Source organism: Eubalaena glacialis, chromosome 3, assembly GCF_028564815.1.
Source record: "Eubalaena glacialis isolate mEubGla1 chromosome 3, mEubGla1.1.hap2.+ XY, whole genome shotgun sequence".
NCBI classification, from domain to species: domain Eukaryota; kingdom Metazoa; phylum Chordata; class Mammalia; order Artiodactyla; family Balaenidae; genus Eubalaena; species Eubalaena glacialis.
This window is the reverse complement of record NC_083718.1, coordinates 75,066,948-75,139,036: the sequence shown is the minus strand read 5'-3', so window position 1 is coordinate 75,139,036 and position 72,089 is coordinate 75,066,948. Positions and strand designations below refer to the sequence as shown.

Below are 72,089 nucleotides of genomic sequence, written 5' to 3'. Positions count from 1 at the left end.
GGTTGTTAGCATTTGCCTTATGTATTGAGGTGCTTCTGTGTTGGATGCGTATATATTTATACTTGTTATATCTTCTTCTTGGATTGATCCTTTGATCATTATGTAGTGTCCCTCCTTATCTCTTGTAACAGTGTTTATTTTAAAGTCTATTTTATCTAATATATGTATTGCTACTCCAGCTTTCTTTTGATTTCCACTTGCATGGAATATCTTTTTCCATCCCTTCACTTTCAGTCTGTATGTGTCCCTAGGTCTGAAGTGGGTCTCTTATAGACAGCATATATATGGGTCTTGTTTCTGTATCCATTCAGCCAGTCTTTATCTTTTGGTTGGGGCATTTAATCCATTTACATTCAAGGTTATTATCGATATGTGTATTCCTATTACCATTTTCTTAATTGTTTTGTGTTTGTCTTTGTGGGTCTTTTTCTTCTCTTGTGTTTCCTGCTTAGAGAAGTTTCTTTAGCATTTGTTGTAAAGCTGGTTTGGTAATGCTGAATTCTTTTAGCTTTTGTTTGTCTGAAAAGCTTTTGATTTCTCCATTGAATCTGAATGAGATCCTTGCTGGGTAGAATAATCTTGGTTGTAGGTTTTTCTCTTTCATCACTTTAAGCATATCCTGCCACTGCCTTCTGGCCTGCAGAGCTTCCGCTGAAAAATCAGCTGATAACCTTATGGGGATTCCTTTGTATGTTATTTTTTGTTTTTCCCTTGCTGCTTTTAATATGTTTTTCTTTGAATTTAATTTCTGTTAGTTTGATTAATACATGTCTTGGTGTGTTTTTCCTAGGGTTTATCCTGTATGGGACTCTCTGTGCTTCCTGGACTTGGGTGACTCTTTCCTTTCCCATGTTAGGGAAATTTTCCACTATAATATCTTCAGATATTTTCTCAGAACCTTTATTTTTCTCTTCTTCTTCTGGGATCCCTATAATTCAAATGTTGGTGCACTTAGTGTTGTCCCAGAAGTCTCTGAGATTGTCTTCAATTCTTTTCATTCTTTTTTCTTTATTCTGCTCCTCAGCAGTTATTTGCAGCATTTTGTCTTCCAGCTCACTTATTCATTCTTCTGCCTCCGTTATTCTGTTATTGATTCCTTCTAGTGTATTTTTCATTTCAGTTATTGTGTTGTTCATCTCTGTTTGTTTGTTCTTTAGTTCTTCTATATCTTTGTTAAACATTTCTTGTATTTTCTCAATCCGTGCTTCCATTCTATTTCTGATATTCTGGATCATCTTTACTATCATTAGTCTGAATTCTTTTTCTGGTAGATTGCTATTTCCTCTTCATTTATTTGGTCTTGTAGGTTTTTACCTTGCTCCTTCATCTGTGACATATTTTTTTGCCATCTCATTTTTTTTTCTTTTTATGAGTGGGATTGTGTTCCTGTTTTACTGGTTTTTTGGCCTGAGGCTTCCAACACTGGAGTTTGTAGGATATTGGGTAGAGCTGGGTCTTGGTGCTGAGATGAGGAACTCTGTGAGACCTCACTCCGATGAATGTTCCCTGGGGTCTGAGGTTCTCTGCTAGTCCAGTGGTTCAGACTCGGAGCTCCCATTGCAGGAGCTTCCCCCCGACCCCAGGCTCGTGAATCAAGATCCTGCAAGCCGCGTGGGGCAGCAAAAAAGAAAAAAAAGAGAACAATAACAAAGTAAAAAATAAAATTAGACTAGGAAACTAACAGATATGTTAGAAAGAATGTAAAAGTAAAAATATAGATGAATCAACAACCGGAAGGTACATCAGTAACACAATAATAAAAAAGAGCAGGAGGGAAAAGGAAAAAACAAAAAGGGTGGGGGGGGGGAAGGCCTTGGCTGTGGAGGGTGGGGCCTAAGCAAGGGCAAGTTTTGGGTGGTGGGTGGGGCCAATGGTCAGGACCCACAGGGCTGGAAAAGGCCCTGGGGGCTGTGGGGGGTGGGGCTTAGGCTCAAGGAACATAATGGGCCCAGGCGTGCCCCCCACCCCTGGTTTCAGAGAGCAGGGTACCTCACCAGGGAGTCCAGCAGGCTTCCTGGGCTTAAGTGGGTGGGGCAAATGCCCTCTTCTCCTGCTCCTCTGGTCTGGGGTCTGGGAGGGCTGCCTCCCCTGATCTCCTGCCTCTCCTGATCTCCCTGGCCTCCCTCCTATGCCCCCAAGGACCCACATGGCCTAGAGGGGGCTTTGGAGGGCAGGGCATCCGCCTGGGAGCTCAGCAGGCTCGCTGGGCCCCAGTGGGTGGGGCAATCGCCCTCCGCTCATCTCCTGATCCTTCCTGAGGGCCCCTCCCACCTGCCTCTCCTGATCCACCCCCCCCCGGCCTCCCTACTGTGCGCCCAAGGACCCATGCAGCCTGGAGGGGGCTTTGGAGGGTGGGGGACCAGCCTGGGACCTCAGCAGGCTCCCCAGGCCTGAGTGGGCGGGGCAGTCACCCTCCGCTTCTCTCCTGCTCCTCCTGGGTGTCCCCTCCTGCCTACCACTCCTGATCTCCCTGGCCTCCCTCCTATGCCCCCAGGACCCACACGGCCTGGATGGGGCTTTGGAGGCAGGGCAACCGGCTTGGGAGCTCAGCAAGTTCCCCGGCCCGAGTGGGCCAGGAGATTGCCCTCCACTCCTCTCCTGCTCTTCCCAGAGAGTCCCTCCCACCTGCCTCTCTTGATCTCCCTGGCCTCAGGGGCGCTATCTTGTCTGGCCTCCACTTCTCCTCCCCCCTCGGTCCTCCTACATCCTACCAGTTCACTCTGGGGTTCCTTCCGTCTCCTTGGGGGTCAGAGTCTCCCACCAGTGGCAGGCAGGCGCCCTAGTTGTGGGGAGAGGCTAACTCTTATCTTCCCACACTGCCATCTTCTATTTGTAGACTTTTTAATGATGACCATTTTGACTGGTGTGAGATGGTACCTCATTGTAGTTTTGATTTGTATTTCTCTAGTAATTAGTGATGTGGAACATCTTTTCATGTGCCTATCGGCTATCTGTATGTCTTCTTTGGAGAAATGTCTGTTTAGGTCTTCTGCCCATTTTTTGATTGGATTTTTTTTTTTTGTTATTGAGTTGTATGAGCTGTTTGTATATTTTGGAAATTAAGCCCTTGTCAGTTGCATTTGTAAATATCTTCTCCCAGTCCATAGGTTGTCTTTTCATTTTGCATATGGTTTCCTTTGCTGTGCAAAAGCTCATTAGTTTGATTAGGTCCCATTTGTTTGTTTTTGCTTTTGTTTCTGTTGCCTTGGGAGACTGACCTAAGAAATCATTGATGTGATTTATGTCAGAGAATGTTTTGCCTATGTCCACTTATAGGAGTTTTGTGGTGTCATGTCTGATATTTAAGTCAAGCCATTTTGAGTTTATTTTGTGTATGGTATGAGGGTGTGTTCTAACTTCATTGATTTACATGCGGCCGTTCAGCTTTCCCAACACCACTTGCTGAAGAGACTGTCTTTTCTCCATTGTATATTCTTGCCTCCTTTGTTGAAGATTAATTGACTGTAGGCAGGTTTATTTATGGGCTCTCTATTCTGTTCCATTGATCCATGTGTCTGTTTTTATGCCAGTACCACACTGTTTTGATTACTGTAGCTTTGTGGTATTGTCTGAAGTCTGGGAGGGTTATGCCTCCAGCTTTGTTCTTTGTCCTCAGGACTGCTTTGGCAATTCTGGGTCTTTTATGGTTCCATCTAAATTTAGGATTATTTGTTCTAGTTAATTAACCAGAAAATGTCTGGTTAATTTGATAGGGATCACATTAAATCTGTAGATTGCTTTGGGTAGTATGGCCATTTTAACAATGTTCATTCTTCCTATCCAAGAGAGTAGGATATCTTTCCATTTCTTTGAATCTTCAATTTCCTATATTAATATTTTATAGTTCTCAGCATATAGGTCTTTCACCTCCTTGGTCAGGTTTATTTCTAACTATTCTTTTGGGTGCAATTTTAAAAGGGATTTTTTTTTTTTTTTTTACTTTCTCTTTCTGATATTGTTATTGTAAAGAAATGCAACAGATTGCTGTATGTTAATCTTGTATCCTGCTACCTTGTTGAATGTATTTATCAGTTCAAGTAGTTTTTGTGTGCAGTCTTCAGGGTTTTCTCTATATAGTATCATGTCATCTGCATATAATGACAGTTTTACCTCTTCTCTTCCGATTTGGATACCTTTTATTTCTTTTTCTTGTCTGATAGCTGTGGCTAGGGCCAATACTATGTTAAATAGAGAGTGGGCATCCTTGTTTTGTTCCAGACTTTAGCGGGAAGGCTTTCAACTTTTCACCTTTTAGTATTATGTTGACAGTGGGTTTGTCATAAATAGCTTTTATTATGTTGAGGTACGTTCCCTCTATACCCACTTTGGTAAGAGTTTTTATCATGAATGGATGTTGAATTTTTATCAAATGCCTTTCTGCATCTATTGCGATGATCATGTGGTGTGTCTTTTCTTTTGTTGATGTGGTGTATCACATTGATTGATTTGCGTATGTTGAACCATACTTGTGACCCTGGGATGAAGCCAGCTTGATCGTGGTGTATGATCTTTTTTATATGTTGTTGGATTCAGTATGCCAATTTTGTGTTGAGGATTTTTCAATCTATATTCATCAAAGATATTGGCCTGTAATTTTCTTTTTTGGTGGTGTCTTTGTCTGATTTTGATATCTGGATGATGGTGGCTTCATAGAATGACTTTGGGAGTGTTTCTTCCTCTTCAATTTTTTGGAAGAGTTTGAGAAGGATCAGTATATTTTTGTATTTCTTCTTTGTATTTTTGGTAGAATTCCAGTCCAGTGAATCCATCTGGACCTGGACTTTTGTTTGCAGGGAGTTTTTTTTTATTTTTTTATTATTATTATTACAGATTCTATTTCACCTCTATTGATATGTCTGTTCAAATTATCTATTTCTTCTTGATTCACTTTTGGTGGGCTGTATATTTCTAGAAACTTGTCCATTTCTTCTAGGTCGTCCAGTTTGTTGGCATATAACCGTTCATAGTATTCTCTTATGATCTTTTGTATTTCTGCGGTGTTGTTTGTTATTTCTCCTCTTTCATTTCTTATTTGTTTATTTGAGTCCACTCTCTTCTTCTTGGTAAACCTGGCCAGAGGTTTGTCGATTTTGTTTACCTTTTCACAAAACCAGCTCTTGGGTTTTTTTCATTGTTGTTTGTTTTTTAATCTCTACTTTATCAATATTTAATTCCCTCTGATGTTTATTTCCTTCCTTCTGCTGACTTTAGGTTTTGTTTGTTCTTGTTTTTCTAATTCTTTTAGGTGGTAGGTTAGGTTGTTGATTTGAGATTTTTCATGTTTTTTGAGGAAGGCCTGTATTGCTATGAACTTCCCTCTTAGGACTGCTTTTGCTACATCTCATAGATTTTGTATGGTTGTATTTTCATTGCCATTTGTCTCAAGGTATTTTTAAATTTCCTCGTTGATTTCATTGTTGACCCATTGGTTTTTTAGTAGCATGTTGTTTAGTCTTCATATAATTGTTTTTTTCTCGTTTCTCTTTCTGTGGTTGATTTCTAATTTCATGCTGTTGTGGTCAGAAAAGATGCTTGAAATAATTTCTATTCTCTTAAATTTGTTGAGGCTTGTATTGTGTCCTAGTATGTGATCAATCCTAGAGAATGTTCCATGTGCACTTGGAAAGAATGTGTATTGGTTTTTTTTGTTTTTTGGATGTAATGTCCTGAAAATATCAATTAAGCCTAAGTGTTCTATTGTATGATTTAGGATCTCTGTTGCCTTATTTTCTGTTTGGAAGATCTGTCCATTGATGTGAGTGGGGTGTTAAATTCTCCTTCTATTATTGTATTCCCATCAGTTTTTCCCTTTATGTCTGCTAGTATTTGCTTTATGTATTTTGGTGCTGCTATATTGGGTGCATATATGTTAATGAGTGTAATATCCTCTTGTATTGATCCTTTTATCATTATATAGTGTCCTTCTTTATCTTTCTTTGTGGCCTTTGGTTTAAAGTCTATTTTGTCTGATATGAATATTGCTACCCTCACTTTGTTATTTCCATTTGAGTGAAATATATTTTTCCATCCTCTTACTTTTAATCTATGTGTGCTTTTTGCCCTAAAGTGGGTCTCTTGTAGGCAGCATGTTGTAGGCTCTTGTTTTTTTATCCAATGTACCACTCTTTGTGTTTTGATTGGAGCATTTAGTTCATTGACATTTAAGGTAATTATTGATAGATATGTATTTATTGCCATTTTATACCTTATTTTCCAGTTGATTTTGTATTTCTTCTTTGTTCCTTTTTCTTTTTGTTTTTCCTTTTGTGGTTTGATGGTTTTCTTTTGTATTATGCTTGTGTTCTTTGCTTTTTGGTTTTTGTGAATCTATTGTATATTTTTGATTCCTGGTTACCCTGTTTTTTAGGTATGTTAACCCATTACTATACCTACTTGCTTTAGACTGGTAGTCATATAGGCTCAAACACATTCTAAAAAAAGAAAAGAAAATCTACATTTTCTTAATCTCCTCCCTGCCATTTTATGATTTTGATGCCCTCCTTTTACATCTTCATGTTTATCCTTTTGCTGTTCATTGTAGTTTTCATTACTTTCACAAAAATTTGAAAAAAATTTTTTTTGATAATCTATGTACAGGCTTATTTAAGTGATTTACTTTATAGTTGTCATTTTCTTTTTCTTATAGATTCTTCTTTTCTATTTCAAAAAGACCTTTTAATATTTCTTTTAGGATAGGTTTAGTATTGCTGTATTCTTTCAGTTTTTGCTTGTCTGGGAAATTCTTCCTCTCTCCTATTCTACATGATAATCTTGCTGGGTAGAGGATCCTAGGTTGCAGGTTTTTCCCTTCCAGGACTTTGAATATATCTTGCCACTCCCTTCAGGCCTGCAACATTTCTGTAGAGAAATCAGCTGATAGCCTTATGACAGGGGGTCCCTTGTAATTAACTCTTTGTTTTTCTCTTGCTGACTTTTGAATCCTGCCTTTAATTTTTGCCATTTTAATTATAATGTCTTGGTGTAGGTCTGTTTGGGTTCATCTTGTTTGGTATCCTCTGTGCTTCCTGTCCCTGGATATCTGTTTCCTTCTTTAGGTTTGGGAAGTTTTCAGCCATAATTTCTTTGAATACATTTTCAGTCCCATTTTCTCTTTCTTTGCCTTCTGGAACTCCTATTATGCACAGAATGGCACAATTTGTATTATCCCATAGGTCTCTTATGCTGCTTTTATTTGTCTTTTTTTTTCATTTGGCTTTCTGTCTGCTGTTCTGTTGGGTGATTTACATTATTCTATATTTCAGATCACTTATTCATTTTTCTGCATTATTCATTCTGGTATTCATTGCCTTTAGCTCAGCTTTCATCTTGGCAAAAGAGTTTTCTAATTTTTCTTGGCTCCTCTTTATAGTTTCTAGTTCCTTTTTACAGTAATCCGTATTTCTATGAATAGCCTTTCTTTTTAAAAAATATTAATTAATTAATTAATTAATTATATTTTTGGCTGCCTTGGGTCTTCATTGCTGCATGCGGGCTTTCTCTAGTTGCAGTGAGCGGGGGCTACTCTTCATTGCAGTACGCGGGCTTCTCATTGCGGTGGCTTCTCTCATTGCAGAGCATGGGCTCTAGGTGCATGGGCTTCAGTAGTTGTGGCACACAGGCTCAGTAGTTGTGGTGCACGGGCTTATGTGCTCCGCAGCATGTGGGATCTTCCTGGGCCAGGGCTCGAACCCATGTCCCCTGCATTGGCAGGTGGATTCTTAACCACTGAGCCACCAGGGAAGTCCTCGATAGCCTTTCTTAGTTCCTTCAGTATTTTAATTATCTCTTTTTTGAACTTGGTGTCTACCAGACTGAAGACTTGACCATTTAACTTGGAGTGGTTCCTCTGCTTCTTCATTTTACTTATATTTCTCTGACTCTATGAGTTTAGGAGAAACTGTTATCTACTGTGGTCTTGAAGGGCTGTTTTTATATAGGAGTGTACCTGTGTAGCCTCCATGAGTCTAATATTTTTGGTGCAAGGGCTGTTTTTAGTATGGATGCCTGCCTCGTTTTTCCTCAGTGTGTGCTGGCCGTTATCCCCTTGTTAGGGGATGTGATTGTTGTTGTGATGACCAGAGCCTGCACTGGATGTTGAGTGGAGCCTCCTCTTTGCTCTGTGGTTGTCACAGCCCTGTGGAGACAGGTCTGCTCTCCTGTTGTTGGAGTAGACTCCCCCACATCTGTTTCTGAGCTGTGGTGTGAGGTAGGTGGGGCTGGAGTCTTCCTGCTGGGAGAGGAGCCACTGAGTATTCCTTCACAGGAGTTGTCCACCGGGAAGTGTGCTCTGTGGTGTCACCTGTCACCTGTTGTGTGGGCTCACAAAGTACACTGTTTTTGGCACTGCCATCGGCCCTGCCTCAACTGTGGGAATTCAGCTAATCGGACCAGTTTTCCCTCAGGCACTGTACACAAAGCCACAAATGCAGATCTGTTGGCACAGAACTGCTGAGGTCAGGCACAGGGACCACTGTAGTCACGCATCTGGACCTGCAGTGGGAGCTACTGAGTCTGCTCAGATCCCAGCCCTGCCTCTGCATGTGTGCACCCACAGAGCCCACAGCCACCATTGCTGGACCTGTGCAGCCACGGGAGCACCAGTAATCCACTTGGATATCCCGCGGGCACTGAGTTTACAAAACTACTGCCAGCACATAAATCTACGGATTACACAGCTGCTGAGACAGGGCTAGGATTTCAGCTCCGCTTCTGCATGGGGGCAGCCGCCAGTGCTTGCATGGTCCCAGAACTCTTAGAGGTGGAACTGCACCAGCTGTGAGCAGGCCGAGAATGAGGCTGCTATGGTGGGCCCAGCCCCTCCCTTTGAGCGCGCAAGTTAACAATGGGGCTTCAGTGGCGGACCCGGGCTCCTTCCTGCGCACACTCTGGGTGTGACCCAGACCACACTCCAGCTCCTTCAGACTGTCTCCACGCAGCCTACCCCAGCCCTCTCCCTGGGTCTGCCTGCTGAAGCCAGAGTTTCAGCATCCAGCCCCCATGTGCACCAGCAGACACATCTTGGGCCTGGGGAATGTAGGGAGGTGGCATAGACCCTCTGTGCTGGTCTCTCTCTGTTCTGCCTGCTGCAAGCTGGCTGCTATACTCTCCTCTGAGCCTCTGAAGCTTCCTTTCTGTCCTGGCTGACCTCCCTGCTGGTGAAGGGGCTTCTCAGGGTGAGGGAACATTTCCTCTTTCACAGTTTCCTCCTCCGGTCCCGATTCCTTTTTTTTTCTTTCATCCTACCCGGTTACTTGGTGATCTTTCTTGCAGTTTTGTTTTATGAGATCTGCCAACGTTCAGCAGGTATTCTGTGAGCATTGTTCCACATGTATTTTTGATGTGTTTGTGGGAGGAGGTGAGCTCCATGTCCTTTTATTCTGCCATCTTGATCCGGCCCCCTCTAGGAATTTGCCACATTTGTTTTATCCCTTGCTCTTCCCCCTTTATATACATAAGTGAATGGTAATTTCTCTTTTTCTGAACCATTTGAAAGTTGAAAATATCATGACACTTGACCCCTAAGTACTTCAGCATGACTCTCCTAAGAATAAAAACATTGGGGACTTCCCTGGCGGTCCAGTGGTTAAGACTCCACACTTCCAATGCAGGGGGCGTGGGTTCAATCCCTGGTCGGGGAACTAAGATCCCACATGCCACGTGGTGCGGCCAAAATAGATAAAAAAATAAACAAAAACATTGTCCTCTATAACCATGAAACCTTTATCACACCTTTGGAATTTAGCATTGATACAGAAATATTCAATATACAGTCCATATTCAGTTTGTCTCAATTGTCTCAATGTCTTTTATAACATGTTTTTCCTCCTCCCCAGGACCCAATCAATACTCTTTTGTATTTAAAATACCTATTGGGAATTTGTGGGGTGTTAGTGTTCTGCAGAACTCAGTTTGGGAAAAACTAGCTTAGATTGTATATTTAAATCTGTCCCTTTTCTTGTAGTCTAATAAATGCTAACACTTCATTTAACCCTGGTGGTCCAGTGGTTCGGACTCTGCTTTCACTGCCGGGGCCTGGGTTCAATCCCTGGTCGGAGAACTAAGATCCCGCAAGCTACGTGGCGCAGCCAAAAAATAAAAATAAATTTAAAAATAAAAATTTTTTTAGGGGAAACAATATTGCCTGAACTGTATATTTTATCCTTTGGATTTCTCAATTATGATTGCAGGGGAAAGCAGAGCTATAATTACTAAGTACCTGAATATGCCTGACAAAATAGTAAATATCATACAAAAAATTAACTATCTTCAGGACTATGCCTTTTATTTTTTAATTGTTTTTAAGATTTTTTTTTATGTGGACCATTTTTTTAAAGTCTTTATTGAATTTGTTACAGTATTGCTTCTGTTTTTTTTTTACATTTTGTTTTTTTGGCCGCAAGGCACGTGGGATATTAGCTCCCTAACCAGGGATCAAACCCGCACCCCCTGCATTGAAAGGGGGAGTCTTAACCACTGGACCGCCAAGGAAGTCCCAAAACCATGCCTTTTAAATTTAATATGTGTTAATTGATAACAATGTATGGACAACAGTAGATTTTTTAAAAAATTCTGTTTCTAATGACAAATTCCATGGTCAAAGAAAATTTGGAAGAATTAAAATGTTTCCTTCCTGTCTTTTTTCTATGTCACTAAATATGGATTTGGGACAGAAGAATGGCATGCTGAAAATGGCATATGCTTCGGGGCCTAAACTTTAAAACAATACTTTAATGGAATGTGTGACTTTAAAACGAAAAAGAAGGAACAAGTAAGATCCAAGGAACCATCATAACTGACAAACGTCTTAGTGATCTTTAATAAAAAAATTAAACATTTTATTGCCCAAAGTCCCATGACAAATAATGCTTAACACATGTTTGGAAATCATCCCAGACCACATCCCAGGGCCACTGCTAATTTAGTAGGTGTGGTAAAGTTTTGACTCCACGAGGCATTCTGGTCCTCATTTGTAGCTAAACTAAGAGATCCTTCCCAATCTCATTAGCAAATCAGTTGTATTGCATCCTGAATTTCTGCATTCTTGAAGTAGGTGATAGGGTCATCAAAGTTGTCCACTAGTAGTTGGGTTTTCCTGAAAGGAAATGGAAGGCACTGCATGAACATTCTTGCTCAACCAGAATAAATACTACTATGTCAAATTTGCATGTAGAGGTTTCTTTGTAATAATGTATGCCATTACTCATCACTTACAGTATTATTAGATTAATTATGTTTTTAGACCTTAATCATACTTAATAATTCTAAGAATTAGGGAAGATTCTGTTTTTAACCACAACAACCAAAGGATCTTTTCTACTCCCTCAGAAATAACGTCTTTAACTTTCCTCCAGAATCATTTTAGTGTCTAGATAGCTTATATTTATCTCCTTTCCCATGATCTAAGTGACCGTAGCCATTCTCACTCAACCTCAACCTATATGCCAAACACAGGCAAATATGTATTTCATCCCAGCCATTCCACCGCTCTTTTGCATACCAGACTAATATATCAAACATCCTACTAGATATTTTCACTTGAATGTCCTGTGGATACTTCAGATTTTGATATGTCCAAAACCCAGTATGCGGTCTTTATCCCTGTATGGCACATAAAAGAGAACTGAATTGAATAGACCAAAAAACAAAAGAATGTATCATAAGGACACAGTTGAGTTTATGAAATACAAGGGTAGCAATACAGCCAGGTCTTACACAGAGATAGGAACCAAAAATGGGAAGCTGCCGGTATTCTTCCTGGTTATTTTCTTAGTCTCTGCTAATTTTGGGGTATGCCTGCTTTAGTAGTGCCTCTCCTCTTCCTCTTCTTCCTGCTACTACTACTATTACTATTGCTGTCTTCTCTCTGGATATGGCTGCCCACAGCACAAACAATTAAAATTCCAGCCACAGTTTAAAAACTCTGGCTTTCCATAGGTCCAATCACAAATTACCAGAAAAGAATATCTAATTGGCATAGTGTTTTTAAGTGTCCATACTAGATCAATAAGATACGACCAGTCTACACTGTGCAAAGACTCTTCCTTTGGAGAGGGGCAGTGCTTACAGAAGGGACAGTTGCTCATTAGCTAAGGAGATACCTCAAAACCTACCTTGACTGTATTCTCTTTCGGGCTTATAGCCTATCCACCCAGTGACCTATGTCGGAAACAGGAGCCACCCAGCTTCTCCGTCACTGTCAGTATGCAGTCAGTTAAGTCCTGCCCATCCTACACCTTAAATATCTTTTAAATTTAGTCCTTGACCTTTATGCCCATTGTCAACAGCACATTTGGGACCACCAGAGTCTCAAACTATTATAGTGAGCTCCGTGCCTTCAAGCTCCACTCTATCAACAGCTAAAAATTCTGTTCTTATTAGATTCCTCTACTTCTTGAAGCTCTTCAATGGCTCCCCAAGTTTAGTTAGTGTTTCCCAAACTTTCCTGATCAAAAAATTACCTGGGGTGCTGGTTAAAAATACAGATTCCCAGGTTACTCCTCCCTCTGGATCAGTAAATTTGTGGTATAACCTGGTCATTTGTGTTTTTAACAAGCACTCCAGTTGCTTCCAACGTTTACCAAACTCTTCAACACATACCCTGCCTTCTCCTCCCCAACTCTGTATTGGACGTTGGACCCAGTGTTCCAATATCTGCTTAGAGTACTTTGTCCATTTCTGTGCATCGATGCTTGGCAAACAACTACTCATCCTTTAAGAATCAGCCTGTGCACCACCACCATCTTTGCAAAGCTGCGGTCTGTGGATTGACTCAACTACTCCTTCCTTGGTGCTCCAGTGAATCTTGTGCTCCACCTCTGTTAGAATTTCTTCACGCTAAATAACTTTTCTGTTTCTCCCCATTGCATTTGAGAACTTTAAGAGCAGTAACTAAGTTTTATTTATCTTGCATCTAAAAGGACATGTGTTTTAATAGGAACACTACATTATTTCTGTCAGGGAAAGAGAGAGTTTAAAAAAAAAATGGTACCGGGCTTCCCTGGTGGCACAGTGGTTAGGAGTCTGCATGCCAATGCAGGGGACACGGGTTCGAGCCCTGGTCTGGGAGGATCCTGCATGCCGCGGAGCAACTAAGCCCGTGCTGTACAACTACCGAGCCTGTGCTCTAGAGCCCGTGAGCCACAACTACTGAGCCCACCCGCCACAACTGCTGGGGCCTGCGCGCCTGGAGCCCGTGCTCCACAACAAGAGAAGCCACCGCAATGAGAAGCCCGTGCACTGCAACAAAGAGTAGCCCCCACTTGCCACAACTAGAGAAAGCCTGCGCACAGCAATGAAGACCCAACGTAGCCAAAAATAAATAAAATAAGATAATTAAAAAAAAAATGATACCCCTCTTCTCTGAACCAGGTCCTGAATTTATTGAGATAAAGAAGTCAGGCAATTGGAGCTCAAATGGCTACTGTTCACAGATAACACAGCTGAAGAATGCAGTTCAGGTGCATGACTACAATGAGCTTCCTAATACCGCACCATAGAATTAGACTTAACACCCAGTGACAGCGAGTGCAGAGGATTTACTACTAAGCTTACCAAATGGCTGACATTTGCAGAAAACCTATGCTTTCTGCAGAACCAAAGAAAAGATGAGTTATGAAAGCCCAGTTCCTATTCCCAACTTTACCCGTCGGTTCCCTCGTGGTCCTCCGGAAATGAGTAGGTGAGCACGTGGAGTGATGGCAAGAGTGAGACTCTAAAGGTGCTCCTTCCACAGGGAGGAGCGGGAGTGGGGACTAAGTGTTCACTGAGCGCTTTGAATCACAGATGGCTCCCAGCTTGTGGTAAAGCACTCTCTTCTTATCATTGCTGCATATCCATCAAGGGCCTCAGCATCTGACTTTTAGACTGTAGCCAAGAAAGGGAACTTGGAGGTTGGTGCTCTGATGATAGGTAACATGGAGCTATAGCCCCTGACCTAGGCTGCTTCAAAGTGGTGACTTGATGTCACTTTCATGGTTTCGGCAAATTGGAATTCTGCCACTCAGAATGGCTTCCAGCCACTTATTCATATTATCTATTCATGCACATAATCATCTTCTTCTTCCAATCCAAAGGAAAATCAACTAATTGGCTAACCTGTAGGAATAGGGAAGATCTGGCAAGGCTGTTGATGGTGCAACATTGGTTGGTATCACAAGTGGACATACTGGCCAAGGGTTAAGGAACAGAAGGTTTTTTTCCTTTTTAATATCTGTTCTTTTTAATGCTATATTTTCCCCAGTATCTTTTTGGACAGAACATCAGGGCCACTTGCCTGCTTACAAAGGCCAAATTACTAGGGTAAAAGACAGAGATAATCAGATGCCATACGTGTGTGTGAGAGAGAGAGACAGAGAAAGACAGACGGAGACAGAATTAGAGATTTAAAGACCAGGCAAAGGAAGTGACTTGGAAATGCAGACAGACAGGTAAGTTTGAGTGATAAGGGATTGTATGATTCACCATCGCAGTTTTAGAGTTGGAGAGACTTCCTCACATGTTAATTCTATGACTGAAGCAGCTGCTTAAACTCTACAAGCCTTGGTTTTCTCATTTGTAACAGAGATAATAGTTGTAATTACATCATAAAATTGTTATGATGACTAAATGAGCTAATTCACATGAAACGCCCCATTAAGAGTTTTTTCTTTACTTTTGCTTTGTTCTCATCATCATCCTAATTATTCTGATCATGTCATGCTGCAGGTTGAACTTTTCAAAGCTTTTTCCTTTCAGTATTATCTCCATTTCTCTAACCGTGTTGGTTTAGTACATAGTTCATCCTGACTACGTTTGATGTAAGAAACATCCCAAATAGCAGGATTTTTTGGCAAATCCATACTTTTTATTTCTATCAAGTTTACATTTGGAAAACTCATTTCTACTTGCAATTGTTGGAAAATGTGTCAACTATGGTGGATCCAGCGTATAGTTATTAAGGTTTTTTAACTTCTTCCTTGTTATTACTGTTATTATTCTTTTAAGTTCTTAAGCCTGTCTAAGGATGATTAAGTATAAACTATATATTCTTTACCCTTTGATGTTGTGGGCAAAAAAAAATATTGCAACCATCAAATTTTTGTTTCACATAAAATTATTATATTAAAGTTAACCTCATTAATACAATTTTGCTGTCATGCAGGTCTAAATGAAGATTTGGGCAAGAGTTTTGTTTGGGATTTTAATATTATCTTTTCCTTCCAAAGATTATGAGCTCTTCATTTTGCTTGTAGTTTATAGCTGTGTGACTAGCTAAAAGAGGATTATTACTTCAGGATGAAAAGCCGGGTTAGTTGGCTGATGATTAATTTACAAAGGATATTTTACTATTAATGTAGGTGAGGGCCCAAGTGGGCTAATTTTTTCTTAAGCTATTGGTTTAATATGCCAAGAGTAAAGTTTTGTGGCCCAATTCAGTCTATCCCCAGCGTAGCCAGAATTTCTAGCCTTAAGTCTCTCTTTAATTACACTTTTCACAGTTAGCTTCAATAAAGCTGAACAATTTTGTAGATATGCCCCACATACATATGTTCTATGTAGACAGACTACAGTGCTTGCATAAAATCCACACTTCATTCATTGCTCATGATATTTCTTTGAGTTCCAGGAACATGATCTGGGACACTAATTTTCTACTTTTTCAAGAGAAAACAAAAATTACACCAGTCATGACTGACCTCATGGGTATGAATGGACTCGGACTACGACATGTCTCAGCCTTCCAGTTGCCTGAGTTCATAGGCCTTTCATTATTCTTGCCCTGCACCACTACTACCACACCTTCAGCCCTTCTGAAGTTCCTTAGCAACAGAGAAACTCGAAACTTTGTTTATGGAAAAACAAAGTTCTCAGTCAAGGGTAGGTGCAATAACTGTGATCTCTGTTAGAACAACTCAACAAATGCTCATAGCCCATCTACAGAAAAGGGCAGGTTTGCCCGACTACACTGAGTTAGCAGCCAAGCCTGCTGGGTAACATAACCCTTCTCTTTCTAATCTAGGGAATTGGTATGATATAGGAAGTTATAGTTTTCCAATCCAAAGACATTGTTTGTAAAAAAACAGGCACCATGTTAAAAAAAATCTGGATGGAATAATTAAGATCCTAGATATAAGTTCTGAACAAGAAACCAGGGAATCCCTGATTGTTTTAGCAGAGTTTTGGGGTGGCTTTCACAGATTGAAAAACTATTACAATTTCACAAGCTGCATTTTATAGCTCCAAAGAGAATTCATCTTTTCTTTGGGGGAGCAATTTAATGGGCATTTGGGCTATGTAAAGATAGTACTCACAGACGAGTGTGTGGAAATAAGGAGCCCAACTGCTTTGTATGTCCAAGATTGTGTTCCTTGGATACAGAGCATGTTGAGTGGTCACCTGATTTTCTGCTTGTGGGGACCCCAAAGACATGAAATTGGGATTATCTTATTTGGATTTCAAAAATATCTTGCTCTCAGAAGCTAAAAAACTACAGTGCAGATGGAGAACATATTGGGTCCATTTGAGATAGTTTGGAACTCTGGTGCAGTACCCACATGCATCTTAGACTGATAGCTTCCCTAGAACTGAGTCAAGAGCAGATGCTCACCATGGCTACCAAATGGGTTTTCAGAGTCTGCACTGACTGATCAATCCATCTCTACTTCCACAACCCCCTCTTCCCTCAGTTCTCCTCTGTTCTCTCACAGCCTCTGCCATCAAACTCCCTCAACTGAGTGGCCTCACGGCTTCTGTTCTCTTGGGATATTCCAGTCCCATCTACTGGAGAAGGAACTTTTTCCTCTCTCTTTCTCAACATTTCAGGGGAATGCCTCAGGCTTTGGTTAGATGGTAATGGTGACTCCCTTCCACTCAGACTGTGTCAGCTCCTGGGAAAAGAGGAACTAGCTGTCCTTTCTGGACTGAGAGTTATGGGGATACTCCAGTTCTATTTGTTTCCCCATCAGTGAGAGCAGCCAACGATTTCCTACTCACTTCACCTAAAAAAATGAGTAAAACTCAAACTAACCAAGAACAGCATTTATTTTTTCCCTCTTGGGAAAAAAAAGACAAGACATTAAAGATTGCTATTGATTTGGCTGCTCCTTTCAACCAACATACCCTTGGTTATTGAAGATTTGCTTCCTCCTGGGCCTGGCTATAAATTACATTTTGTTTCCTATAAAAAAAAAAAAAGAAAGAAAAAGGGGGAAGCACCAGCTCAAATTAAGATTATTTTCTTCTCTAGTCCAAGTTTTCTCCTGATGGCAGTCTATCCTACTGTCAGCAATAATTTTTAAGAGCAAAGCAGTATCAATCCATATTTATATTTTAAAAATTCTTAGAGGATAAAATATGCACCCACAAGGAAAAAAATCTTGCATATAGAGGGCAATATAGTTTTTGGAGCTAAACATCTGGTTTCTCCTTAAAGAACAGAATCTTTGCTTATCTTTGTATAACCAAAATGTATGTCTTAGGCACTGTTCAAGTTCAAAGGGCTATGGCTTTCTCTTCTACCCCAGTAGTTGGTATGAGAAAAAAGATTTTTACAAATCTTAGAACCTTGGAAGAGGGCTATGATCTTGAGAGCAGTAGGAGATTTAATTCCCACCTCCTGCAACTAATTTCAAAACACACACACACACAGATTTAAAGGAGGGAGGGGGAGAGGGGAAGTAGACTGATGTTAAGTAAGTCTTTCTATAGATGGTGACATTATAAAATATTTCTGGAGAGACGAATCTTTTCTGTATTGTTCAATTTTTCAAAAACCAGTTTATGTTGCATTTACAGTTATAAAAAGCCCACAATCATTATTTTAAAGAGAAATAGAGCATGAGAGAGTATATCATGCCAGTAGCCTGGTATATGCTCAGTAAATGTAAGTCCCCTGTTATCTCTGATAAAAAGGAACTAGCTGTACTTCCAACAGGAAAAAATAAAGTTAAAATGTGACACTCTAGAGCAATAAGTTTCTATAATAGGATAGGAAATCACCCCTACTGCCCTGAGCAGCCAAAATTATAAAGCGTTCTTAAGTCAATGGCTGTTCTAAGCATTAAATCCTTTGAGAATATTTAATCTATATAAGTCAGAGAGCAGTACTTCTGGCAGAAAATGCTCTCCCCAAAAAACAAGTATAAAACTAGACAAAAATTTCAAAAAATGATCATTTCAGGAGTCTGGGAAAAGACCAAAGACAAACAACAAATTAAGAAATATTTATTTGTGAGAAACTGCTGAACTTCTGTACAAGCAGTGGGAGTCTGTGGTATTCTTGCCTGGGGATGTTTCCAACTCCCCAACCCTAATACCTTGATAGTGCTACCAAGGTGGGGCTGGCTGTAAAAACGAGCAGCTTCACTGCTAGAAGGGGCTGGCTTGATTTGGGTCGAAAGTGAGAAACCCATATCCATTGGAATTGTCAGTAAAAATAGCAAATTTGATGAGAAATAAATGAGCAAACTTCATGTTCTGGAAAACCATGCTTCAAAAAATGAGGGTAAATTACAAATATTCCCAGATAAAAAAATCTTAAGGAATTTATTCCTAGCAGCCCTGCCTTCAAGAAATACTAAAGGATGTACTTCAGGCTGACAGGATGTGGTGCCAGATGGCAGTTTGAATCCACACAAAGAAATGAAGAGCATCAGAAATGGTAAATATGTGTAAATATAAGACAAAGATAGATTTTAATCTTTTCTTCTCTTAACTTTTTAAAAAAAGACCTAAGATTGTATAAAAGAATAACTTTAACACTTTACTTTTGGGTTTATAACATATAAATATGTAATATATATGAGAAAATGAAGCTATATTAGAGCAAGTTTGCTAAACTTTACCAGAATTGTGATTATTAACCAAAAGTAGATTGTGAAAACTTACAAGGCATATTGTATTTCTTAAAGTAACCATAAGAAAATAACGGCAAACAATTATAGTTAAATCAGCAGAGGAATTAAAATGCTACACTAAAAATAATTGTTTAACATAAGGAAAGCAATAAAGGAAGAATGGAGGTCCAAAAAAGACATGAGACATAAAGAAAACAAATAGCAAAATTTCAGGTATAAATCCAACCATATTAATAATCACATTAAATGTAAATGGGCTAAACACTAAAAAAGTGGCAGAGGTTGTCAGACTGTAAAAAGGTCAGGATACAACTATATGCTGTCTATAAGAGATGAACTTCAGAATAAAAGACACAAATTGGTTGAAAATAAAAAGATAAAAAATAATATACCAACTCAGTTAAAAAAATGGGCCAAAGACCTTAACAAACACCTCACTGAAGAAAATATACAGATGGTTGGTAAATAAGCATATGAAAAGATGCTCCACATCCTATGTCATCAGGGAAATGCAAATTAAAACAATAAGATATCACTACATTACTGATTAGAAGTACACAGATATTTAATTTGTCACCATTGTCTTTTTTAGACATCACCAAGCAATATATATCTAAATGGGTGGTGAGTGGTGAGGAGAGTACTTACTATTTTGGAAATTAAAGGGTTGGAGATATGGATTTATTAAAACAGTGATTAAGAGAATGAAATTTTTAGTCAGACAAATATGTGTTCAAATTCAAAATCTGCCACTGGTATGAGACCTTGCAAAAGTCACCTAACATTTCATGTAAAATAGATAGCTAGTGGGAAGCATCTGCATAGCACAGGGAGATCAGCTCGGTGCCTTGTGACCACCTAGAGGGATGGGATAGGGAGGGTGGCAGGGAGGTGCAAGAGAGAGGGGATATGGGGATATATGTATACATATAGCTGATTCACTTGTTATACAGCAGAAACTAACACAAAATTGTAAAGCAATTATACTCCAATAAAGATGTTAAAAAAAAAAGTCACTTAACATTTCTAAGCCTAAGGTTATTGATGTATAAGATGAAGATGATATTGAAATTAGACTAGTGGATTATTATGAAGATGAAAAGAGACTATAAGAAAAAAATGCATGTATATTTCAATAAAAATTGTTCTGTACATCTTAGTTGTTTTTGAGAAGAGCTCAATGATTTAGAAACATCCTTGCTTTCTAAGCCATGATTCACTTGATTGATATTTATTTCTTTTGTTGAATCTGTTGATTTCTGAGAGAAGTTATGACAGCATAGAATCACTTAAGGGGCACTTTCACATTTTAAAAAGTTGTGTTTTAGGCCTACTGTTTCACAATACGCACCTAAGAAATAATGGAAATTTACCTATAGTTATAAATAACTAAAGGATTTGCATACATTAATTTTATACTAAATTTAGCCAAATATACTTTGTTGTGCATAACAAATGTCAAGTCAATATATTTAATAATGAAATTCTGGAAACCTGCCAATCTTGTAACTATTATATTTAGGGCATTGTTCATAGATACTTTTATTGGATCAATTGTGAAGAGAATGGGTGATGAAAAAATGACCAAAATAATTATTAGAAAATGTTCTTAAATTTTTGTGGTCAGAAAATTTTTAAGCACATAGTTGGAAAGATTTCATATTGTTTGTTAATTAAATGTGTACTTTCCTCATTCTAAAAATAATCCAAACTGGCTATAATCAGATGCTGTAATCAATGACTCATTGATTCCAACTGCCATTTGGACAGTTTCATTTGTATTTTAAAATTTCTAAATTACTTTTTATCAATTACTATTTCTGTGTACTAAATTGTGACCTAAAGCTTCATCTTTTATGGCTAACGATAAATAGCAATCTTTAAAGAGTTATTTAAGCAAAAATGATGATGTCCAAACAAAATATTACAACTTTTTAAAATAGTTACAATAGAACCTAATAAAACCTAACACTAATAGGATAGTATATTCAGTAACAGATAAATAAAAGGAGAAATCAATTTTTAAAAAACACAGAGATCAGTAGAATTCTATCCTGATGTAATTTAATGAGGGATTCTAGTGAGAAGAAGAGAGTTTGTATGGTCATTTCAATTTGAAAAGATTTATTCTATTCTTGGGTAGCCTGCTTATATTTTATCACTCATTCATAAAAACTGCTGAAAATGTAGTGCAACTAAATTTACCCTTTTTCTATCAAGAGAAAAATCCAGAATCTCTTTTAAAAACAGCCTATGGCCAAGACAAAACCTAGTCAGAAGTTACTTGAGTGAAATGCCAGAAAGGTCATGGACTCATAAGCAAACCCCGGGAAGTCTTTTCTAAAACTTGTGGGTGAGAAGTGAACTCAGCTAGAGCAGGGTGTGGCATCCTAAATGAAGTCAGGCCTTCAGAGGAGAAGCCACTGTTCCTCCCACTTCCCTGGGGAGGGGAGGGGTGGTGGCGGTTTAAAAAGTACTTAACATAATTGTTAATAGGAACTGTTTTATGTGGCAGGCTCTTGAGATGATTTTCTTTCCCTTTTCTCCCTTCCTTCCTTCCTTCTTTCTTCCTTTCTTTCTTTCCCTTTCTTTCTTTCTTCCTTTCTTTCTTTCCCTTTCTTTCTTCCTTCCTTCCTTCCTTTCTTTCTTTCTTTCTGTGTCTTTCTTTCTTTCTTTCTTTCTTTCTTTCTTTCTTTCTTTCTTTCTTTCTTTCTTTCTTTTTCTTTCTTTCTTTCTTTCTTTCTTTCTTTCTTTCTTTCTTTCTTTCTTTCTCCCTTTCTCTCTTTCTCTCTTTCTTTCATCTCTTTTCTTTCTTTCCCTTCCTTCCTTCCTTCCTTCTTTCCTTCCTTCCTTCCCTCCCTCCCTCCCTCCTTCCTTTCTTACTTTTCTTCCTTTCTCTTTTTCTCTCCCTCCCCCTTTCCTCCCTCTCCTTCCCTCCCTTTCTCCCTCCTTCCTTCCTTACCTCTTTTGTACATTCCAAATTTTAATATTTATAATACTTGTATAATACAAAAAATTAAGAAAAAACTTTTAAAAACATTAAGAGTTTCAGTCTTTAAATTTTCTGCTTTTAATCTTTCTTTTGGCACAAAAAGGAAAATAAGAAATGTATCTCAAGCCCCACCAACTTTGCAAAGGGATCCTTTGTGCCCTTGCTGGGGGCAGCAAGGCCCATCGCAACAATTTTGTAGTAGTGCAGGTCTGTGATATTAGCTGTCTATCTTTTGTCCTATGTTATAGGCAGAGAAGAAAGAAAGATGGCTTGTAAAACTCGTCAGGGGCTTCCCACCACTCGCAGAACAAATTCTAAGCTCCAGTGTGGCTGGAGTCTGGTGAACCAGGGCAGGATATGGAGAACATAAAAGGGGGGAGTTAGAGAAGGACTGTATGTGGGGGGGGGGGTGGGGGGGAGATCTTGTAGGACCTTGCGGGTCTTTTGATGATTTTGCCTTTTACTCCCAGTGAGATAAAAAGCCGTTAGAGGGTTTCGTGCAGAAGAGTGATGCAATTCGAGAGATCATTCTGGCTGCTATATTGAGAATGGCTGGCAGAGGGGCAAGGGTGGAAGCAAGGAGATCTGTTGCGGGGTTATTGCTCTGTACAATTCAAGTAAGAGATGATGCTGGATTAGACATGGATGGAAGAAAGTGATGGTGAAAACGGGTAGGATTCTGGATACATTTTGAAGATAGAGTGCATGGGATTTACTGTAGATTGGATCTGGGACGAGAGAAGGTGCCAAGGATGACTCTAAGTTTTTTGGCCTGAGAAACCAGGGGCATGTAGTTACCACAGAGATAGAGGAGACTGAGAGAAGTAGGTTTGTATGTAGGCAGAGTGGAGAGGATAATAGGAGTAGATCAGGAGCTTAGTTAAAGACATGCCAATTTTGAGATACCTATTAGGAATCATGATATCCTTAAGGAGGCATAAGGGGATGGGACCTAGCTCATGGGTAGAGGGACTGGACCATGATAGTTTATTCTAAGCACTTGGAGACAAGATAAAAATACAGGTACAGATACAGTAGATGGGTGGATGTGGTGGTGGGAGCTTGAGGAAGCTCTTTTCTGATTGTTCCTATTTTCTCAATGAAAGGAGAAGCAAGGTTATCTGCTGAGAATGAGCATGGGGGAGAAGGTTATTACAAACGTTTCTCTTTGAGAGAAATAAAAGATGTGAAACAGTTATCTAGGAGAATTGCAAAATGAGTGGACTATAGAAATATAGTATATGGTATTTGCATAATATTGTAGTTATGAATTTAAAGTGACTCCAGTCAGAATGGTTGTGTGTTTTTCTCCAACCTGTTCAGCTACCTGGGGCATCTGGTTCAGGGTCTCTCAAAAGGCTGTAATCAAGGTGTTGGGCAAGGCTTAATTTTCTGCTTCAAGGTCTCACTGCACTGCAATCACGGTGTCAGCTGGGCTGCATTCTCTTCTGGAGGCTCGATTGGAGTAGAATCCACTTCCAAGGTGGCAGGTTGTTGGCAGAATTTATTTCCTCATGGCTGTAGGACTGCAGACTTCAGGGTTTTTCGTTTATTTGTATTTTTACCGGCTGGAAGCCACTCTCAGCTCCTAGAACATGTGTGAAGTTCCCTGCCATGTGGCTGTCTCCATAGGCAGTTCTCAACATAGCAGTTTGTTTCTTCAAGGCCAGTAAAAATAGTCAAAGTGAGTCTGCTAGGGCTTCCCTGGTGGCGCAGTGGTTGAGAATCTGCCTGCCAATGCAGGGGACACGGGCTCGAGCCCTGGTCTGGGAAGATCCCACATGCCGCGGAGCGACTAGTCCTGTGAGCCACAATTACTGAGCCTGCGCGTCTGGAGCCTGTGTTCCGCAACGGGAGAGGCCGCGATAGTGAGAGGCCCGCGCACTGCGATGAAGAGTGGCCCCCGCTTGCCACAACTAGAGAAAGCCCTCGCACAGAAACGAAGACCCAACACAGCCATAAATAAATAAATAAATTAATTAATTAAAAAAAAAAAGTGAGTCTGCTAGCAAAAAGTCTTAAATAATATAACCTAATAATTGGCGTGACATCCCATCACTTTTGTCATGTAGCATAATGTATTCATGGGAATGATTATCTCATCACCTTTTCCATATTCTATTGGAAGCGAGTCATGGGTCCTGCCCACCTTCGAGGGGAGGGGATTACACAATCCAGGAGGCAGGGATCATGGGAGTTACTTTAGAGTCTGTCTGCTGCACTATTCTAGTCCCAATACCTGATACCCAGTAAGCCAAACTTAGTAAATATTATTTTTTAAACAAAAGCTTACCAAGCTCTTATTCTGAGTCAGAAACTGCTCTAAGCACTTTAAAAATATTAATCCCCACAGCAACCCTAGTAGGTAGGTCCTATCATTATCCCCATTTTACAGATGGGGGGATGAGGGACAGAGACATCAATTAATGCAAGGTCATTCGGCTAAGTAATTGCATAGTCAGCACTTAAACTCGTGCTCTCTGGCTTCAGAGTCCATATTCTTACCTATTATGCTAAGCGGCCAAAAACAAAGTGAATGAATAAATGAGTGCTGTTGAGAGGTACGGGAAATAATTCCCCAGCAGCTCTGAGAACCAAGTAAGTTTTGAAACTGCATCTTGTAGTTCAATTTTGATGCTAAGCCAGTTGGCACTATCAGAGACTTTTATTGTGATTTTAGGTCTTTTTTTCTATTAATATTAAGCAACACAGGCCAAGTGGAGAGGTGGAGCCTGGAACAAAAAAAATGTGTGGACCTCCTTGCTGTGCCTGAGATTTCTCGGAGGTGACATGCCATTTTTATCTTTTCCTTATTTAAAGATATTACCTGGAAAATATAAAGTAAATTTCAGCTGTAGTAGATTCATAAGGAAGGAATAGGTGACTAGGAGATATCTCCAACAATAACAACTTATGCTATACCTTGGTTTGTCATTCATATTGAGTTGAGAGGCATAAGAGAACAATGACCAGATAGGTGGTGAGACAGGTTTAGAACAAAATATGTTGCAGCTCTGGTTTCAGTGCTGGCCAGATGCCATTCTAGGCTAAGTTTCTAAGGACTTTCCCCTGGGGACAGCCCCCCTGTGCTTTAGAAATATCCAGCTAAGTGGCCTCCCAAGAGGGTGCATTAAATATTTGACCCAGGACTCAGAATGGTAGAGAGCCTTTTAGCTTGAAGAGAAGAAAATATACTCGAAACATTTATTATGGTGGTTGAGGTTTTTAATGACTGGATTATTTTTCCACTCATTAAATCCAGAAAAACCCTGTTATACAGTGATAGGCTTCTAATCTTGGTTCTGCTTCTTAATTATCTATTCTATCCTTCGGTAAATCACTTAACTTTAGGGGGGTTTTGTTTCCTTTTCTATTAATTAAGGGAGATGGACCAGACAATCTCTGGCTAACAGCACTGGAATGGAATTTAAAGTCCACTCTCCCACACCATAACAGCCTACTCAATTTGGAGTCCTGAGGCTGTGTATCTCTGTAATTATTACACACAGCACTCATCTACTCTCTCCCTGGTTCATTTCTTCCTGTTATTTATTTACTTCCTAGATTATAGTCAGTTTAGAGGGGCTGTACTTTGAGTAAATATATATATATATATATATATATAAAAATAACAGGGTGTATTCGTTATTTCACAATATTTCAAAACACAGCCTGAGCTACAGAAAATTTAGAGAGTGGGAGGAGTGATGAGCTATTAAGTTAGGATGACTCAAGTCCTAGGAAAATATTAACGGGAAAGTCAAAGCCCTAATTCCTCCACCACTCATCTGTTTGTCTCTTGGAAATAGTGATCTCATGAAACACTCATGCTTGGCTTCGAACCGAGCCTTGAGCTAAGCCAGACGCTCCTGGTGATCTGATGAACTGCTGGGAAATAACCTGGGTCCTTTAGATGTTCAGGGGCCTAGCTGAGGCCATCACATTCAGGACAGTGAAGGGAGGACTCCTGGTGTACGCTCACTAATACCAGCCCGCTGTCTGAAAAGTCTGTGTGGATCCTCACTGGTTGTACTACAGAAGGAAGTGTGGACAGACTGGCACATATCCGATACAACTGCAGGGAAAAACAAGCAAGCAAGTAGCCTCTTTACTTGTTAAGTAACATACCTGCTTTTCTGAAATTAAAAAATATATATTCTCTTAACTGTAAAATAATTTTCACTTTAGTAAATTTAGAAAACACCCCAAAGTCACCGGAATCCCATTGTCCCTAAAAGGCAAAACATAAGACCTTCTTTGGTATACACTTCTGAATTTTTGAACGTGTCTGATAATAGCCCATTTAAAACACCTTTCTTGGAATCCCAACATGATTCTGTATTTTTAATAGAGGACCACTCCATTTCCCTTATTTTCTTTATTTTTCTTTCCTTCTCTTATTTATTCACCTAACACTTATTGAATAATTGCTGTGTGCTAGGTCCTTTCTCTTTTAATTCTCTTTCCGACTTTGTAAGATATATTTCATGTACTGTTATCTCTATTTTGTAGATAAGGAAATGGAAGTTCAGTGAATTAGGGTGATTTTTCCTAATCTCACAGCCTCTATCTACCTATTATCTATCTAATCTATCTTACCTATCTATCTAACTGATGAAAGTATTATCTATTTTTTTTTTAAAGCCAAGATGGGATCATACATACTACCCAAAATACATACCCTTTGGTAAATATTCCCTTTTCGATGCTTCTGATTTCACAGTTTATTTAGTACCAACCCTACTAGATATCTTGCTAAGTTCTCTGAGTACAAATTCCTTGGTTTCTTTTGCTAAGGAGGCATCAGGTGTTGCCAGTGTGAAAACAAATAACTGGCTCATAGAAGCCTCATTATTAAGGCTGAGGATCAAGGGGTGGTGTTCTTAAAGAGTGAGGCTTCTCACCTCCTGGCTCTCTCTCAAACCCTATTGGCCTATCCTTTTAAGAAATTTCTTTATTTTATTCTCTCCCTCCTCTGAGCTCTGAAATCCTTCATTTGTGCATTCACTGTGGCACTTATGGCCCCTTGGCTTGAAAAAGGAACATCTCCCCCATGTTTATATATTCCCTGGGGACCCAGACCCTAGCTTTTGATTCCCTGTGGTATCTATCACGAGGACTGGCACAGAACAACCCAATAAACATATTTTGAAAAAACATCTATTTGTTCTTGACTGAATACTGAAAAATGTGCCAGTTTGTTCTTAAGAGAATAGTTCAAGCCCAGGGACATCCATATAAACATCCAGGGATTCCAGGCCATTCCCCACTCTGCACAACATGCTTCCATACTCCTCATCTAAGCCTCACTGTTTTCAACTGGAAGGTTGAGAATTAGAGAAAAACACTTTCCTAGCATTATTCCTGTCCTAAGGGAGCACAGCTGTCACCCAAAACAGCACTGTGTGGCATTTACAGCTTCCCAGGTGATGAGGCTTTCCAAGCCGGTGATTGAGGGCATGTGACAGGGGACAGGCAAACGATTCTGTTGACTCTCACACCCTCGGTCCTTTCCTCCAGAGCTGTGTGCTCCGTGGGTTACAGATTTTCTTTTTTTGTTTGGACTGATAATGAAGAACTCCACCATTAGTTGTATTCTAATTTTTTGAACTTTAAAATTTTTATATAATTTCAACCTTACAGAGAAATTGTCGAGCAGTATAAAGAAGTTCCATATACCCGTTACCCAAATTCACTAATTGCTAGCATTTTCCCCCAAATATGCATTTCTATCACATATACACACATATGTATGCCAATTTCTGTACTGGGATTAATAATCATGAGTTCATGCTAACTTCAATTCCAATCTGCACTAAAGAGGTAATTCTAGCCTCTCTGCCTTTCCATATGTGTAATTTTCTTCTCCAGAAGTAACTTCTCTCTCATTATCTTAAGTATATTTAATCATTTGCTCACCTCCACGATACAAACAAAATAGTTTCAGAATTGCTAACCCACACCACTGTGAAAAGCCAACCTACTAACTAGAGTTTAACACTTGTTAAACACAATTCATTTTGTCTTTAGATTGAGGGTAGAAAGTTAAAATACTGTGCCCACAGGTATATTCATATGTCAAAAATCACCAAATTGTCCGTTTTAAATATCTGTAGTTTATTTTAAGTCAACCTCAATAAAGCTGTGAAAAAATACTGTCTTCTAAAGGTACTTGGGTTAATTCCCCCAAGGAACCTTCTTAAAAAGTTATGTTATTTAAGATACAGTTAGGTTGATTTGTTTGTTTGGTTTCTGTTTCAGGGTTCAACCTCCCTCTTTGTTATTTTTATTTCATTTTTTGAATATGTAAAGCATTAACAGGGTTCCAAAAGTCAAAACTATACAGAAAGTTGTATTTAGAAAAGTGCGACTTCCCTCCCCATTCCTCCACTTGATTCCTACCCACCCCCTGCAGGTAACTAATCTTATTGGTTTCTGGTTTGTCTTTCCTGCTTTGTTTTGTTTCCAAAAATAAGCAGATGTGTGTACATTTTCTTATTTCCCCTTCTTTCATTATGTATACTTGTTTGCACTTTGCTTTTTTTCCCACATACCAATGTCCTGAAAGTCACCCCTTTTCAGTTCCTATCGGTCTCTCTCTCTTTTAATTTTTTGTAGTATTCCATGTAGCTATGTAGTATTCCATGTTTTCTTCTACTACCTGTATGATTTCATACTTTACTCTTAGATCTCTGATGTGTTTGGAGTTTATTCTTACGAATGGTGTGAAGTATGGATCTAGTTTCATCTTTTTCCAAGTGGCTACCTAGTTGTCCCATTTACTCAAAAGTCCAGTGGTTTGAGATGCCACCTTTATGATATAGTACTTGGGCCTATTTTGGACTGTCTAGTCTATTCCATTTGACTATCTATTCACAATTGTTCACATTGTTCACATCTATTCACAATCTACCACATTGTTTTAATTACAGAGGTTTCATAGAATATTTTAGTATCTGGTAGGTAGGCTTCTTATGGTATTTTTTTTTTTTTTCAGTGTTTTCCTAGTTATCCTTTCATGTTTCTTTTTCCATGAGCACTTTGGTATCAGCTTGTCTATTTTATACATTTATAATCTAACATGGAGTGTAATTTATACATTAACAAGGGCTGTTTTTCCTTTTATCAAGTATCTTTGTGGCTTTTGTGTAGGAATGTTTTACAGCTTTCTTTATACAGGTTTTGCACATTTTGTGTTACATTTAATTTCCTTTGTTGTTATTGTAAATGGGATTTTCCTCTATTATCATGTCTTCTAACTAGTTGTTTGTGTATATGAAAACGATTGACTTCTATCTGTTCATTTTATAGACTTACTGAAATCTTTTATGATTTAGTCTTATCATTGATTCTCATAGTTTGAGTTAATCTTATTGATTTTCTAGAGTTTTCCAGGTACTCTCATGTCATTTGAAATTCAAGGTAGTTCTGCTTATTCTTTTCTAATTCTTAAGTTTCTTACAATTCCTCTTAATTGCATTAGAAGAGATCTTCAGTGTAATGTTAAATAATCATGGATAGTGAGCATCCTTGCCTTCTCTGCCATTATTTTTTATTTTTTAATTTAATTTTATTTATTTTTTGCCACCCCACGTGGCATGCGGGGTCTTATAGTTCCCCAACTAGGGATCGACCCCCTGCAGTGGAAGCGTGAAGTCTTAACCACTGGACTGCCAGGGAAGTCACTGCCGTTAGTTTTAAAAAGACTATGTATATAAAAAATATTTTAAAAGACAGAAATAACTCTTTAGGTAAGACGTTTCTGGATATTTATCTGGTAAGATGAGATTATGGCCCTTTTTATGCCTAGAAACTAGCAAAAAATTTTTAGCACAAAGGGTAAAAGTAAAAATTTGATTTTATAATAGTTCGTTGAAAACACTTGTGTTGGGCTCAGTTCTTCCTTTTTTCTTTAATGAACTCTTTAATAGTGATTTTTCTCTTTATTCATTCATTCATCTAAGATTTATAGAATGCCTATAATACTCCAGACACTATTACAGAGTCTTTATCTTTTAATTTTTACTACACCCATGTGAGTTAGGTATTATCCTCATTTTATAAAGGAAGAAATCAGGGTTGAACTGTGATTTTGAATCTGTTCTCCTAGGTCAAATTTTTCTAAATTCTCATATATTTCTTCCTCAGGGAGTAGAAATGTAGATGAGTGACATTCAGTATATTTTTAGAAAGCAATTGTCTTACATTCTCTTACCTTCTTTAAAGGTCACAAAGCTGTATTATTGTGGGGAGGCTTCTAGGTCTCTTCAAGTGGGACCTCAGCAACATTAATGGGAGTAATTTTGTTTTTAGTTATCATGAAAGGTTTGAGAGAAATGTTCTTTGTAGTATCAGGGATCCAAACAACAAAAGGTTTTCCAGATGATGGTAAGTATATCAAGGTATCCAGGACCTAGAACAGTGCCTGACATAGCATAAGCACTCACATAAAAACAATTACAATTTATTTAGTATTTACTCTGTTCTACATTCTGTTCTTGTATTGACTGGTTTAATCCTCACAGCACCCCTAAGGGGCATATTTATTATTGTCTGTATTTTATAGATGAGAAAACTGATGTAGAAAAGTTAACTTGCCAAAGAGTCCAAGCAATAAAGAAGCTGGAATTCTGCAGATCTCATGTTCATAACCACTACAACTATAAATCTTTCAAACAAATGGATGACATTCTGTGATCATGAAAGATAGTGTTCAACCTCCTGAATGTATAACTACCAGCATTACTCATCCAGGGTAAAGTTTTCTGTTACTTAACGCAGTGGATGATTTTGAAGTTGATAAAGAAAATTAAAAGGCTTTTGCACTCAAGAAGGTAGAAGAAAGGCACCGAGATGCCTGAATTTGTCAGGTATTTTGTTACATCTAGATGTTTTGGTATTTCAACATTCTGGACTTCTTGCAGAAACTGTGCCAAGTGCCACGCGTAAACACAGCTTTTAAAGGCACAGTGCCGAGCATATAATCGCATGTGCACATCCACACAAGGTTATATGGTATACAGGCAATTATAAACAGTCGCACAGCAACGGCCTTGGAGGTCAACGAATCCAACGACCCTTTTCGTGTCATATACTGAGGCCCAGGGAGGTTAAGACCACAGTCACACAAAGCTGACATCGGGCTCAGTCTCTATGGCGCGCGCTTTTCATTTTATCAGGTTACCTAATACATTTGCTTGCATTTCCTCTCTTGGTTTTTTTTTTTTTTTTTTTGGTGCCCATTTGTGCAAAGGTAAATGGGTCTGGCTTCACGTGCTTCCGACCCCAAGCACCAGGTCAGAGGGCGCGCCAGGCCCGCCCCTGGGGTTCTGCGCTGAGACGTCGGCTGCCGCGCTTTCGCAACCCTCCGTGTGGGTGGTCGGACATACGCCACCCTGATGACACAGCTCCCAGTCCAGCTCCGCGGTCCGTTTTGGGAAAAGGGGGGCGCCCCGAGCCGTGGGGCCACAAGGAAGACTAGGAGCCGCAGGAGGGCACCTCGAGGAACAACACAGTGACGTCAGGGATCTTAGGGCCTAGCCGTGGCACCTCCGCTGGGCTCGGAACTCGCCCCACCCAGCGAACGCAAAGGACACCCCTCCCAGCCGCGAGGACGCTGGGGGCGGGGCCACCTACTGACAGGACCCTCGCGCCATCCCCATTGGACTGGAAAATGAGTGACGCCAGAGGCCCCGCCCCTCCCCGCCCCGCTCCTTCGCGGCGCTCCTCTCCGCGCCCGCCTCGTCGCTTGCGCTCTGGGCGCTGACGTGTCTGGGCGGGTGGTTGCGACTCCTCCCCGCGCGGGCAGCCACTCGTCGCGGCGACGGAGGGGCGGGGTGGCCGGGGCCGGCGCTACCCCTGGCCCCAGCTCCCGGCCCGCCCCGCCGCCCCGGCCCCCCGGATGAGGGTATATATTCGGAGCGGGCGCTGGACGCCGATGAGTGGCCGCGCCGAAGGAGCCGGAGCTGGGCGGAGCTGTGGTCGCGCCGCGAGAGGTGAGGGGCTCCCAGCTCAGTCGCTGTCTACTCTTGCCACCCTGGAGGAGACAGCGGGACTCGGGACCCGGGGCGGGTGGGGGCCTGGTGTCGCCACGCACACGCTTCCACGGCCACGCGCGCGACGTGGACACGCGGCGCACTACGTGCAAAGAGCCAGCAACCTGGCACACGCCGAGGAGCGCGCTGCCCACCCACACTGCTCCCGTGTGGCCCGCAGCGCTTCTCAGCCTCGGCGACCCCGCTGGGAGTGCTGGCATGAGGGCGCCCCACATGGGCAGTGTCTGGAATCAGGGGTTTGTCAAGCGGTTGGGAGTGGAGCCTCGCCTGGACCTGGGATGGGGGCCTTGAGGTTCTCAGGCTAGGGCCTTGTGGACAGTTATGCCAAGCTTGGGGGGCCAACAGTGGGGACAAGTCGTTGGAACTGTGCGGTGGGAGTGAGTTGGGGTGTCCTGAGTATATGAGGAAAGGACTCTGAAAGCGTTGATGGTAAGGATTGGAGATACTTGTGGGGGCCATGAGAGTGGGACAAAACCTACTTGCCACTTTCGTTTTGTTTTAATACTGGTGATGGAAGAGGGTTGAAATTTCTGGCTTTCCCCTGGCTTGGCCAAGCAGAAACATGGGATTGGAGGGTTCAGAGCACACATGTGCTGTATGGCTTCCAGAAGATTTTATTAAGTTTGGCCTGACCCTGTGCTATATTTATTTGTACATGGTTTATGAAATCTGAAATCAGGGAATAGTGATTATGATAATGTGTGTATGTTATTATGTAGTGCCTCTAGTTTAAGGGCTTTCTGGTGAAATTAACTAGGTGTGGACCGAAGGCAGTTTCTGTTCCTTCACTGTTAGTGAGTTGGCTCACTTAGCTTGGGCTAAAAAAGACTTAATAGGCTATGCTGTGAAGCATTTAAAGGATTCAGTGGTTATGGCTCCTCCCCATGACTATTTTTCAAATGCTCTAAGAGGTTACTTATCAATTTGGGGGACATAATATAGCCGCAGAGATAGAGGTAGGAAGGAGACCAGAAAAGGAGGGGGAAATACTAGATATCTTTTAAACTGGAATTTAAATTCTAATAAAGTTATATTTGATAATGGTGGGCTACTGCCAAATATGTCATTGTTTTAATGCAGATGCACTGTTATGGGCATGTAGCATGTCATAATTTCTAGATCTTCAACTTTTTCAGACTTTGGTTGTCAAAGTAAAAATCCTTGTCTAATTCTCTTATTCACTACTGCTTACCATTACACACACGCACACACCTCTTATCAGAATTAATGGAGAAAATAATACTATTTTTGTGGCATGGAGGTGGTTATATCTGGTTCATCCTGTCAAGTTCCTCTCCTACTTGTCCGGTACATTTTCTTCCTTTCTCCATTCTGTTGGCTTATGAACTCAGTTTTGCAAAGTGAGTCAGGTATAAGAAAATCAACTGTGTCTGTATTTCTGAATAAAGTACAAATCACCTGTTTCTCTTTCTCTTGCCAACCCTCTCTTTTACACACATACACACATGCACATACACATGCACGTGGAGATAACAGAGTCTTTCTCCTGAGAGTCAGTATAGCATGATGGTTAAGGGCATGAATTTAGGAGTCAGGCTGTCAGGGTTTGAATCCTAGCTCTGTCACCTTACTGGTTTTGGACCTTGAGCAAGTTATCTCTGTGGCTCAATTTCTTCCTCTGTAAAGTAATCCCAGTAACAGTACCTTAGAGTTGTTTTGAGGATTAACAGCTATCTATAAAGCAATAAGAATCGTGCTGCCATATATATGTTAGTGTTCGTTGTTATTGCCCCTTCAAGGGACCCACAGATGTAGGTTCTCTTAACCTGAGTTTGTAAATGGTGTTTGATGTTTAATAGTCCTCATGAGGTAGAGAGTATTATTAATCCCACTTTACAGGTGAGGAAACGGAGGCATAGGGAAATTAAGTAATTCAGCTGAACTCCAGAATTTTGCTCTCAACTACCTTGTGTATTGCCTTTTACTATTCTTACAGGAGAAGATACTTGCTTTTTCTTTGGTACCTACTTTTCCTCTGTCCTTTATATCTAAGCTAAGCAATTATAATGCAGTGATGATTCTTCACTGTGTGTCTCAAATTTATCCCTTTCACTCTTATTTCCTCTGCAACAAATCTGGTCGCTCTTTGGTTTTTCACACCTGCAAATGTCTTTTCCTGCTTCTAGGTGTCCCTCCTTACAGTCTGTTTTGTGCCATGCTCTTTTCTCCCATCTCTCTAAAGCATGGTGGAACGGCCCTGTTTAGTAATCTGTGTTGGCTTCCTGTTACCTACTCTGTTTGGTCTAAATTCCTTTGCTTAGTTTTCAAGGCTCTTCATGGGTTAGCCCTAACCTACATCATTTCCCATCATTCTACATAAAACTTCAACTTTCTTACTGCTCTCCATCCTACACATGTTTACTTATCATGGCCACCAAACTCTGCTTGTTTCCTAATCTTGTCTATATAATCTGTTCAACTCTTGAGGCACAGCTAGATCATACTTCCTTTGTGAACTCTTTCTGGACAATGCCTGTCTTCTCTTGCATTTATCTGTATTAGCTGAGTAGATTAAATATTTCCTCATTCTCCTATTTTTTATTACTATTAACATTTGGCTGGATTATCATGGAGTGCTCTTAAAAAGTATTGCCTTATCACTTGATTGTTATGTGTGTATTGCTTGTCCTTTAGGGCTCAATTCTTTTTTTTTAAATTTAATTTAATTTATTTTTTATACAGCAGGTTCTGCTTAGTTATCTATTTTATACATATTAGTGTATATATGTCAGTCCCAATCTCCCAATTCATCCCACCACCACCCCACCCCTCTGCCACTTTCCCCCCTTGGTGTCCATATGTTTGTTCTCTACATCTGTGTCTCTATTTCTGCCATGCAAACTGGTTCATCTGTACCATTTTTCTGGATTCCACATACATGCGTTAATATACGATATTTGTTTTTCTCTTTCTGACTTACTTCACTCTGTATGACAGTCTCTAGATCCATCCACGTCTCAACAAATGACTCAATTTCGTTCCTTTAGTATTGAGCTGAGTGAGCTGTTTATATATTTTGAAGATTAATCCTTTGTCCGTTGATTCGTTTGCAAATATTTTCTCCCATTCTGAGGGTTGTCTTTTCGTCTTGTTTATGGTTTCCTTTGCTGTGCAAAATCTTTAAAGTTTCATTAGGTCCCATTTGTTTATTTTTGTTTTTATTTCCATTACTCTAGGAGGTGGATCAAAAAAGATCTTGCTGTGATTTATGTCAAAGAGTGTTCTTCCTATGTTTTCCTCTAAGAGTTTTATAGTGTCTGGTCTTACATTTAGGTCTGGAATCCATTTTGAGTTTATTTTTGTGTATGGTGTTAGGGAGTGTTCTAATTTCATTCTTTTACATGTAGCTGTCCAGTTTTCCCAGCACCACTTATTGAAGAGACTGTCTTTTCTCCACTGTATATCTTTGCCTCCTTTGTCATAGATTAGTTGACCATAGGTGCATGGGTTTATCTCTGGGCTTTCTATCTTGTTCCACTGATCTATGTTTCTGTTTTTGTGCCAGTACCATATTGTCTTGATTACTGTAGCTTTGTAGCATAGTCTGAAGTCAAGGAGTCTGATTCCTCCAGCTCCGTTTTTTTCCCTCAAGACTGCTTTGGCTATTCGGGGTCTTTTGTGTCTCCATACAAATTTTAAGATGATTTGTTCTAGTTCTGTAAAAAATGCCATTGGTAATTTGATAGGGATTGCATTGAATCTGTAGATTGCTTTGGGTAGTATAGTCATTTTCACAATATTGATTCTTCCAATCCAAGAACATGGTATATCTCTCCATCTGGTGGTATCATCTTTAATTTCTTTCATCAGTGTCTTATAGTTTTCTGCATACAGGTATTTTGTCTCCCTAGGTAGGTTTATTCCTAGGTATTTTATTCTTTTTGTTGCAATGGTAAATGGGAGTGTTTCCTTAATTTCTCTTTCAGATTTTTCATCATTAGTGTATAAGAATGCAAGAGATTTCTGTGCATTAATTTTGTATCCTGAAACTTTACCAAATTCATTGATTAGCTCTAGTAGTTTTATGGTGGCATTTTTAGGATTCTCTATGTATAGTATCATGTCATTTACAAACAGTGACAGTTTTACTTCTTCTTTTCCAATTTGTATTCCTTTTATTTCTTTTTCTTCTCTGATTGCCATGGCTAGGACTTCCAAAACTATGTTGAATAATAATGTTGAGAGTGGACATCCTTGTCTCGTTCCTGATCTTAGAGGAAATGCTTTCAGTTTTTCATCATTGAGAATGATGTTTGCTGTGGATTTGTCGTATATGGCCTTTATGATGTTGAGGTAGGTTCCCTCTATGCCCACTTTCTGGAGAGTTTTTTTCATAAATGGCTGTTGAATTTTGTCAAAAGCTTTTTCTGCATCTATGGAGATGATCATATGGTTTTTATTCTTCAATTTGTTAATATGGTGTATCACATTGATTGATTTGCGTATATTGAAGAATCCTTGCATCCCTGGGATAAATCCCACTTGATCATGGTGTATGATCCTTTTAATGTGTTGTTGGAATCTGTTTGCTAGTATTTTGTTGAGGATTTTTGCATCTATATTCATCAGTGATATTGGTCTGCAATTTTCTTTTTTGGTAGTGTTTTTGTCTGGTTTTGGTATCAGGGTGATGGTGGCCTCATAGAATGAGTTTGGGAGTGTTCCTTCCTCTGTAATTTTTTGGAAGAGTTTGAGAAGGATGGGTGTTAGCTCTTCTCTAAATGTTTGATAGAATTCACCTGTGAAGCCATCTGGTCCTGGACTTTTGTTTGTTGGAAGATTTTTCATCACAGTTTCAATTTCATTACTTGTGATTGGTCTGTTCATCTTTTCTGTTTCTTCTTGGTTCAGTCTTGGAAGGTTATAACTTTCTAAGAATTTGTCCATTTCTTCCAGGTTGCCCATTTTATTAGCATAGAGTTGCTTGTAGTAGTCTCTTAGGATGTTTTGTATTTCTGCTGTGTCTGTTGTAACTTCTCCTTTTTCATTTCTAATTTTATTGATTTGAGTCCTCTCCCTCTTTTTCTTGATGAGTCTGGCTAACGGTTTATCAATTTTGTTTATCTTCTCAAAGAACCAACTTTTAGTTGTATTGATCTTTGCTATTGTTTTCTTTGTTTCTATTTCATTTATTTCTGCTCTGACCTTTATGATTTCTTTCCTTCTGCTAACTTTGGGTTTTGTTTGTTCTTCTTTCTCTAGTTCCTTTAGGTCTAAGGTTAGATTGTTTACTTGAGATTTTTCTTGTTTCTTGAGGTAGGCTTGTATAGCTATAAACTTCCCTCTTAGAAGTGCTTTTGCTGCATCCCATAAGTTTTGGGTCATCGTGTTTTCATTGTCATTTGTCTCTAGGTATTTTTTGATTTCCTCTTTGATTTCTTCAGTGATGTCTTCGTTATTTAGTAATGTATTGTTTAGCCTCCATGTGTTTGTGTTTTTTACGTTTTTTCCCCTGTAATTCATTTCTAATCTCATAGTGTTGTGGTCAGAAAAGATGCTTGATATGATTTCAATTTTCTTAAATTTACTGAGGCTTGATTTGTGACCCAAGATGTGATCTATCCGGGAGAATGTTCCGTGCGCACTTGAGAAGAACGTGTAATCTGCTGTTTTTGGATGGAATGTCCTATAAATATCAATTAAATCTATCTGGTCTATTGTGTCATTTAAAGCTTCTGTTTCCTTATTTATTTTCATTTTGGATGATCTGTCCATTGGTGTAAATGAGGTGTTAAAGTCCCCCACTATTATTGTGTTACTGTCGATTTCCTCTTTTTTAGCTGTTAGCAGTTGCCTTATGTATTGAGGTGCTCCTATGTTGGGTGCATATATATTTATAATTGTTATATCTTCTTCTTGGATTGATCCCTTGATCATATGTAGTGTCCTTCCTTGTCTCTTGTAACAGTCTTTATTTTAAAGTCTATTTTATCTGATATGAGTATTGCTACTCCAGCTTTCTTTTGATTTCCATTTGCATGGAATATCTTTTTCCATCCCCTCACTTTCAGTCTGTATGTGTCCCTAGGTCTGAAGTGGGTCTCTTGTAGACAGCATATATATGGGTCTTGTTTTTGTATCCGTTCAGCGAACCTGTGTCTTTTGGTTGGAGCATTTAATCCATTCACTTTTAAGGTAATTATCGATATGTATGTTCCTATTACCATTTTCTTAATTGTTATGGGTTTGTTTTTGTAGGTCCTTTTCTTCTCATGTGTTTCCCACTTAGAGAAGTTCCTTTAGCATTTGTTGTAGAGGTGGTTTGGTGCTGCTGAATTCTCTTAGCTTTTGCTTGTCTGTAAAGCTTTTGATTTCTCCATTGAATCTGAATGAGATCCTTTCCCGGTAGAGTAATCTTGGTTGTAGGTTCTTCCCTTTCATCACTTTAAATATATCGTGCCACTCCTTTCTGGCTTGTAGAGTTTTTGCTGAGAAATCAGCTGTTAACCTTATGGGAGTTCCCTTGTATGTTATTTGACATTTTACCCTTGTTGCTTTCAATAATTTTTCTTTGTCTTTAACTTTTGTCAGTTTGATTACTATGTGTCTCGGCGTGTTTCTCCTTGGGTTTATCCTGCCTGGGATTCTCTGCGCTTCCTGGGCTTGTGTGGCTATTTCCTTTCCCATGTTAGGCAAGTTTTCTACTGTAATCTCTTCAAATCTTTTCTTGGGTCCTTTCTCTCTCTGTTCTCCTTCTGGGACCCCTATAATGCAAATCTTGTTGCGTTTAATGTTGTCCCAGAGGTCTCTTAGGCTATCTTCATTTCTTTTCATTCTTTTTTCTTTACTCTGTTCCGCAGCAGTGAATTCCACCATTCTGTCTTCCAGGTCACTTATCCGTTCTTCTTCCTCAGTTATGCTGCTATTGTTTCCTTTTAGTGTGTTTTTCATTTCAGTTATTGTATTGTTCATCTCTGTTTGTTTGTCCTTTAATTCTTCTAGGTGTTTGTTCTTTAATTCTTCTAGGCCTTTGTTAAACATTTCTTGCATCTTCTCGATCTTTACCTCCATTCTTTTTCTGAGGTCCTGTATCATCTTCACTATCATTATTCTGAATTCTTTTTCTGGAAGGTTGCCTATCTCCACTTCATTTAGTTGTTTTTCTGGGGTCTTATCTTGTTTCTTCATCTGTTACAAAGTCCTCTGCCTTTTCATTTTGTCTATCTTTCTGTGAATGTGGTTTTCCTTCCACAGGCTGGAGAATTGTAGTTCTTCTTGCTTCTGCTGTCTGCCCTCTGGTGGATGAGGCTATCTAAGAGGCTTGTGCAAGCTTCCTGATGGGGGGGACTGGTGGTGGGTAGAGCTGGGTGTTGCTCTGGTAGGCAGAGCTCAGTAAAACTTTAATCCACTTGTCTGCTGATGGGTGGGGCTGGGTTCCCTCCCTGTTGGTTGTTTGGCCTGAGAAGACCCAGCACTGGAGCCTACCAGTGGAGCTCTTTGGTGGGGCTAATGGCGGGCTCTGGGAGGGCTCACGCCACAGAGCACTTCCCAGAACTTCTGCTCCCAGTGTCCTTGTCCCCGCGGTGAGTCACAGCCACCCCCCCACCTCTGCAGTAGACCCTCCAACACTAGCAGGTAGGTCCAGTTCAGTCTGCCGTGGGCTCACTGCTCTCTCTCCTGGGTCCTGATGTGCACAGTACTTTGTGTGTGCCTTCCAAGAGTGGAGTCTCCACTTCCCCCAATCCTGTCAAAGTTCCGCAATCAAATCGCACCAGCCTTCAAAGTCTAATCCTCTAGGAATTCCTCCTCCTCTTGCCGACCCGCAGGTTGGGAAGCCTGATGTGGGGCTCAGAACCTTCACTCCATTGGGTGGACCTCTGTGGTATAAGTGTTCTCCAGTTTGTGAGTCACCCACCCAGCGGCCATGGGATTTGATTTTATTGTGATTGCGCCCCTCCTACCATCTCACTGTGGTTTCTCCCCTGTCCTTGGATGTGAGGCATCTTTTTCGGTGAGTTCCAGTGTCCTCCTGTCGATGATTGTTCAGCAGTTGTGATTCTGGTGCTCTCGCCAGAGGGAGTGAGCGCACGTCCTTCTATTCCACCATCTTGAACCAATCTCCTAGGACTCAATTCTTAGTAAAGACAGTGGACATATTTTATTGCTTCTTTGTGGAAGTTGCTCTTGAAATAAAATGTATTTTTTATAATTATAGCGTTCCTGTCTTCTTGATATTGTTGTATTCTGAATTCTGTGTTTCTGTCCTTAGAGATAAAAGGAGAAGGGTTGAAATATTAAACAGTCAAGTGTTCTTTCAGTAGTAGCTTAGTGGTCAGAGGAGTAGTATAGAGGCAGCTAGAGCCCTGGGATCAGACTGTCTTCATTCATACCCTAGCTCCACCAGTCAGCCGGGTTGCTTTGCCTCTCTGTGCCTCATTCTCCTCAACTGTTAAGTGATGATAATAATAGTATTTATGTCATGGAGCTGTTGAAAATTACATGAGACCATGTAGGTAAAGTACTTGGTGCAGTGCCTGGTATATAAGAATTATTAGTATTGTCTTACGAGTTTGATCTCTTATGAGTATGATCATGATGGAAAGGCAGAATTTCCTTAACATCAAGGGTTTTTAAATTTTTTTTTATTTTTTATTTTATTAAAAAAATTTTTTTTGGCCACACTATGGGGCTTGCAGGATCTTACTTCCCCGACCAGGGATTGAACCCGGGCCCTGGCAGTGAAAGCGCTGAGTCCTAACCATTGGACCACCAGGGAACTCCCAAGGTTTTTCTTTTTTTTTTTTAATGTACTTATTTTTAGCAGGAAAAATCTCCTCAGGTTTTGAGGTTGGACTTTGACCTGCTATTCATTTCTTTTCTCTTTCAGGTTTACAGGTACAGAAATTACACCCCAGTTATCACAAAACTTGGCTACCAGAGCATTATGAATGTTAATGACCTCAAACTCAGGTTGTCCAAAGCTGGGCAAGAACACCTATTGCAATTCTGGAATGAGTTGGAAGAAGCCCAACAGGTAGAACTTTTCACAGAGCTCCAGGCCATGAACTTTGAGGAGCTGAACTTCTTTTTCCAAAAGGCCATTGAAGGATTTAACCATTCTTCCCAGCCAGAGAAAGTGGATGCACGGATGGAACCTGTCCCTCGAGAGGTGTTGGGCAGTGCTACCAGGGATCAAGATCAGCTGCAAGCCTGGGAAAGTGAAGGTACTGAGCATGGGAAGATTTGCTCTAAGGCTTATTATGAGATGTACTAAAACCATTAAAGTAACAATATTTTCACTTCCTTAAGACCTTAAACCAGGTGACTGATCTGAGAGTGACAGATTGTGTGGCCAAGAGGCCGCAGTGGCTCCTGTTGCCCGTCTCTCCATTCTCTTTTCATTTCTGGTGCCTGATTCAAGGCTCTTCTCATTCAAGTCATAATTTGCCTCTAGTCTCTTTCCTTTCTCAGAGTCCATACTTCTATTAGATTTCCCTTCCTGAAGCACAAGCTGAATGTTTCAGTTTATGCTAGCTTACTCCAAAACCCTTCCCTAACACGGCCCTATCCAATCTTGTCTCTTATGTCTCTCTCCACTCCTACTGCCCCACACCTTTCAGCTGGACCCTGTAATTCACCTTTCTCTGAACATTCTAGTATGCCTTCCCTGCCTTTGCTCATGCTTGTCCTTAGCTGGGTCTGGCCTTTGCCCCTTCTCCGTGTAGCTGGATCACCTTGTGACGCCACCCATCTCCTGGAGCTGTGCAGTGAGGTGGCTCTGCCACTTGGGGAACTTACACTCATTCTCCAAGGTTCACCACACATACTCTTTGATCTGTCACCTTTTTTTCAGTGTCCCAGGTTGAAATTATTTGTCCATGCTCTTCTTTCATTTTTCCTTATAATAAGGGTTGTTTATGTCTATCTTCATCATTACATTGTAAACTTTTAAAGAGCAGCCCATGTCCTAGTTGTCTATGTATGTCACATGGCATTTAGAGCAGTGTTTTGCAGTTATATGTTGGTTGATAAATGTTGGTTGAATTTCCCCAATGCTTTTTCCTCTAAGGCATATCATAACATCTGTCCCCATAACTAGTACTAATGAGTGCTTTTGAAAATGGCAAAATAGCTAAAATTTAGCTTTTTTTGGCAGGATTAAGAACTGTGGTTTTTATAATCTACTACTCCTCCATAAGTAAAAGTGACTAAATATTGCAGGCCCTTGAGTGTTTGTACATGCTTCTTGTCAAATCTGGACCTCATTTCCTCAGCTGTAGAATGAACAGATTGGACTAATACTTTTTCCTTTTTAAAAAAACATTACTTTATTGCAAAAATAACATCAAAGTAACAGAAATACTGTAGAGAAATTGCCCATAACCTCATCAAATCTATGTTTTTATTTGTCCACATTGCCACCTAGTACTTGATTATATACATATTTACTTTTATAGATATGATTTATAGTCTATATTCACACCACACTATGGCTATTTTTATTGTCTTTCGCTTTTTGGCACTCCCTGCAACCTGCCAAAAAAGAAACATAACTGCCATTATCAGCCTTCTTCTCTGCCATTATCTTCATGTCTTTCTCTGGGCTTACAGATCTACTGTTTTTCAAACTGTTCCAAAGACCTCTAGGGTTTCGACTGCTGCTGAAACTGTGGAGAGGGGGGAACAGATACTAAACAGGTAGGTCTCCAGCCCCTTCATCTCCCCACTCCAGGAGCAGTTCTACTTTAACCTGTTTTTATGTATTTGATACACAAACAAATAAACCTCTTTACATGAGGTTTTACTTAAAAGGGGTTGAAGATTAAAAACATTGAAAATAATTGGATGATCTTCAAGGAGGGCCCTTTCATATTTAAAATGCTTGGTAGTGGCTAACCTCACTTCTTACTTAGAACAGGGCTCTGCCACTAAGATGTGAGAGAGTGACTTCCAGATGGATCCTTCTGAGTGGAGGACAGTAGTGACACTGTGACCCCCACTAACTTTGGATTCATTAATCTTTCCCTCCCTCCCTGGGTTTCACCAAAAGCCACACAGGACCTCTTCTTACCCTCTGGTATTCCAGCTGCCTATATTTCTCCTTGTGATTTTATGGAGATAAAGTCTTAGATAACTCTTACGGAAAGCCAAAGCTTTGGCCTTGTGTAATGGGGACCATGAGCAACAATCAAGACTTCCTATAGTTTGAGTCTTCTTTATGGCCTTTTTGTTGGAATCTGTGGAACAAAAGTCCACATTTATGACTTTTCATTTAGATTAAAATCCAGAACTGTTACAAGCAAGTCTTGTATAAGAAGGTGCAAAGCAAACTTCCTTTTGGCTTGCTGTCGAGGGAAGAATATTTATTTGTGGCTTAAGCAGTAGGGGTGGAGAGGGAGACTTTTTAACTGACGTTACAACCTTTTCATTAGATAGAAACTGCCATATGTGTGCAAATTCATAACAAAATGAAGTTTCTGCAGTAAGTTATCAAAGGAAAGAGATTGCCATTGCAAAGATTACAATGCTTTATTTCAGATAGTAGGAAATTCCTGATAATTGTATCAAAGACAACCCTCACCCCCAAGCCCCCGCTGCCCCTGCCCCCATCCCACTGCCCCAGGATAGGGGAAATAAAAGCATTGTACAATAATTTCAAAGTGTCTGGTGGCTATTGACATTAGACATTTTAACACCTAGGGTGGAAAATTATTGGTGAAGGATAAATACATAAGCTACCACTGTGCTCTTTATTGAAGAGAGATCTTGTTTTGATTTAATTCTTGAAGTGTTCCGGCCAGTTGTAGAAAATGGAATGTAGAGGGGTAACTGAAAAACCTCTATCTTACAAAACTGAGATCTTGGAAGAAGTAATTCAGAAGCTTCGATGAGAATATCATTTTAGTAAAGATATTCACACTGGGGAAATATATTTGCTTAAAAAAAAATCCCGTTCTTTATTTAAAAGAAATGCATGCTTAAACTGAACACAAAACAATCTTCTAATTCTATGTTATAATAAGAAACTAATATTCAGTGTTAGCCCTTTTTTTTCCACCTGTGAGACATTTAAAAAATTAATCTGTATAGCATTGTAGAAAAGTAAATGGATTGTTTAGAAAAAATGTATTCATAACATTATCCTCCTCTACATTTTCTGAAATCTAGTGCAGTGATATTTCTAATAGATTTGTTTTATTTTAAAAGTAACACATACTTATTTTGGAGAAGTTGGAAAATACTAAGAATTACAAAGGAAAAAAGATAAATCTCTGCTGTCGCACAACCAGAGATAAATACTCGCTAGTAATATTTTATAGTGTTTTCTTATATATACACACATACATTAGGATTATAGTTTATGTATAGTCTTGTAGCCTACTCCAGAAATTGTTATTATGAAAAATTTCAAGCATATTTGGAAGCAGATATTTGGAGACAAAAAATAGTATAATGAACTTCTATATATGCATTACCTTAATTAAATAATTATCAAAATTTTGCTAATTTTGCTTCATCTATCCCTCTTTCATTTTTCTCTGCTGTAGTATTTTAAGGCAACTCGCAAACATTATGTTTACCCTGATAAAATTCAGTATGCATCTCTTAAGTATAAGGACATTTTCTTCCTAATTACGATGCCATTATTATACCTAATGAAATTCACAATAATCCCCCAGTATCTAAAACCAGTTCAAATAGAGATTTCCCTTATTAGTCTACTTTTTGTGCTTAATATTTTGGGGAAGTAGTTAATCCATAAAATAATTGTTTCACCTGTAAAATGTGATTAAAAATTAAAGACTTAAAATATCTCCTCTCTCGTGTATAGTCTTTCTTCATTTCCACCAGTTGAATAGCCTGTTTACCCCACCCCTTGTCCAGGAGTGCTGAAAGTTTAGATAGAAAGCTCTGGCAGTGCTCTACGGCAGAAGCACCTGTGCCAACCTCCTTGTTTCAGGCACATGCCCAAATCAAAGAGTATGCATGAGAGGAACTAGTCCAAGCAGGAAGTTATCCAGGAAGCAGTTGACCTGTGGGAGGCCACTGTAAACTCTTCTCTCTGTTTGTTGTAAATGTTATCAGGAAAAGTGCTCAGACTCTGTTGGGCTAACATGCATGACTCCCCAAGGAGAGAGGTATACCCCTGCCCTGGAAATGGCTCACTCTGGCTTGATTTTTTTTTTTTTTTAAACTTCTGATTTAGTGTGTGTTAGGTCCTGATTTCTGTGGGAAGGTAATTAACTCTAGTGACCTGTAATGAAAAGATGATATAGTAATGTACTTTTCAGGGTTTTTTTTCCATATTTTTGCAGAAGTTTTGGGATAGAAGTTCATAATTTCCTGATTGTCACATGGGTTAAGTACATTTATAATCAGTTAACATTCTTCAAGTAGGTGCAGTGCTGCCCATATAAAATTTATGTTATGACCCATACAGTTTGAAATCATGTATATTGCCATGTAACTAAAAGGCTTACTGAATTTTATTGGCCTGCTTAATTTCAAGAAGTATTTTATCTGTCATTATAAGACAGATACTAATTTATGTGTCACACACTTTTGATAAACATTGCAGTTTTATTGTAGTAACACACATGAAGTGGATGAATACTTCAGCCCCACACAATTTGGTATTGTTAACAACAGCTGTAGCTACATTTATTTAGTTCTTGAATTGCAGCTGGCTTTGATACTCTACGGACTGCTTTCTTTCCTCTTGTTTTTCTCTGTCTACTCATAAGTGAGATGCATACGCAGGAAGAAGTTAATGCAGAGACACCTTTTTATCACAAATATTTATGGATTGTGTTATAATTCATTATAATAGTTGTGGCTAGATGGAGATGAGATGTAAATGTAGATCTGCCTGGAAATGTACCCCTGGCAAGCATGGTCTCAATGCTACTTTTAAGACATAGTGATTAGATGGGTTATCAGGTCCACAGATGGAAAGAAGAATTGGAGAAAGTATGGCCGTCGGGGGCTGAGGAAACAAACACATGCCATTTATTTCAATGAAGAAAGAGACCACTATCAGCTGTTGGTTAGCACAGCTTTAGAATGGAAACATTTGGAAATTTGGAATGAAGCAGTAGTTTAGGGAAGTGATCCAAGGACGAGAAAAAGTTATACAGTGATATTTTGATAACTAGTAAGAATCTGTGGAAAGTGCTGGTTGGTGCTGCTTGGCCATCTGGCAAGCAGGAGCTGAGATGTGGAGCTGACTCTGGGAATGTGGCTCTTACCTTTTACAGGTAAGGGAGCTGAGAGAAGAAACTTACTTTTGGACCGAAGGTAAAAGTAAGAAGGCAGGAAGCATGACTAGAGCCATATTAAGAGTACAACTTAAAACACATGTGCTCTATAAAGAAAATAAATAGTACCAAAAAAACAAAGACCTTTGTGTCCAGAATATTTATCTGGGACTTTTTGGGAACATGTTTAGAAATATTTTTGATTCCAGCACCTTTGGTGGTATGTGAGGGTCCAGACAGACTGAAGTTATTTATCTGCCATTCTAAAATGGTGCAAAACCTGACCTGAACAGACATGAGACTATTGATAAACTTTTTTTATCCCACTTAATGTGATTATAAGGTACTGTCTCAGATCTGCTGGGGTAAAATATAACATATTGTCTGTGTACTATATTCCTTTTCTAAATTTTGAAGAGTTCTGCATTCTGAAATAGAATTCTGAAATAAATCTGGTTTAGGTAAGGGATTGTGGACCTGTATTTTAAAATAATGCTTTTTGGGTCAGTGACAGCAGAGTTAAATTTATTTCCTAGAAACCATAGTTTCTTTCATAACTCAAGGAATAACCAAATGTAAAACGGTTTTCAAAACTGCTTTATATGGTTCCCTGTTCCCTTCAGATTGCTTCATCTCAGCCAGTCTTTGTTACATGATGGTTGTGGGGAGTGTTTAAGCGCAACACGGAGCCGGAATGCTGTTAGAAATTCAGTGTTTGGCAAGTTTTGGAGAATGTGGGCTCTTCCCAGCTCAGCCGCTTTTCCATGTAGGGTGATGGGTAAGATAGATAAGAAAAGGCAGCACAACCTCTCATGAATTCAGTGGAAAAGAGAAGGAAGGGCAAGAAGGAAATAGGAAGGACAGTTTACACCCCTAAAAATTATGGTGCTGTATAATTTATCTGTTAACTGTTTGGGTGTGATAAGAGACTGCTGTAGGCAGTGCAGTGCTGGTGAATAGGCCCTGGGGTCAAGTTCTAATCCTGATTCACACTTTTTAGTTGTGTGACCTTGGGCAAGATCATTAACTCATCTGAGCCTATTATCTCTAAAATGGGGAACATTATACCTACCTTTTAGATTTTAGTTACTATTTTAGAGTCTAACATTACCCCTGGTATTTTATTTTCAAACTCCGATAAGGTACAATGAAATGCCATGGAGAAAAGGACAAGGACAATCTAGTTATAGGCAAGGAAGAAAGAGAGAAAATTAATTCTCAGGTAGCTAAGCTCTCAGCTTTACATCAAAGGTGAGAATTATGGAAATATCTAATGTGCTTTTAAATTTTTTGATTGAAAAAATTGCTAGAAAGTTCTTGCGTAACATCCTTGGCTGTACTTAGTTACTAGCGAAGACAGATTGTAGAATCAGGACAGTTCTGATTTTATAATGGATTTATTAAGAATATTTCTTTAAGTTCACAGTGTACTAGTATATTAGCTTTAAGAAAGCCCAATATATCAAAACCACATAAAGCATAAAGCTGGTAAATTAGACAAACCTGCATTCCCTAAAGATGTAAAAAATAATAATAATTGATACTGGCCACCACTGCCCCCTCTGGCTTGGCCTACAGTTGTGGATAGTGGCCTGCCTTGTTCATAGAATTTCTGAGAATTTTAATGAAAGTGTGAAATTCAGAAAATAGAACAAAACCCATCAACCATTGCTTTATCACATCTGACCTTTTACAGCTTTTCTAGCTTCCCAGAGATCCAGTTTCTATGTTGCCTCTTCCCACAAGCTACTCTACCTTCTGGTGCTGAAGCTGTCTACCTTAGAGTTATGAGGTAGCTCTTAGAAATGGTACATGGCAAGATTTTATTTTATTTTATTTTTTAATCCAAACTGAGAGCCTCTGTCTCTTAATAACATTTATAGTTTCACTTACAGTTTCAAAAAAACTCCGTGTCACATCCTTCTGAGCTGCAATAGATGGCCCATTTAAAAAAAAAGAAGGCATTTTAATAAATTTTACTGAAGTATAATTACATACAATAAAATGCACTAGTTTTATGAGTTTTTAGCAAATTTACACACCCATGTAACTACCACCCCAATCAGATATACAACATTTCCATCATTCCACAAAGTCTCCTGATGCCCTTTTGCAGGCAAATCCCCTAAGCTCATTCACTTGAGTTGGGTTTCAAACCCAGGTGTCCTGACTTCAGAGCCCGGCTTCTTAACCGTTGTACTGCACTGCTTTCCCAACTCAGGGTTTCTTTTCTTTACATTTACTGGATGGTAGCTTGTCTAGTATGTTTACATGCTCATTGATTGATTAATTGTTATTAATTGATTTATCAGCTGGAGGTAATTTAATAGCATCATCATTCATCCTGAAGCCTAGGGATCTGCTTTTATCCTATCTTTTTCTTAACTTGCCACATCTAATAAGTTGTCAAGTGCTTGTAAAACATTTATAACATCTCTTGGTCTTTGCCTTCCAACCTTATCAGAATAAAAATTATTAGTTCATTAAAGTATATTGTTCATTGTTTGGTGTTTGGTTGGGTTATATAAATTTAATTTTTTAATAATAAAAATGTTTTTATTAACAAGATAGTCATCCATGATTACTTGTGAATTCCTTGTCTTTATGCCTTATGCAGATAGGATGACTCTTTGCAGCTACCTTTGTATATGTAATCCTAAAGTGTTGAATTATAGAGTGATACACGTATTTTCGTTTTTAGGACTTTTCCAGATTTCTCAGAACAAAGTGGCAGTTCTTCTTCTAGCTGGTGGGCAGGGGACAAGACTTGGTGTTGCATATCCCAAGGGGATGTATGATGTTGGTTTGCCATCCCATAAGACACTTTTTCAGATTCAAGCAGAGCGTATCCTGAAGCTTCAACAGTTAGCTGAAAAATATCATGGCAACAAATGCATCATTCCGTGGTAAGATATTTCTCATTATGGGACAGTGTCTGAACACATATTGGTTTATAATATTCAAAATGCATATGTACTTTATTTATAGGCAGATGTATTTCCTGTTACTACAGATTTTCTTGGGAGCTGTAATTTACTATATATGTTAAAAGTAATATGTGTTACAGCTAGATAGATAATCACTGTAGCCTTAATGAGCAATGTATACTCACCTCCAACTTTTAATCCCTACCTGAGTACCTTTGGGTACTCAGAGGGTCCTCTCGGTCTAGAAACTTCATACTGATTGGTAGTTTGTCTATGTATAGAATTTCTGATTGAAAATCAGTTTCCCTCTGAAATTTGAAAGCATTGCTCTATTGTTTCAGCATTGCTTTGGAGAGGTCCATTGCCATTCTGATTCCTAATCTTTTTTTTTATCCCTTGTGCTCTGAAAGAATTTGGGGTCTCTTTTTATCTTTAGTAACTGAAATATCATGACGACATGGTATGGATCTATTTTCAGTCACTGCTGTGGGCACTCGGTGGGTTCTTACACTCTAGAAACTCATGTCCTTAAGTATTGGGTTATCTAGTCCTCCTGAAACCTCACCCTTCTCCCATACACACCAGCTGAAAGCCCCATTGATTCCTCTGCTGTGGGCCAAACTTGGATTCTCAGTCTCTGATAGTATGCCAGGTCCTCAGGGCCTATCTCGGCCAGTGTTCATCTTCTAAACACCAAGAAATTACAGGAAATTCTGCTCTGTTTTTTAAAAGGTTTTGATTTAGCTCTTGAATCTGTTTCTCAGAGCAGCTTTGGAAGTTAGCATGTTTTGAGGGGGAAACCAGCTGTGCGTTTGAAATCCCTCAAGTCCCTAATCTTGTTATTTTAGCCCCAGGTGACCAACAAAAACTCTGCTGGTTTCTCTGTCCTTCTGCCTGGTCCAAGCTCAGATTCTCTACCACTAGCCTTTACCCCAGATCAGCAAATACCCCCAGGAAAAGGCAGCTGCATATCTTTAGCTCTCCTTTGAAAGATTCTCACTCTCTTGAAGTTTAGTTCTAATCCATGTTGCTTTTGTAGCTCTCTGATGCCTTTAAAAATAGGCTTTTTGTAATTTCCTCAGCTTTTCTAGCTATTAAGAATGGTATTGGCCAGCTGTGAACTATTTTCTTCATTTTGATTCCCTTGGGGATTTTTGAAGGACGTCTGTGTTCTAAGCGGCCAAAATTCTACTTACAGCCCTGGCCTCCCACTATCATGTTGGATTTTCTTGTTTTTCTTTCTCCTCATAACTCAGAATTTATTTTTCTTATGTGGAACAGTTTAGTCACTTCTTTTGTCATCTAAATCATGATGCCCAAAGTTGTTGTGCCCAGGGTTCATAATACCCATAATACCCAGGATAATTTGTTAATCAGACAGATATTGACTGTGCTGGGAAATTATATAATGTTCTTCATTTAACAAATATTAATTGAGTACCTACTTCTGGGTGCTGGGAACCGACACAGACAGAACCAAAACAGACAAAATTCCCTACTTATATATGGTTTACATTTTAGTAAGGGGAAAAGCTATTGTAGTCACTAATTACGGTTTTAGATAGAATTTTTTTCTCTTTTGCTACAGTGGCACGGGTTGGATTTTTGTGACAACAGAGTATAATTACACTTTTATGATTTTAAATAAAGGGTGAGCAGAGCCCAGATTCCATTTCAAAATTTTTGTAAAAAGAACCATAAGAGATAATTAGAACGTATTACATTTACCCTTTTCTTCCTATTACTAGAATAGGCGATTTCAACCTAGAATACACTTTTCAGAGTTCTAAAATGTTGACTTGAGCCAGTTGTAGGCTTTCTGCTGCAGGAGATATGTTTTAATATTGTTACAGATTTATTGTATACATAAGGATTGATGAAGTTACTGGAAGAAATTCCCCTTGGGTAGCAGCTAATGCTGCCTTATCCAGGAAGAGGATGAAGGAAGTGAAAACAATAAACGGTGCTCTCAAAAATTTTCTTTAGCTTAGGAAATAGACAAGACTTGACTTTGCCCTAATTCACATAGCGCTATGGCTTAGAAGATCTACTTTTCTCTTGCAAGGTATATAATGACCAGTGGCAGAACAATGGAATCTACAAAGGAATTCTTCACAAAGCACAAGTACTTTGGTTTAAAAAAAGAGAATGTAATCTTTTTTCAGCAGGGAATGCTGCCTGCTATGAGTTTTGATGGGAAAATTATTTTGGAAGAGAAGAACAAGGTTTCTATGGCTCCAGGTTTGTAACCATTCTTATTTAAATGGTGACTAGAAGTGGTAGTAACACAACTCATTAAATTGTTTTTTTGAAGTACGGTTGATTTACGATATGTAGCTCATTAAGTTTTGATTTTTTTTTTAATACGGTGATTTGGATGTTAAAAATTAATATTTTAATTATTTTTAAATTTGGCAATGATTAAAAAAAATGGAAATGCCCATGGGTGAAATGGATATGCTTTTATACTTCCTGTGGATGTCTGCTCTTGAGAGCAATTTGAGCAGCATTCAGAGTATTTATTCTCTTTACCCAGTATTTTATATACAGTATTGTTCATGGCTACATTGTTTATTGTAGTGAAAAATTGGAAACCATCTGCTGCTTAAAAAATAAGAGGCTAGATTATAGTTTACCTGTAGCATTAATTCTTAAACAGTATTGAAATAATTGTGTGGAGATATTAAATGGCAAAGCGAAATAGTTTCAGTAGGTTAAGTAAGAGAATGAGAAATACAGAGCTGCATGCACAGTACGATTAGGGCCACCATTTTGCACAGTTGTAGGGCACATTGTAGTTTGCTAATGGCATCCCTAGGATTGGGCAGTGTGCTGCCTGTGTAGCCACATATAGTGACCATAAGTATGATCCCACTATAAAAGTAAATGTGTCAACAGATTCTCATCTCTATGAAGCTCTTCTTGAAGGAAAGGCTGAAAGGAAATAAAAACAGTATTTACAGTGGTGCTTTGCAGGTGTAGGCTTTTATTTCATCTCAACTCTTTTTTCCCCCCACTCAATTCTTTTTAATTAATGGAAGAGTTTACTATTTTTAGCTTTGTTTTGTGAAGTTGTCTAATTTTTTGTCATTTAAGCTGTAGCTGAGGTTGTTGATGGAAGAAGTACATTAAAGCAGCACTAAAAATAGATGGGGAAAGAAGAGGCTTTTACATATATTTAGTTTAAATCACCATAGACCTTCATATTAATCTGGTTTCTTAACAAATCATTTGGTATCAATACTCGTGTATTTTTATTTTTGAGATGGATGAAATTGGCAGTGTTGGGGCTATAAATACAGAGCTAACTTGAATCATACAAATAAAACTTGAAATGTTATAAAATAATTATTGCCTGTTAAAGAATTTTATGTTTCACAATATATTATAGGCCAAATTGTTAAAAGGGCTGAGTTAAAAAGAAAAGTATGTTCTTTGGGGTTGCCTAGTCCTACGTTAGTAATGTTATTATACTTATGCTAAATTACCTTCAAAATCACGTAGTATAACTTTTTGACACCTGAATCCTTCCTTATGGATATTCAGTTTTCTTGGCCCTGTAATGTAAAACTGGTTTTCAGAGATCTTCATCCCAGTTGAGAAACATTAAACAATCTTTGGGTTACCGTCATACTGAGTTTTGGTGTGCTACTAACAGGCTATTTTATTTCCCAGATGGGAATGGTGGTCTTTATCGGGCTCTTGCAGCCCAGAATATTGTGGAGGATATGGAGCAAAGAGGCATTTGGAGCATTCATGTCTATTGTGTTGACAACATATTAGTAAAAGTGGCAGACCCACGGTTCATTGGATTTTGCATTCAGAAAGGAGCAGACTGTGGAGCAAAGGTAATGCCTTTCTCAACTATAATGAGGCTTTAAGTGGTCTTTCTCTCGTCAGTACATACATTCCAGGAGTCAAACTAGATTTATTAGGGTGATTTGGATATTTTAGAACCATTCATCTTCTGAAGTAACTAAACTATCCTGCACCCACTTTTTTTCTTAAATTGGCAACATTTGATCCTAGAAGTAATCATGTATGCTTAGTCCATCACAAGTAAGAGTTTAAAATATGCGAGGATGATTTGTAAGTACCTGGGAAAGTGAATGGTCATCACTAGGCCTGGGATGGGCTTATTAATATCAAGTTGTTGGATTCATTAATATCAAGTTGTATATGATCAGATTAACCCAGTTTCTTCCTATGACAAAGTTACTGGAGTAGTAGGTAAAGGAAATATGGTAGAAATAGCAGATGTAGACTTCAGTAAGGCATTTGACAAGGTAACTCATGATAGTCTTGTGAATAAGATGGAAATATGCAGATGGGGATAAGGACAATTAAAGAGATTAAATAACTGCTTGAATGACCACAAACATACTGATATGGAGACAGAGGGAGGTTTGTAATGCCATATAATACGGCTGTCCTTGGCATAGTGCTTTTTAGCATTTTTTTTGGTTGCATGGATGATAATATAAGAGACTTGCCTTTATGACATGAAAGACCTTAATAACACTTCGGAAGATTTGAAAATATTAATGTAAATATTACTTTCCTGGAAATCTGTAAATGTATCAGTTCTCACAGAATTAAAGTATAACACAATCCTGGTCAAAGTCCCAGTGAGACTATTTTGGGGACATTTGACAAAATGATTGTAAAGTTTAGAATAAATAAATAAAGTTTAGATTGTAAAGATGACCAGGAAGATGTTGAAAAAAGATGATGATAAGGAAGGAAGAGGGTTGAAGACAATCTATCAGATATTAAAATGGGTTGTAAATAAAAAGTAACTAGGAGTGTAGTACTGAAACCAGAATAGAATGACAAGTTAATGGAACAGATCAGTCAGAAACAAACTCACGTAAAGATGGCATTTCAGCTTATTGGGGGGAAATGAATGGGATAACTGGCTAAAAATAAAGTAAGATGTCTCCCTCAGAGCTCATACCAAAATCAATTTCAAATGCATTACCAAGTAAAAAACCATAAAGATGATAGAAGAAAGTTTAGAATAATTTTATTTATTTTTATTTTTTTTATTTGAGTTTAGTTGACTTACAGTGTTGTGTTAGAATAATTTTATAATCGACATGAAGGGAAGACCTATTTCCCAGAAGCAAAAACCGTATAGGCTTCTGACAAAAACAAATTAAACTACATATAAATTTTAAGTATATGAATTTAAAAAGAAGAGCTGCCATAAGAGACATATCATATCCTTGGTTGGAAATTTTCTATTATAAAGATGTCATTTCTCTCCAAATTAATCTACAAATCTAATGCAAAGTCATAGAAGCTGAAGTCTTAAATTTACTAGTACAAGTTTTGAGAGATTAAGCTGGTAGACCTAAGAAGACTCCTCCTGACTCTGAAAGTAAAGGGTTGGTTTAGTTCATTGATTGAAGACCTCTATCCATTTCAGTACTCTATGAGTATCTGTGCTTTATTGTAAATAGCTACTAAACTGTAATAGAAATAGTGCATTGGATTTTAATTACGTAGCTACTAAGCTTTAAAAAACAAAACAAAACTGTATTTCTGACTTTGTTCCACTTGGTGTCACTCTTTTTCTAAAATAGAAACTTAAAATTTTACTGCTCTGAGCTTCAGAATCAATTTAAATTCTAAATGATTAGAGAATGTTGAACCTGCGAGGGACCTCAGAGATCATCTATCTGGTCAACCCCTTTGATCTCAGAAATGGGCACTCTGAGTTCCAGTACTAAATAAGTTCCAGGCTCAGGGTCCTTCATCACATTAGCAGAGGCAGGATTAGAACTGTTTCCCAACTCTTAGTTTTAGTATTATATCACATTTATAAAGCCAAATTCTTTAGATTAATTATGTTTTTGCTGGCAGCTCAAAAACTTTGAATTGGTGTGCCAACTTTTATGAGTATATTAATCATACAGGGATGTAAATATAACCATTCTCTCTTCTCCATTTCCCCTGGGTCCTCTAGACAGATCCTGCCTCAGTCTTCCTGCTTAGTTCTGTGTCTGGCATATAATGTAATAGTCACTCAATGAATGCATAAATACATACTCAGATGGAACCGAAATATTACAAGACTGGTATATGTTAAAAACTTTTAGAAATAGTAGAAACCATTTATGTAATCTGTCCTCCCACCCTTTTAATTTAAAAAATCAAGATGTTAAAATATATTTTTAAAAACACCTAAATTAGGGAGTGATTCGTAGTGTGTAGTAGAATTCTATGCAGGGAATTCTTTTTTAATTCTTTAATAGGCTCCTGTCTTGGTGAATTAAGTATTTTTTGTGGAGTGAGAGCCTTGAGAAAAGACTTAGTGGAGTGGTTTACAAAAGTACATAGCTGAGAGAGTAGGAATGATTGTTAATTAAAGATAATTTTAGGGCTTCCCTGGTGGCACAGAGGTTAAGAATCCACCTGCCGGTGCAGGGGACGTGGGTTTGATTCCTGGTCCGGGAAGATCCCACATGCCGCGGAGCAACTAAGCCTGTGCACCACAACTACTGAGCCTGCACTCGAGAGCCCGCGAGCCACAACTACTGAAGCTCGCGTGCCTAGAGGCTGTGCTCCGCAGCAAGAGAAGCCACCGCAATGAGAAGCCCACGTACCGCAACAAAGAGTAGCCCCCGCTCACCGCAACTAGAGAAAGCCCACATGCAGCAATGAAGACCCAATGCAGCCAAAAATAAATAAATAAATACATAAAATAAATTAAAGAAAAAAATTCCTTTAAAAAATGTTTAAAAAAAGAAAAGATAATTTTGTAAAGCAGTTGCAGTAACTTTGAGATTAAAGTGTTACTTTGAACTCAGCTTTTCAGGATTTAACTTGTAGGAAATCAAGAGACCTCTTAATTTTATGCTGTAAATCTTTTCTGTAGAATATAAACTGACTTCCAACTTCATGTACTTTACAAATGCTTTCTTTTGTAATCTGGACTTTTATAGTATTTGGAGGTTCATAGTTGTTATAAAAGTAAACCTTTTACTGGCAGATTAACACTTGGGAAGTAAAGTGTGAATGTGCTTATTTTTATTTTCCATGGCTGGTTAGGAGTAGGGTTGTATAGAAGTGATTGGAAAACAAACCTCATGTGTGTGTGTTTTAATGGGAATGGGAGGAATCTATTCCAGATTCCCTGTCTACTGAGATTACCTACTGTAGAGAATGTGAAGTGATAGACTAGAATTGCAAATAGGTCCATGATTGGTTTAAGTAATTTTGCTGTATGTTTCCCTCCAGTTTAATCCACTTCTGTGGTAGAAGGTTTCTTTTCATTGAATACTGTACTCCTTTCAGGGCAGCAAACAGTGAAACTACACAGCAGGCCTACATATCCAGTAGCCCAGCCTCACTGAGCTACATTCAGTGCCTATATCTCTAATTGCTGTGTAAACTAAGTGCTCAATAGTGGCTTTAGTTGTCTGGAAGGGACTGCCACTGGCTGTATTTATTTTAAGAAATCAGTTGCTGAAGAAAAGCTTTAATTTTATTGATATAATTTCATGTATAGTTTGGATAGACTTTTCAGAGTGGGGACAGATTTTTCAAAATACTCTGGAGTATGCTGAATTGTTAATCGAACAGGGCAAAAACAATATCTTCATATATTTTAATTGTTTGATTCTTCTGCTGGATAGTCATCTCATCTGAGGCTTGAGTTTTCTATTAGTGCATTGCATACAGTTGTTTCGTAATTTTATTCTAAACAATTTAAGTCAGTGATATATGCTTAGGGTAGTGGGGTATCAGAATCACCTGTGAGGTTTTTAAAAATTACATACTCTTACGTTTTCTGTCTGATTTTGACCAAATACTTTTCTTTCAGCTCCCTGATCATCCTAGAGTCCTTGCTAGATTATCAAATCACTGGTTTTCAGACTTTTTAAAAAAGCATAGAACCTCTTACTTCAAACAAAACCTAGCCTGCAAAACATAAATATGAGTGGGCTTTTCTGATTGAAGTTGGAGTGGGAACCCTGTGACCTGCCCACTCTAACCCTCCTACCTCCTAGCCAAGTCCCTGAAAAATAAGGAATTTGCTGTATTCATGAATGAAAATGAAAGAAACACCATTTTCAAATGAAATAATGATTTGTGCAGTACAAAATGAGAGGCAAAATGCCTTACTTCTTTTGTTTTGTGAATCTCAGAGAGATTTTGTTTCATTTATTCTCAAAGTAGTTGAGTGTGGTTAAGGATAAATTCAATAATAAAAACATATTCGGGGGGCTTCCCTGGTGGCGCAGTGGTTGAGAATCTGCCTGCCAATGCAGGGGACACGGGTTCGAGCCCTGGTCTGGGAAGATCCCACGTGCCGCGGAGCAGCTGGGCCCGTGAGCCACAACTACTGAGCCTGCGTGTCTGGAGCCTGTGCTCCGCAACAAGAGAGGCCGCGCACCGCGATGAAGAGTGGCCCCCGCTTGCCACAACTAGAGAAAGCCCTCGCACAGAAACGAAGACCCAACACAGCCATAAATAAATAAATAAACAAATACTTAAAAAAAAAAACATATTCAGGGGGACGTAGACTCCTCATTTAGTTATTCCCAGTCCCATGTGATTTCTTCTGGGCCCTATGTGTATGATGGAATTTCTTCTCTACAGTTTAGTTAGATGATAAATAGGAGGGAGATAGCTTACCTCTTCCCAGATAGATGATTATCTAAAGATTCCTTTTGACTTAATACCTTAAGGATAAAGTAAGTAAAATTGTAAATGTGGTCTTGGAAAATGACAGATCTCCAATGCAGCACCTGATTAAATTTCTTTCTCTACTGTTGTCTTCGTTTGGTGGGCAGGTGGTAGAGAAAACGAACCCTACAGAACCAGTTGGAGTGGTTTGCCGAGTGGATGGAGTATACCAGGTGGTGGAATATAGTGAGATTTCTCTGTCTACAGCTCAAAAACGAAGCTCAGATGGACGACTGCTGTTCAATGCGGGGAACATTGCCAACCATTTCTTCACTGTACCGTTTCTGAGAGATGTTGTCAAGTATGGGCAAGATGGGGGCTTTTAAAATTTTTTATTTATTGTTAATCCAAAACTAAGTCACTTGAGAAGTAGGAAGAAACTTCAAGTCCATATCGTACATGATTCATCTTCCCTTCTGAGGATCATCTTTATCAAATGGAAGTTTACCTGACATTGTAGTTGTTTTTAGTAAGATATATCATCGAGTGCAAATTTGTAGTAGCCCATTCTTCTCAGTGCATTAACTGAAGTCCAAAGCAGTTCTCCCTCTTCTTCTCTTACTTCCCTCCCTCCAACTGTGCTAGGTTCTGGAGAAGCAAAGAATAAGAAAGGGAATACCCTCTCTCTACCACAACTGGAAACCTTAAAAAATAACAGATGTCTACCCTACATCTACTGAATCAGAATTTCTGGAGGTCGATGCAGACATCTGTATTTTTAACAAGCTGCCCACACCATTTAATTTAGCTGGTTCTCAGACTAGCATTTAGGAACTAGTGCATTAGAAAGTAAAGAAAAAAGAACGTGAGACAAGGATGGAAATCAGCATAGTAGTGCCAACTAAGGATAAAATAAGAGCTATTTTATCACACCAGATTTTTAAATGAAGGACATTCTCAGTATCTGATTCTTCACTTGATTGCTTTTTAGACATTTAAGATGACTATCTACTTTTTAAAAAGTTACTCAGCTTTACTTTTTTTTTTTTAACATCTTTACTGGAGTATAATTGCTTTACAGTGTTGTGTTAGTTTCTGCTGTATAACAAAGTGAATCAGCTATATGCATATGTATATCCCCATTTCCCCTCCCTCTTGTGTCTCCCTCCCACCCTCCTTATCCCACCCCTCTAGGTGATCGCAAAGCACCGAGCTGATCTCCCTGTGCTGTGCAGCTGCTTCCCACTAGCTATCTATTTTACATTTGGTAGTGTATATATGTCCATGCCACTCTCTCACTTTGTCCCAGCTTACCCTTCACCCTCCCTGTGTCCTCAAGTCCATTCTGTATGTCTGTGTCTTTATTCCTGTCCTGCCCTTCGGTTCATCAGAACCATTTTTTTTTTTTAGATTCCATATATATGTGTTAGCATATGATACTTGTTTTTTTTCTTTCTGACTTAATTCGCTCTGTATGACAGACTCTAGGTCCATCCACCTCACTACAAATAACTCAATTTTGTTTCTTCTTATGGCTGAGGAATATTCCATTGTATATATGTGTCACATCTTCTTTATCCATTCATCTGTCGATGGACACTTAGGATGCTTCCATGTCCTGGCTATTGTAAATAGTGCTGCAGTGAACATTGTGGTACAAGACTCTTTTTGAATTATGGTTTTCTCAGGGTATATGGCCGGTAGTGGGATTGCTGGGTCGTATGGTAGTTCTATTTTTAGTTTTTTAAGGAACCTCCATACTGTTCTCCATAATGGCTGTATCAATTTACATTCCACCAACAATGCAAGAGGGTTCCCTTTTCTCCACACCCTCTCCAGCATTTATTGTTTGTAGATTTTTTGATGATGGCCATTCTGACCTGTGTGAGGTGATACCTCATTGTAGTTTTTTTTTTTTTTAAAAACATCTTTATTGAAGTATAATTGCTTTACAATGGTGTGTTAGTTTCTGCTTTATAACAAAGTGAATCAGTTATACATATACATATGTTCCCATATCTCTTCCCTCTTGCATCTCCCTCCCTCCCACCCTCCCCATGCCACCCCTCTAGGTGGTCACAAAGCACCGAGCTGATCTCCCTGTGCTATGCGGCTGCTTCCCACTAGCTATCTATTTTACATTTGGTAGTGTATATATGTCCATGACACCCTCTCACCCTGTCACATCTCACCCTTCCCCCTCCCCATATCCTCAAGTCCATTCTCTAGTAGGTCTGTGTCTTTATTCCCGTCTTGCCACTAGGTTCTTCATGATTTGCATTTCTCTAATGATTAGTGATGTTGAGCATCTTTTCATGTGTTTGTTGGCAATCTGTTTATCTTCTTTGGAGAAATGTCTATTTAGGTCTGTGCATTTTTGGATTGGGTTGTTTGGTTTTTTGATATTGAGCTGCATGAGCTGCTTGTATATTTTGGAGATTAATCCTTTGTCAGTTGCTTCATTTGCAAATATTTTCTCCCATTCTGAAGGTTGTCTTTTCATCTTGTTTGTAGTTTCCTTTGCTGTGCAAAAGCTTTTAAGTTTCATTAGATCCCATTTGTTTGTTTTTATTTCCATTTCTCTAGGAGGTGGGTCAAAAAGGATCTTGCTGTGACTTATGTCATAGAGTGTTCTGCCTATGTTTTCCTGTAAGAGTTTTATAGTGTCTGGCCTTACATTTAGGTCTTTAATCCATTTGGAGTTTTATTTTTGTGTAAGGAGGTGTTCTGATTTCATTCTTTTGCATGTAGCTGTCCAGTTTTCCCAGCACCACTTATTGAAGAGGCTGTCTTTTCTCCATTGTATTCTTTTGCCTCCTTTATCAAAGATAAGGTGACCATAGGTGCGTGGGTTTATCTCTGGGCTTTCTATACTGTTCCACTGGTCTATATTTCTGTTTTTGTGCCAGTACCATACTGCCTTGATTACTGTAGCTTTGTAGTATAGTATGAAGTCCAGGAGGCTGATTCCTCCAGCTCCGTTTTTCTTTCTCAAGATTGCTTTGGCTGTTCGGGGTCTTTTGTGTTTCCATACAAATTGTGAAATTTTTTGTTCTAGTTCTGTGAAATATGCAGTTGGTAGTGTGATAGGGATTGCATTGAATCTGTAGATTGCTTTGGGTAGTATAGTCATTTTCACAGTGTTGTTTCTTCTAATCCAAGAACATGGTATATCTCTCCATCTGTTTGTATCTTTAATTTCTTTCATCAGTGTCTTATAGTTTTCTGTATACAGGTCTTTTGTCTCCTTAGGTAGGTTTATTCCTAGGTATTTTATTCTTTTTGTTGCAGTAGTAAATGGGAGTGTTTCCTTAATTTTTCTTTCAGATTTTTCATCATTAGTGTATAGGAATGCAAGAGATTTCTGTGCATTAATTTTGTATCCTGCTACTCTACCATATTCATTGATTAGCTCTAGTAGTTTTTTGGTAGCATCTTTAGGATTCTCTACGTATAGTATCATGTCATCTGCAAACAGTGACAGTTTTACTTCTTCTTTTCCAATTTGGATTACTTTTACTTCTTTTTCTTCTCTGATTGCTGTGGCTAAAACTTCCAAAACTATGTTGAATTATAGTGGTGAGAGTGGGAAACCTTGCCTTGTTCCTGATCTTAGAGGAAATGTTTTCAGTTCTTCACCATTGAGAACGATGTTGGCTGTGGGTTTATCATATATGGCCTTTATTATGTTGAGGTAGGTTACCTCTGTGCCTACTTTCTGGAGAGTTTTTATCATAAATGGGTGTTGAATTTTGGCAAAAGGTTTTTCTGCATCTATTGAGATTATCATATGGTTTTTGTCCTTCAATTTGTTAATATTGTGTATCACATTGATTGATTTGTGTATATTGAAGAATCCTTGCATTCCTGGGATAAACCCCACTTGATCATGGTGTATGATCCTTTTAATGTGCTGTTGGATTCTGTTTGCTAGTATTTTGTTGAGGATTTTTGCATCTATGTTCATCAGTGATATTGGCCTGTAGTTTTTCTTTTTTGTGATATCGTTGTCTGGTTTGGATATCAGGGTGATGGTGGCCTCATAGAATGAGTTTGGGAATATTCCTCCCTCTGCTATATTTTGGAAGAGTTAGGTGTTAACTCTTCTCTAAATGTTTGGTAGAATTCACCTGTGAAGCCATCTGGTCCTGGGCTTTTGTTAATTGGAAGACTTTTAATCACAGTTTTAATAATTTCAGTGCTTGTGATTGGTGTGTTTATATTTTCTGTTTCTTCCTGGTTCAGTCTCAGAAGGTTGTGCTTTACTGAGGATTTGTCCATTTCTTCCAGGTTGTCCATTTTATCGGCATATAATTGCTTGTAGTAATCTCTCATGATCCTTTGTGTTTCTTCAGTGTCAGTTGTTATTTTCCTTTTTCATTTCTAATTCTGTTGATTTTAGTCTTCTCCCTTTTTTCTTGATGAGTCTGGCAAATGGTTTATCAATTTTGTTTACCTTCTCAAAGAGCCAGCTTTTAGTTTTATTGATGTTTGCTGTTGTTTCCATCATTTCTTTTTCATTTATTTCTGATCTGATCTTTATGATTTCTTTCCTTCTGTTAACTTTGGGTTTTTTTGTTCTTCTTTCTCTATTGCTTTAGGTGTAAGGTTAGGTTGTTTATTTGAGATTTTTCTTGTTTCTTGAGGTAGGACTGTATTGCTATAAACTTCCCTCTTAGGACTGCTTTTGCGGCATCCCATAGGTTTTGGGTTGTTATCTTTTCATTGTCATTTGTTTCTAGGTATTTTTTGATTTTGTGTTTGATGTCATCAGTGATCTCTTGGTTATTTAGTAGCATATTGTTTAGCTTCCATGTGTTTGTATTTTTTTACAGTTTTTTTCCTGTAATTGATATCTAGTCTCATAGCATTGTGGTTGGAAAAGATTCTTGATATGATTTCAATTTTCTTAAATTTACCAAGGCTTGATTTGTGACCAAGATATGGCCTATCCTGGAGAATGTTCCATGAGCACTTGAGAAGAAAGTGTATTCTGTTGTTTTTGGATGGAATGTCCTATAAATATCAGTCATGTCCATCTTGTTCAGTGTGTCATTTAAAGCTTGTGTTTCCTTATTTTTTTTCATTTTGGATGATCTGTCCATTGGTGAAAGTGCGGTGTTAAAGTCTGCTACTATTATTGTGTTACTGTCGATTTCCCCGTTTATGGCTGTTAGCATTTGCCTTATGTACTGAGGTGCTCCTATGTTGAGTGCATAAATATTTACAATTGTTATATCTTCTTCTTGGATTGATCCCTTGATCATTTTGTAGTGTCCTTCTTTGTCTTTTGTAATAGTCTTTAAAGTCTATTTTGTCTGATATGAGAATTGCTACCCCAGCTTTCTTTTGATTTCCATTTTCAGCTTTACTTTAGAATTTCAACTCCAGTTCCAAAATATTTCTCATTCCACTGTGCTTTTTGTAGCTGTGTTATTAATTCATCCAAAGTAATTATAAATACTCATCTTTCCATCTAACATTTGATGGTATCTCAGTTGGGAAAGTTGGGGCGAAGAGTGGAACATTTTATAAAAGACATGGAAATCATGGGAGAGATGTTGGTGTGAGCTGTGTGTGTATTTTTTTATTTTGGAGATCATGATTTGATTTTTTTTTATTTTAAGGAAATGAATAGGGAAATCTATTCATTTAATATTTAAACATGAACTGAAATTTAACAAATGCTCTTCCCTTTGAAATCTTAGTACTCATTGTTGGTGCGTTTGCTCCTGAGTATGATTATCAGATTCTCTGGCATTTTATATTTGGAAAGTGATTATGTTTTTTTTTTTTTTTCTTTTCCTACTTAGTATTTATGAACCTCAGTTGCAGCACCATGTGGCTCAAAAGAAGATTCCATATGTGGATTCCCAGGGGCAGTTAATTAAGCCAGACAAACCAAATGGAATAAAGATGGAAAAATTTGTCTTTGACATCTTCCAGTTTGCAAAGTATGTTTCGAATAGCATCAGTAAGATTAAGTATGTCTTGAAATGTTGCCCTTTACTCTTCTAGGCAGGACACTCTTTTCAGAAAACAGTTGACAGCATATATGTCAGTTATGGCATTTTGCTTGTGAGTGTATAGTTTTGACTCATTATCATCCTCTAGTGTGAAACCACCAATCCAAGAATATGGTTTGAGTTGCCTGTGAGTACTTTTTTAAAAATTTCAATTAGTTTATTATCTGGCTCTCCTGCAAAATTGTTAAAGTCACTTATTTTGGCTGAGAGACAGAAAAGGTTGAGATAGAGAATTGGCCCATTTTGTGTTTAGGATGTCTTACTGATCTATGAGTAGATGTTTCAGTGAACATGTTTTTATCTTATATAGCTCTCTGTTAAAGATCACATTGATGTTGAGATTTGTGTCTCAGAATTTGACCAATATGAAAATGCAGAAGAGTCATCTTCCTATATACGTTTCTAAATCATCCTTTTTGCCTGTTTTTTTGTTCCAGAATAGATACTAATATGATCTTTTTGTATTAAGATTTCTAATCTGACTTAAGATGAAGTATTTTATTGTTGGGGGTGGAAATAATTTTTCATTTTGCAGAGAGAAGAGAATTCCAACTTTATTTCATCCAGGGATGAACATTATTTCTTTCAGCATTCGTTTGAAATTGGATTAAGAGAGACTGTAATTGAAGACCAAAGGCTTAGCTACATAGAGAGGAGTCAGAAGCTGTGTGCACAGTTTTATTTCATAATAAAGCAGTGTTTGTATGGTTCTACTCTAGGAAGTTTGTGGTGTATGAAGTATTACGGGAAGATGAGTTTTCCCCGCTGAAGAATGCAGACAGTCAGAATGGGAAGGACAACCCCACTACTGCAAGGCACGCTTTGATGTCCCTCCATCATTGCTGGGTCCTCAATGCCGGGGGCCACTTCATAGATGAAAATGGCTCTCGCCTCCCAGCAATTCCGCGGTAGGTCGATGCCTTTTCTCTTTTGTGTGGGTGCTTCCTGGGCTTCTCCTGTTGGACTTCTTTCTCCTCTATCTCTGATGTATTCCTAGAACTTTTAAAAAAGCAAAGTATTGATGTGGGCAGATCCTGATGTGAAGTAATGCAGGCTTGACCCGTTACAAAGAGAACAGTAGCTTTACTTCCCCTTAAAGCGGAATCTTCTAAAGCTCTTGGTTTTTTGGATGCCTCTCTACTGTGTCAGTGAAATGACTCCTACTGAATAATGGTCAGAAGGTAATTCTTCTGGTGTGCCCCATGGTTAAAGTCCATCAGAGGCCACTGTGCCACAGCGCAAGAGGATTGATTTTTGCTGCCCATATATCTGTGGCCTCACTTAAGTGCTATCTACGAGCCCCTGCCCTCCAACCCTCAAAAGACCTGCCACCCACAGGCTGCCTAATGAGACATAGGCGTGCTTCAGTTCTCACCATGGCACTTTCAGGTTGCTGAGGGAGGTGCCAGGAAGGGATGTGCATGCTACTTACATTCACTGATACTCCAACTTTGGAAATGTTTTAGGATTTTAGAAGTTAAAAAAAAAAAGAAGATCCTTGGAGCTATTCAAATGTGAGATAAAGCACTTAAACGACATCTTATGTTTTTTGATAAAATCTCTTTTGGCACCTAGAATTCCCCCTTTCTAGATCATTCGGTGTTTCTCTACTTTTGTAAAAAACATTCTGCCCTATAATTTATATTCTTAAGGGATAAAAAGACTGTTTGTATGCACAAAAGCGCTAGAATGCCTTGGTAAAGGTTAGACCATTGGGCATTGGAACTTACTGGTCCATAACTGTGTTCTTACAAGAAGGAGCAGTGGTAGACTGTCTCGCAGTCCAAGGCTACTTTCAGGCTCTGTCTTGTCAACAGGCTTGCTCTGCGGCATGTCAGATTGTCTTCATGCTTCATCTTTGACCATTGAGTTTTTTGTTTTTCGTTTTTTTTACCCCCTCAGATCTCCTTTGCCAAGTTTATAATTTACCATAAATACATGCCTTTCAGTCAAGTATATTTTGCAGTTCCACTTCATTTTTATTGTTTGGTATGTTTCCATTCCCATTAATGCTTATTTATTCCTACATAGCAGTGCTACAAATGGAAAGTCAGAGACCATCACAGCTGATGTCAATCACAAGTAAATATACCAGCCTGCCTGCAGTGCATGGTGATGGGGCTGTGCTTCCCTGCATACTAACTGGCATTGTAGTTTAGTGCTCTCTGCCTTTTGGTGGTCTGGGGGGTGGATGGTTGAAGCTTTGGTGGGGGTACTGCTTATTTGGTGGCAGGTATCTCGCTGGATGACACTAACTCAGAATCTCAGTGCATGCTGGAAATGGGGAGCATGCTTTTCTAAAGAATTTGATGATAGGTATTTGAGCCTGTAGTGACAAGTTCACAAGTAAAAGATAAAATCTAGAGCAGGTTACAGGCCAGGGAGAACAAATTTGGATCCCAGCGTACCCCTTTTAGCATAAGCTAGATAAAAATAACATTCTGCAGATGTGTCTTATCAAACTGGATATATGCTGTCAGTATAAAGGCTAACTGCTCCTGGCATATTTGATGGCTCTTAATGTGGAGAAAACAGTTCTTTTGATTTATTCTCATAGTAACAGCTCCATTTTTGGTCTCTCTGCGTTAATTTTAGTCAGTTATTCCCTGCTCCTAAAGAAAGTATCTTTTTGTCTTAATGGTTGATAATTTTTAGCTAGAAGTAACATGTATCCTTTCTCGTTTGGGTACTGACAGAGTTTGAAAAAGCCATTATCTTTATAGCTAAAGAGACAGCTTGGTATTCTTGTTACACTTTAAAAGTAATAAGGTTTAGTTTGAATTTTAAGTTTTTAAGATAATTTGGGAAATGTGTACAGAGCCAAGGATCTGGAGATGGGAGTTTTCTCAGAAACAGAGTAGCAGTGATGTCAGTTTCATCTGTGTGTTTTTTCCTGCCTGTGCCACTCATCCTTGCCCTGTAGAGACAAGTCCCTGTGAGTGTCAGTGTTTCTGGGATGTGGCCCTGGAGACAAGGAAGTGGACTCACAGAGCTGGCTAGTTTCTTATAGCAGCCATAGCTAACTATTGCCCCTCATGCCATGGCAGCTGGGACGCAGCGCCCTTTGTCATTTTCTGTCCCATCCATTGTTTTTAATAGGTGGAAGCAAGCTGCTTTTACAATTAAAAAAATAAATTTTTGACCCTAAATTTCCTTCTGATTGAACCACAGCTTTTAACCTGTAAAGTGAAACAGCTTCTTAATTATACAACCGAAAACAACATCCAGCTATCTCAGTTAAGATACAAAAAGTTTTAAACATTATTTAGTTCTTGTTTGGGTTCTTTTATTTCACACTCCCCCCATCCTCATTTACTTCATTTTAACCATTTGTTGAATAGTTAAACTGAAATCAGAGTTTGGCCCCAAATGAGATCATGGAATTAGAAATAGGTCCTGCTGAAATTCTTAGCACTAAAGGATGCCCTCATAGAGTAGAAAAAGATTACTTAAAAATGAGAGATGAAAAGAAAGTATTTTTTATAAAAGAGCTTGGAAGAAACAGCTTGGAGGTATTCTGAAAGAATGGAAGCAAGGATGCTGAATTTTGACAAAATGACATTATTTTTATTTTTTACCTGAATACCTACTCAACAGTGTTAGCTACCAGAAGGATGCTTGACTAAAGAATTGGGGGACAGCGCTGTTTGGGGCTGATTTGCGTATCTCCTGAGATTTTACATTTGGTGATGGGAGCTCCTCTCTTTTCTCCTCTCGGGCATCCAACTTTCTTAGTTTTTTTTGGTATCTTTGTGGTACTAGAAGGGAAGTTATATTCAGGTCGGCTATGTGTTCCTCCGGTTCAAAAACACCTTCAGTTCCTGGCACACCAAATCCTTTAGGGGTTCAGGTGGGGCTGGGCTATATACATCTTATCAATGGAATGGGTCCTCATTTTCCCATTTGGTTTTATAGGACTCCAAGCTGCCCCAGAGGGTCTGGACCAGATCTCTTGAGCTCTTTTGATAGAATCTGGTACATATCTACATCTCTGGCTGGAGAGATATGTGCTCCATCTTTTAGTTCATCTTTTACCTGAATTAGTCTGCCATCCATCTACCCTCGTAGTTCGTTTATTCATTCAGCCAGCAAGCGTTTGTAGGCCTGCACACCTACCTTCAGGTACTGTCAGTATCCCAGGTGCTGAAGTAGCTTACACAAGAGAAATAAGACATTTCTTACAGCCTACTGGGAGATTCAAGATGCACATGCATAAAAGTTAGGTAACATCATCAGGCAGTATGTGTTTATGTGTTAAATGTGTGGTATAAATAATAATTACCCTAGGAGGCAGTGACTTACCACATGTCTAATAAATTTATTTATTTTTTTATAAATAAATGAATGAGAGCAATCACTATGAAATGCAGTGGTCAAAGGAAGGTTGGGGCTTGAGTTATGTCTTGGAGGGTGGGTATGATTTGGATAGTTAAAGGGACCGTAGTTGAGAATGACTTGGAATAATCTAAAGTGCATGTGTCTGGCCTGGTTTGAGTGGGAAGTAGCAGGACAAGTGAATTGGAGTAGGGTATAGAGTGCCTTGAAGGCTCACTAAATGGTTCTGTTGACAGAAAGATTGGGTGTGGCTAACCTCAGAAGCCCTCTGATTTTATTGACTCCACCAAAGCTTCAGACTACATATTTGGTAAAACAAAGGACAACTATGGTTTGAGCCTACAGAAGACTAGATTTTTGTGTGCCCTGTATCTTACTGGTAAAATTCTTGAAATGGTGAAAAACCTCAAAGTTAGTGACTTTAAACATATTAAAAGCACTATTTATTGACTTTTGTGTTACGTAATTTTGAAACTCAGGATCGCAGGTGGCTGTAAATGTTAGAACGTGATCTAGAGGAAGCAAGTGGTGACTTTGGCCTTGCCTTCACTTGGGTGCATTCTGCCTTCGCTCTTAAAAAAGGGACCTTGGTGAAAGTAACCGAGAAGCACCTTGAAACATTGAATAAATCAGCTCAGCTAATCTAGGAGATTTGGGCTGTACTGGGAAATAATTTAACTGACCTTTTAGTCCAAGGAATTTTCTGTAATGAAGGAAATGTTCTATATCTGTGCTATCCAATTTGGTAGTCATTAGCCATTCATGGCTACAGAGCACTTGAAGTGTGGTTATTATGACTGAGGGACTGAATTTTAAATTTTTAATTAATTTTTAAAATTTTAATTAATCTAAGTTTAAATAACCATATGTGGCTAGTGGCCACCGTCTTGGACAGTGCAGCTTTAGAATGTCGGTCAACATTAGTACGTAACATGCAAGGCTGTGGCAGGGGTTAAAATGAAATATGAAGGATTCAAAATGCCTCGCAGTGGGCCTGGAGCACAGTGCGTACTCAGTAACTAGTCCCTTCTCTATGAACTTAAAATTTGGAAATGATAAAAAATGATATGTACATTAGGGGATAAGTATATCAATGTTGGTGAAGTAATTTGAAGAGCTACTGGTGATTACCCCAGAGAGTCTCTTTTGGACCATGATGATTTCATGTTAACTTACTCCTCAGGGAATTAAGTGGTCATGAGGGTAGGATCTGTTCTGTTTGTTTAGGAGAATTTTGTTATCTTCAGGTTTCTCAGAGGGAAGTTATGGTCTGTATCTTCGCTCTGGCAAGTAACATGGGAAGTAGAATCTTTACCGTGTCTGATTTTTTTTTCTTAGCTTGAAAGATGCCAATGATGTACCAATACAGTGTGAAATCTCTCCTCTTATCTCCTATGCTGGAGAAGTAAGTTTGCTTTTTGCTTTTTTTCCCTATTCTTTTAGAAGTAGGATTGTGATATTGTTTTATGTTGAAGTAGAGTTGTCCTTAGAGAAGATACATCATTTTCCAGTGGCCCTGCCCTGAGGAGCTCGTCCTGGGAGTGAGAAACCTTCTCTTTGAGAGTTCCTGTTATGGCTTTGCATCTATCCATTAGTTGCCATGAACAGCGTGTTTAATGTTTAGTTCATTTCACCTACACATTGAAATGCAATGGGCTTTTAAAAAATAAGCCTGTTTTTTAGGTAAATCATTTGTCATTTTTTAGTGTGATGTAATTTTTCCTTTCAGTGGGTCTGTTTTGTTCATATGCTTAGTACTTTCACCTTTAAGACTGGGGGATGTAGGGACCCCTTTATTCTAATATGTAATATTTTTTTCTGGAGATCCTTGTCAGGTTGTTCAGTTCTAGCATCAGAAACAGTCACCTTGCTTAGAATGTTAACTCTACTGAGTGATGATTATAAGGAAGAATGATTATCATCTTATTAACTTTAAAACTTTTATTATAATCAGAATAACTTTCCCTCTTTTTGTTGTTTGTTTTATGCTTCCATAAATAGGTCATTAAGCCCAGTTTAAAAAGTATACTAAATAGATTTTTTATTGACTTGTAAATTCTGTATCTCAACCCAACTTGGCATTCATGCTTTATATCATTATTATAGCCATTAAGTCCAGCATTACATGACTAGTGTCCACCAATTTTCTAACTGTGTTTCATTTCAACCCTTCTTTTAGGGACTAGAAAGTTATGTGGCAGATAAAGAATTCCATGCACCTTTAATCATTGATGAGAATGGAGTCCATGAGCTGGTGAAGAATGGTATATGAGCCAGATACCAAGTTCCACCACAATAAGAATAGCTTTTATTTTTGATAGACCGACTGTGAACCTACAGGACCTCTCCTGGAGTACTCAGTTTTCAGTATCCACAGGCTTTCATTTTAATTGTTGAACTCTCGTAACTACTACATATTCCCCAAGATCCAGATGACTGAACTTCAGAAAGTGTTTTTATGATTCTCAGCTGATTGAAGGTCTTATTTATATTTTTCAATTGTATACTTTTTTTTCCAAGCTAAGGAAAACATCGGCCATCCAGGAAATTTCCTACAGCTTACGTATAGTCAGGGTGTTCAACATCACTTTACTTGGAGCTGGCAGCGTTTGTTTTTGAAGTTGTACATAGTAATAATATGTCATTGTACATGTTGAAAGGTTTCTATGGTACTAAAAGTTTGTTTTATTTTATCAAAAATTAAATTTTTTTAAGAAAATGATTGGACAATAAAATGAACTTTTCTTCTTGTCTCTGGAGTGTCATTTATACTTTGAGGGAATTATTCCATTGGGAAAATGTGAATCTTTGGAGAAACTTTGAGATAATGCAAAAAATCAAATTGATACCTCTGTGACTGCAATCTTCTAGTTTTTTTTATGAATATCTAATTTTGAACTTTATCCTCCTATCACTTTATAATAGTGGCCCTCAACCAGAGATGGTTTTGCCCTCCTCCAAGGGACGTTTGGCAATGTCTAGAGACATTTTTTGTTGTCATAACTGAGAGGGTGGGATAGTAGTACTGGCATCTAATGAATAGAAACCAGGAATATTGCTACCCATCCTGCAATGCACAGGACAACCACCTATAAACGAGAATTATCTGGCCCAAACTGTAAAGGTTGAAAAACCTTGTATATCATTGACTATTCTCTTTTGCTCAAATATTTGGTGGCACTTGGGATTTCAAAAGAATATAATTCCTGCATTTCCCCAGGTGAGTTAATCAGTACTATTCCAGTTTTGTTCTATTGTTTTCAGCTAGAGGATTAAAAAGACAAAGGTGGTTTTTGGACTTCCCTGGTGGTCCGGTGGCTAAGACGCCACGCTCCCAATGCAGGGGCCCTGGGTTCAATCCCTGGTCAGGGAACTAGATCTCACATGCGTGCTGCAAATAAGTGTACTCATGCCACAACTAAAAGAGCCCACATGCCGCGACTAAAGATCCGTATGCTGCAGCTAAGACCCAGTGCAGCCAAATAAATATTTTTTAAAAAAAGATGCCATATTTAAAAAAAAAAAAAGACAAAGGTGGTTCTTTAAATATGGGCCATAGATCATTGGTTGTTAGTAAGGATTCTCTATGTCTAACATGTAGTTGGCATAAAAATGTTGAGCTTTATAAATGCATTTTATATAGCCTTTACTGACCAAAAGCATAAAAATTGACATCTAGATAAATGAAAAATTCTAAAAATTATGTCTAAAGGAGAGATTAGTAAATTTTATTTTCCATTGATAAGTTGTCACATGATAGAATGTCATGGGTGGGTCTTTTATTCTTTATAAGTACAAAGTTTAAGGATCACTTTTTTTTTTTTGAAGACTATGATATTTATATCTATTTAAAATTTTTGTATGTGTGTGCTAAGGCTTAAATAGTGTGTCTAGCATATTTTCTGTTTTATTTCAATAACAGCCCAATTTTGCTATTGTTATCTGTTCCATTTCTCAAAAGGTTGTGAGGTTTGAGTTCTTCATCAGAACAATCTCCAAAATGGATTGTGAGTACAGAACTGCCGAGTCTTTAGCATCTGAATGGTATGCTTCATTTCCTTTTTT

At 38.7% G+C, this 72,089-nt stretch overlaps 1 protein-coding gene across 4 annotated transcripts; it reads left to right on the top strand.

Annotated features, from left to right (window-relative positions):
• The first annotated feature begins 31,600 nt into the window (after window positions 1–31,600).
• UAP1 (UDP-N-acetylglucosamine pyrophosphorylase 1) lies at window positions 31,601–70,746 on the top strand. 4 transcript variants are annotated; one of them, XM_061183167.1, is made up of 11 exons: window positions 31,602–31,820; window positions 40,729–41,065; window positions 48,801–49,005; window positions 51,092–51,267; window positions 52,702–52,874; window positions 57,831–58,024; window positions 63,477–63,617; window positions 64,409–64,597; window positions 65,724–65,771; window positions 69,363–69,429; window positions 70,204–70,746. In XM_061183167.1, exons 2-11 carry the CDS (start codon window positions 40,786–40,788, stop codon window positions 70,294–70,296), a joined length of 1,566 nt encoding a protein of 521 aa, XP_061039150.1. In that variant the 5' UTR covers window positions 31,602–31,820; window positions 40,729–40,785; the 3' UTR covers window positions 70,297–70,746. The 4 variants fall into 4 exon arrangements, with proteins under 4 accessions (XP_061039153.1, XP_061039150.1, XP_061039149.1 ...); XM_061183166.1 differs by having other exon boundaries at window positions 65,721–65,771; XM_061183169.1 differs by lacking the exon at window positions 65,724–65,771.
• Window positions 70,747–72,089: the final 1,343 nt, after the last annotated feature.

Coding starts and splice junctions, on each gene's coding strand:
- UAP1 (XM_061183166.1), top strand. CDS start 40,786: ATGAATGTTAATGACCTCAAACTCAGGTTGTCCAAAGCTGGGCAAGAA. Junction 63,618..64,408: donor GACATCTTCCAGTTTGCAAA/GTATGTTTCGAA, acceptor GTTCTACTCTAG/GAAGTTTGTGGTGTATGAAG. Junction 64,598..65,720: donor CGCCTCCCAGCAATTCCGCG/GTAGGTCGATGC, acceptor ATTCCTACATAG/CAGTGCTACAAATGGAAAGT.